This window comes from Bidens hawaiensis, unplaced genomic scaffold (assembly GCF_021521415.1).
Source record: "Bidens hawaiensis isolate Kalapana, Puna unplaced genomic scaffold, B.hawaiensis_p1.1 tig00005780_1, whole genome shotgun sequence".
In the NCBI taxonomy this organism is placed as follows: Eukaryota; Viridiplantae; Streptophyta; class Magnoliopsida; order Asterales; family Asteraceae; genus Bidens; species Bidens hawaiensis.
In genome coordinates this window covers 807,756-865,717 of record NW_027491379.1, presented here as the reverse complement: position 1 = coordinate 865,717, position 57,962 = coordinate 807,756, and the positions used below count along the sequence as shown (strand labels likewise).

At 37.3% G+C, this 57,962-nt stretch overlaps 3 protein-coding genes and 1 pseudogene across 4 annotated transcripts; 2 read left to right on the top strand and 2 right to left on the bottom strand.

The window, feature by feature from the left end:
- The first annotated feature begins 16,342 nt into the window (after nucleotides 1–16,342).
- On the top strand, nucleotides 16,343–17,170 carry LOC143630634 (ADP-ribosylation factor GTPase-activating protein AGD12-like). The gene is made up of 3 exons (XM_077099602.1): nucleotides 16,343–16,464; nucleotides 16,544–16,639; nucleotides 16,729–17,170. Exons 1-3 carry the CDS (start codon nucleotides 16,420–16,422, stop codon nucleotides 17,002–17,004), a joined length of 417 nt encoding a protein of 138 aa, XP_076955717.1. The 5' UTR covers nucleotides 16,343–16,419; the 3' UTR covers nucleotides 17,005–17,170.
- A 4,793-nt stretch (nucleotides 17,171–21,963) lies between these two features.
- On the top strand, nucleotides 21,964–23,810 carry LOC143630633 (WRKY transcription factor 28-like). Its single transcript, XM_077099601.1, has 3 exons — nucleotides 21,964–22,523; nucleotides 22,686–22,829; nucleotides 23,159–23,810. Exons 1-3 carry the CDS (start codon nucleotides 22,078–22,080, stop codon nucleotides 23,559–23,561), a joined length of 993 nt encoding a protein of 330 aa, XP_076955716.1. The 5' UTR covers nucleotides 21,964–22,077; the 3' UTR covers nucleotides 23,562–23,810.
- A 3,647-nt stretch (nucleotides 23,811–27,457) lies between these two features.
- On the bottom strand, nucleotides 27,458–32,643 carry LOC143630722 (protein REDUCED WALL ACETYLATION 4-like). The gene is made up of 16 exons (XM_077099651.1): nucleotides 32,297–32,643; nucleotides 31,105–31,196; nucleotides 30,253–30,390; nucleotides 30,119–30,175; nucleotides 29,949–30,021; nucleotides 29,667–29,825; nucleotides 29,425–29,574; nucleotides 29,055–29,310; nucleotides 28,868–28,983; nucleotides 28,708–28,794; nucleotides 28,547–28,635; nucleotides 28,389–28,451; nucleotides 28,214–28,270; nucleotides 28,022–28,118; nucleotides 27,781–27,944; nucleotides 27,458–27,679 (listed from the first exon to the last, which is right to left on the bottom strand). The coding sequence occupies exons 1-15, from the start codon at nucleotides 32,327–32,329 to the stop codon at nucleotides 27,789–27,791; spliced, it is 1,623 nt and encodes a 540-aa protein (XP_076955766.1). The 5' UTR covers nucleotides 32,330–32,643; the 3' UTR covers nucleotides 27,458–27,679; nucleotides 27,781–27,788.
- Nucleotides 32,644–34,263: 1,620 nt separating this feature from the next.
- Nucleotides 34,264–38,124, bottom strand: LOC143630721 (small RNA 2'-O-methyltransferase-like; annotated as a pseudogene). The gene is made up of 9 exons (XR_013153227.1): nucleotides 37,742–38,124; nucleotides 37,595–37,666; nucleotides 37,056–37,504; nucleotides 36,657–36,878; nucleotides 35,779–36,575; nucleotides 35,346–35,497; nucleotides 35,153–35,269; nucleotides 34,937–35,071; nucleotides 34,264–34,853 (listed from the first exon to the last, which is right to left on the bottom strand). The product of XR_013153227.1 is annotated as a small RNA 2'-O-methyltransferase-like (transcript).
- Nucleotides 38,125–57,962: the final 19,838 nt, after the last annotated feature.

Below are 57,962 nucleotides of genomic sequence, written 5' to 3'. Positions count from 1 at the left end.
ATGAACAATGGAAGAAGCTTAACGTGAGGGGGAGAATTTCAAAGAAAGACAACGAGTTATGAGGTGATCGTGGAAGAAATTCGATGGCTTCGGTCTAAGGGGGAGATTGTTGGAACCTATGTTTTAGACCGACGCATCGAATTAATTTGTGGGTGAAAAATATATTGTTTGGTCTCAACCAAGGGTGGAGGGATTGAATACCAAGTCATGCTATACTAGTATAAATAGATGTTTTTATTCATTTGCCTAGTATGAGTGTGTGTATTGTGTATTAGTGAGATCTAGTGTTTTATCCCTTTGAGAGAGTCTCCACCTCCAGGATGAGCTCTCTTGGTGGCGGCTGATATTCAATAATTGAATGTATGTACGAATGTATGTATGAGTAATTCATCTTTATGAAAATCATTCGACTAATATTATCATACTACCATTTCTATCTTGTTTGTGTTATGATTACAATTGTTCATCCTATTATTGATTGTTAATCAAATCAGGCTCTCACCCAATACGCCTCATCCGTCCAAACATCTTTCAAGAGTGAATATGAGTGAGATTCCATCCTAACCTTGGATCCGAGCTCCACCGCAGTTAATACCGACTATTTTCACGCTTCCGCACCGGGGCTCGGTTCTCTCAATTGATGGATATCTCTAGGACCGAAAATATGGTCAGATTCGGTGAATATCCCCATACTCAGTTTTTTCGAACTGACGGTGAACATACCCCTTTGGCCGTGGTAGCAAAATTTCGAACGGACCACGGGAATGATCTAGGGACATCAAATTGATCCGATTCTTTCGTAGGGTCATAAAATATTCGATGGAGGTCTCCAAGGCCGAAAATATGGTCAGATTCAGTGAATAGCCTCATACTCAGTTTTTTCGGGCTGACGGTGCACATACCCCTTTGGCCGTGGCATCAAAATTTCGAACGAGCCACGGGAATGATCTAGGGACATCAAATTGATCCAATTCTTTCGTAGGGTCATAAAATATTCGATGGCGTTCTCCAGGACCGAAAATATGGGCAGATTCTGTGAATAGCCCCAAACTCAGTTTTTTCGATCTGACGGTGAACATATCCTTTTGGACGTAGTTGCAAAATTTCGAACTGACCAAGGGAAAGCACCAGGGACATCAAATTGATCCGATTCTTTCGTAGGGTCATAAAATATTCTATGGAGGTCTCCAGGACCGAAAATATGGTCATATTCGGTGAATAGCCCAATACTCAGTTTTTTCGGGCTGACATGAACATACCTCTTTGGTCGTGGCAGCAAAATTTCGAACGTGCCACGAGAAAGCTTTAGGGACATCAAATCGATCCGATTCTTTCGTAGGGTCATAAAATATTCAATGGAGGTCTACAGGACCGAAAATACGGTCAGATTCGGAGAATAGCCCCATATTTAGTTTTTTCGAGCTGACGGTGAACATACCCCTTTGGCCGTGGTAGCAAAATTTCGAACGGGCAACGAGAAAGCTTTAGGGACATCAAATTGATCCGATTATTTCGTAGGGTCATAAAATACTCGATGGAGGTCTTCAGGACCAAAAATATGGTCAAATTCGGCGAATAGCCACATACTCAGTTTTTTCGATCTGATGGTGAAATACCCCTTTGGCCGTAGTAGCAAAATTTCGAACGGGCCACGGGAAATCTCTAGGGACATAAAATTGATCCGATTCTTTAGAATGGTTATAAAATATTCGATGGAGGTCTTCAGAACCGAAAATATGGTCAGATTCGGTGAATAGCCCCATACTCAGTTTTTTCGGGCTGACAGTGAGCATACCCCTTTGGCCGTGGTAGCAAAATTTTGAACGGGCCGCGGGAATGATCTAGGGACATCAAATTGATCTGATTCTTTCATAGGGTCATAAAATATTCGATGGCGGCGGTCTCCAGGACCGAAAATATGGTAAGATTCGGTGAATAACACAATACTCAGTTTTTTAGTGCTGATGGTGAACATACCCTTTGGACGTGGTAGCAAAATTTCAAACTGTCCACAGGAAAGATTTAAGGACATCAAATTGATCGGATTCTTTCGTAGGGTCATAAAATATTCGATGGAGGTCTCCGTGGCCGAAAATATGGTCAGATTCGGCGAATAGCCCCATGCTCAGTTTTTCAATCTGACGGTGAACATACCCCTTTGGCCGTAGTAGCAAAATTTCGAACGGGCCACGGGAAAGCTATAGGGACATAAAATTGATCCGATTCATTTGAAGGGTCATAAAATATTCGATTTAGGTCTCCAGGACCGAAAATATGGTCTGATTCGGTGAAAAGCCCCATACTCAGTTTTTTCGGGCTGATGGTGAACATACCCCTTTGGCCGTAGCAAAATTTCGAATGGGTCACGGGAAAATTATAGGGACATCAAATTGATGCGATTTTTTCGTAGGGTCATAAAATATTGAATGGAGGTCTCTAGGACCGAAAATATGGTCAGATTCGGTGAATAGCCCCATACTCAGTTTTTCGGGCTAACGGTGAACATACCCCATTGGCCGTGGTAGCAAAATTTCGAACGGGCCACGGGAAAGCTTTAGGGAAATCAAAGTGATTCGATTATTTCGCAGGGTCATAAAATATTCGATGGAGATCTCCAGGACCGAAAATATGGTCAGATTCGGTGAATAGCCCCATACTCAGTTTTTTCGGGCTAACGGTGAACATACCCCTTTTGCCGTAGTAGCAAAATTTCGAACGGGCAACAGGAAAGCTTTAGGGACATCTAATCGATCTGATTATTTCGTATGGTCATAAAATATTCAATGGAGTTCTACAGGACCGAAAATATGGTCAGATTCGGAGAATAGCCCAACAAGTAGTTTTTACGAGCTGACGGTGAACACACCCGTTTAGCCGTGATAGCAAAATTTCGAACGGGCCCCGGGAAAGCTTTAGGGAAATCAAATTGATCCGAATTCTTTCGAAGGTCATAAATATTCGATGGAGTTTTCCAGGACCGAAAATGTGGTCAGATTCGGTGAATAGCCCCATACTCAGTTTTTTCGGGCTGATGGTGTACATACCCATTTGGCCGTAGTAGCAAAATTTCGAACGGGCCACGGGAAAGTTTTAGGGGCATCAAATTGATGCGATTCTTTGGTAGGGTCATAAAATATTGAATGGAGGTCTCTAGGATCGAAAATATGGTCAGATTCGGTGAATAGCCCCATACTTAGTTTTTCGGGTTAACGGTGAACATGCCCCATTGGTCGTGGTAGCAAAATTTCGAACGGGCCACGGGAAAGCTCTAAGGACATGAAATTGATCCGATTCTTTCGTAGGGTCATAAAATATTTGATGGAGGTTTCCAAGACCGAAAATATGGCCATATTCGGTGAATAGCTCCATACTCAGTTTTTTCGGGCTGACTTTGAACATACCTCTTCGGCCGTAGTAGCAAAATTTCGAACAGGCCACGGGAAAAATTTAGGGACATTAAATTGATCCGATTCTTTCGTAGGGTCATAAAATATTCAATGGGGTCTCCAGGACCGAAAATATGGTTAGATTCGGAGAATAGCCTCATACTCAGTTTTTTCGGGCTGACGGTGAACATACCCCTTTGGCCGTGGTAGCAAAATTTCAAACGGGCCACGAGAAAGCTTTAGGGACATCAAATTGATCTGATTATTTCGTAGGGTCATAAAATATTCGATAGAGGTCTCCAGGACCAAAAATATGGTCAGATTCAGCGAATAACCCCATACTCAGTTTTTTCGATCTGACGGTGAACATACCCCTTTGGCCGTAGTAGCAAAATTTCGAACGGGTCACGGGATAGCTTTAGGGACATCAAATTAATCCGATTCTTTTGAAGGGTCATAAAATATTCGATGGAGTTCTCCAGGACCGAAAATATGGTCAGATTCGGTGAATAGCCCCATAATCAGTTTTTTCCGGCTGATGGTGAACATACCCTTTTGGCCGTCGTAGCAAAATTTCGAACGGGCCACATGAAAGTTTTAGGGACATCAAATTGATGCTATTCTTTCGTAGGGTCATAAAATATCGAATGGAGGTCTCCAGGACCGAAAATATGGTCAGATTCGGTGAATAGCTCCATACTCAGTTTTTCGGGCTAACGGTGAACATACACCATTGGCCGTGGTAGCAAAATTTCGAACGGGCCACGGGAAAACTATAGGGACATCAAATTGATCCGATTCTTTCGTAGGGTCATAAAATATTCGATGGAGGTTTCCAAGACCGAAAATATGGCCAGATTCGGTGAATAGCCCCATACTCAGTTCTTTCGGGTTGACTTTGAACATACCTCTTTGGCCGTAGTAGCAAAATTTCGAACAGGCCACGGGAAAAATTTAGGGACATCAAATTGATCCGATTATTTCGTAGGGTCATAAAATATTCAATGGGGTCTCCAGGACCGAAAATATGGTTAGATTCGGAGAATTGCCCCATACTCAGTTTTTTCGGGCTGACGGTGAACATACCTCTTTGGCCGTGGTAGCAAAATTTTGAACGGGCCACGACAATGATCTAGGGACATCAAATTGATCCAATTCTTTCCTAGGGTCATAAAATATTATATGGAGGTCTCCAGGACCGCAAATATGGTCAGATTCGGTGAATAGCCCCATACTTAGTTTTTTCGGGCTGACGGTGAACATACCCATTTGGCCGTGGTAGCAAAATTTCGAACGGGCCACGGGAAAGCTCTAGGGACATCAAATTGATCTGATTCTTTTGTAGGGTCATAAAATATTCGATGGAGGTCTCCAGGACCGAAAATATGGTCAGATTCGGTGAATAGCTCCATACTCAGTTTTTTCGGGCTGACTGTGAACTTACCCCTTTGGCTGTGGTAGCAAAATTTCGAACGGGCCACGGGAAAGTTCTAGGAATATCAAATTGATCTGATTCTTTCGTAGGGTCATTAATATATGATGGAGGTCTCTGGGACCTAAAATATGGTTAGATTTGGAGAATAGCCTCATACTAAGTTTTTTCGGGCTGACGGTGAACATACCCCTTTGGCCGTGTTAGCAAAATTTCAAACGGGCCACGGGAATGCTTTAGGGACATCAATTGATCCGATTCTTTCGTAGGGTCATAAAATATTCAATTGAGGTCTCCAGGATCGAAAATCTGGTCAGATTCGGCGAATAGCCCCATACTAAGTTTTTCGGGCTGACGGTGAACATACCCCTTTGGCCGTGGTAGCAAAATTTCAAACAGGCCACGGGAAAGCTCTTGGGACTTCAAATTGATCCGATTCTTTCGTAGGGTCATAAAATATCCGATTGAGATCTCCAGGACCGAAAATCTGGACAGATTCGATGAATAGCCCCATACACAGTTTTTTCGGGCTGACGGTGAACATACCCCTTTGGCCGGGGTAGCAAAATTTCAAACGGGCAACGGGAAAGCTCTAAGGACATAAAATTAATCCGATTATTTCGTAGGGTCATAAAATATTTGATGGAGGTCTCCAGGACCGAAACTATGGTCAGATTCGGTGAATAGCCCCATACTCAGTTTTTTCGGGCTGACGGTGAAGGGGACCCCTTTGGCCTTGGTAGCAAAATTTTTGAACGGGCCTTTGGAAAGCTCTAGGTACATCTAATTGATCTGATTCTTTCGTAGGGTCATAAAATATTCGATGGAGGTCTCCAAGACCAAAAATATGGTCAGATTCGGTGAATATCCTCATACTCAGTTTTTCGGGCTGATGGTGAACATACCCATTTGGCCGTAGTAGCAAAATTTCGAACGGGCCACGCGAAAGCTTTAGGGATATCAAACTGATCCGATTCTTTCGTAGGGTCATAAAATATTTGATGGAAGTCTTCAGGACCGAAAATATGGTAATATTCGGTGAATAGCCCCGTAATCAATTTTTTCGGGTTGACGGTGAACATACATTTTTGGCCGTAGTAGCAAAATTCGAACGGGCTACGGGAAAGCTATAGGGATATCAAATTGATCCGATTCTTTCGTAGGGTCATAAAATATTAGATGGAGGTCTCCAGGACCGAAAATCTGGTCAGATTCGGTGAATAGCCCCGTACTTAGTTTTTTCGGGCAGACGGTGAACATACCTCTTTGGCCGTAGTAGCAAAATTTCGAACGGGTCACGGGAAAGTTCTAGGGATATCAAATTGATCCGATTCTTACGTAGGGTCATTAAATATTCGATGGATGTCTTCAGGACCGAAAATATGGTCAGATTCGGTGAATAGCCCCATACTTAGTAATTACGGGCTGACGGTGAACATACCACTTTGGCTGTGGTAGCAAAATTTTGAACTGGACACGGGAAAGCTCTAGGGACATTAAATTGATCCGATTATTTCGTAGGGTCATAAGATATTCGATGGAGGTCTCGAGGACCGAAAATATTGTCAGATTCGGTTAATAGCCCCATACTCAGTTTTTTCGGGCTGACGGTGAATATACCCATTTGACTGTGGTAGCAAAATTTCGAACGGGCCACGGAATGATCTAGGGACATCAAATTGATCCGATTATTTCGTATGGTTATAAAATATTCGATGGAGGTCTCCATGACCGAAAATATGGCCAGATTCGGTGAATAGCCCATACTCAGTTTTTTCGGGCTGACGGTGAATATACCCCTTTGGCCGTAGTAGCAAAATTTCGAACGGGCCACGGAAAGCTCTAGGGATATCAAACTGATCCGATTCTTTCGTAGGGTCATAAAATATTTGATGGAAGTCTACTGGACCGAAAATATGGTAATATTCGGTGAATAGCCCCGTACTCCGTGGTAGCAAAATTTATTACGGGTCACGGAAAATTTTTAGAGACTTCAAATTGATCCGATTCTTTCGTAGGGTCATAAAATATTCGATGGAGGTCTACTTGACTGAAAATATGGTCAGATTCGGTGAATAGCCCCATACTCAGTTTTTTCGGGCTGACGATGAACGTACAACCCATTTGTCAATATGGTTTTGCTCCATAACCCATGGATAGGTAGGATGAATGAGAAGATAGATTAAGTCAAGAATGAATATGAGATTGCCACATTATCCTCATTATTTTCTTTTATTAGTATAGTTAGATAGATAGATTGATATATAAAATCATTATTTAATTGCTTATTAATTCGAACATAAATTTTGCTAGTTAATCATTTCATTTTTATTCAATTGTAGATGATTGCCGATTATTTTTAAATAACATCAATGTAGATTTTGATATAATGAGAGATGTTCAATTATTTTAAATTCTACTAATGACATAATAGCAGTATGAAGTATTTGTTATAAAATATTTTATATCAACTTATGAATACCTAAAAATAATACAAATAAAATATTAATTATAAGCGAATTTTGTGAACATAGTAATCAATGTTTTTAGATCCGGACCGGACATCGAACCGAACGTCTTACTGGGTCACAGTTCGGACTGGACGTTGAACTGGATGACGCCATAATTAATTAAAAAACATTCTAATAAAGGTCTAAAACAATTACCATTTAAGTGGAGTTGAAAAGCATTTTAGTTTCAAACACGAGGTCTTGGATTTGAGACTTGTATCAATCAATCATTTATTTTTCAAAAATTTAACAACAGACTGTTGTTAATTGATTTGACTATTGGAAACGGGTCATAGGTTATAAAAATAGAAAACAGGTCAATGTCATGTATATTGATTAAATATATAAGATAGTAATTAAGATTGTGGATATCTTAGATGAATGTCATGTGGACAATATGTTCTCTTTAAATAGTATAGTTAGATCTGTGACCACATGCTTGTTTGATTAAATGTCTAGGCGAATCCAAATTGGTAAGGAGTCAAAAATGGTTTGATAATGTGATAATTGTCTTCATCCTTTGGATAAATGTATGTAATGGATACAATTGTGATGGTTTAAACTCCAACAAAAAACCAATACTGTAGACCCAAAATTGGGATAAATGGTAAGCAAGAGCCCTACATATTTTTATCTACTTTTTAAAAATAGCTTAAGTGTTATGAATATATGCACATATTTAAATGTGTATATTACATATCCGTAATATCATTTTCTTTTATATGTTTTATTATTCATGATGCATATAACTACTTAAGGAGAAAAATTACCTCAAAGGTTTGGGAGGACCTTCTATTTGTAATAGCTCAGTTTATCATCGTCAAGAAAGCTTTCAGATTTATTATATGGTGTATTAAGCTATACTCAATTCCAATCATAAAAAATATATTGAGAATCACAAATGAAATATGGGACTTGTTTATTTCATTTAACTTTTATCTTTAATTTGTGTTACTTTATTAATTTTTTTCTAAATAATGGACATTATTTATTTTTATTACTTGACAACTCCCGTGTAATACACGGATTCAAAAGCTAGTTAAGTTATATTATAAATCTTTTTAATCCATTAGTTTTTTATGCTGGTCACACAAAAAATTTATTGTATGACGAAATTAATATCATTAACGACTTGCATTTATTGTTACATGATAACATTAATATTATGTAATTGTTGGTATTCGATATCCTCAATATCATGTATTTATTTAGTTGACACAAAGTGCCATAAAAATAAAAAGGTAAGATGAAATTGTGGTCATCTATCTAATTTATGGTGCACATTTTGTGTTATTTGATCTACATCTCAAATGACCTCATCAACCCCCAAGCTTAAACATAAAATCTAAACGCAAAAACCTAATCCTAAAAACTAAACTAACATTTCTTGTGTGTGTGTGTGTTGGGGGGGGGGGTGTAAATGGAAGAAACATCTTTTTTTCCCTTTTTTTTTAAGTTTTTGATTTATATTTTGAGTTGTGCTTTTGTATTATTATTTCCTTTTAGAGTTTATATCATGTATTTGTTGTTATTTAATATCAAATTATAATTTTATTATGTGATCAATTAATTTTTTCGTGAATAAATGTAACACTTCTATGCATATATAATCTTTTTATTTCAGTGCACAAAATATCATAAGCATGTATTCAATCAAGTTTTATTTTGTAGTTTTACTTATACTTGCAATTTTCGGTAAGCTACACATTATTTATTGCTTATCACTCGTTCATGTTTTTAATTCTACCCTTCTAATATATTAGTAACACACTTGTGCTAACATATTGCTTATTTTTATTGCTCTGTATATGTCTAAATATTTTAGGGAGTACGATGGTGATCAGCGAAGCAACATGTATAGCTCGTGAAAAATGGAAGCTTTATCCGTGTATTGATGATATTTGTCACGCTCAATGCGAAAAGAGAAGAGCGGTGTTGTCAGGAATATGTGTCTCTAAAGATACTTGTGTATGTGTGTTTGAATGTGTTAATAGCCATATATTTTAATAAATATAATTGAATAAAAGATTACCTATTATCTTATCTAATTAAGAAGAGGCGTCTGAAAAGATCTTTTTTTGGTATCCATACTAAAATCAATCTATGCTTAAAAACATGATATTAATGTTGTGTGCAAAGAATGATTTTTTTTTATTTTAGTTGATAAACAACATTAATTTTACTTTTATGTGAAATGATTAAAAAATTATTTAGCAAACAGCCTACGCATAGTGTAATATAAAATTAATATTTAACAAAGCCTTTATACATTTGCCTTGTTATTGTTTTTCTTCCCAATATATATATATATGGGGAAAGTGAATACGGTGCTGTTAGGCACCTAAGCTTAGGAGTAAAACCAATCCAAACTACGTCGTTTTGATTAAATCTTGCTAAAAATAATCCAAATCCCTTTAATTCTTCATTTACTCTCCATTCCATCAATTTACCGAACCCAACTGCAACATAGAACGATTCACCTCTAATTGGGATTATATGGTTAGTGTTATCAGTTTCGGCGTAAAATTTGCATCATGAACGTTGAGTGGGGTATAAAGAGGTGTTTATTGATTTTGTTTCGGATCAATGCGAAGGAAACGAACATTAAGATAGGAGAAGAACGAATATCTTCTGATTTAAAATTCCCACAATTTCAATTACATAAACTCTAGTTTCATTACCAAGTACCTATCAAGAAAATATCATCTTGAAATCTTCTTTCAAATCCTCGGGTATGAGCCCTCAATTGAAAATCTTAAAACAATTAATATAAAATTGTTGAAGCTTACTCACGTTAGACAATTGCTTTGTGTGGCTTATTATAAAATCAATAGCCCCTCGGTTCCAGACTTCCAATATTCTATTTATTGTGCATCTCCAGTGATCGAACTCGTGTGTTAATTTAATGGAATGAAGAGTAAAAATGAAGAATTAAAGGATTTGGATTATTTTTAGTAAGATTTAATCAAAACGACGTAATTTTGATTGGTTTTACACCTAAGCTTAGGTGCCTAACAATACCGTATTCACTTTTGGATCAAATACAAATTAAATTAGCATGCTAACTGTGCGAATCCAATAGTGTAATTATATATACAACATAATGTAATTATAATGTAGTGTAATTTAATTACACTATGAAATAATTACATAATTAAATTACTTGTATATATAATTAACTACTTGATTCGCATAATTAGTACATTAATTTAATTTGTATGTTAACTTTGTCATGTGTGTGTGTATTTCCTTAAAGTCGTATTTATGTGTATTTTATTGAATATTCTTAGAACAACTTTTATGTGAAGTGTCTTACCACTAAAACAAATAAAGTTTTTTCTTTTGTCTTATGCGAAAAGTTATGTTAGTGTGAGAAGTGCAAAAAATCATTACGGCCATTCAAGCATTTTCTTTTATTTTTTTTTTCGTTTAATTAAATACAGTGGTATAATGGTAAACATTTTATTTTTGTATTAGTAAGTCTATGCTTTTTGAAGTTTCAGCTTTATTATTTATCAATTTATGTATTTGTTAATAAAACATAAAAAAACATTAACATTATTTTGAATTCACACGGTTATAACTTATCAAACCTGATTAGTTTTTTTTTAAACTTGATTTAGTATTATTTAAATAAAAACATATACATATAAATAAACAAATAAGAAATTATTATTATTTAATAAAAAAAACATATACATAAAACATGAATACTATTATGTTAGTCAAACACCCTATAACCTTAAATTAATCTCTACATTAACTGTCGATAACCCATACTAAACAAAAAATAATAATAATAATAATTAATAATAAGAAGAAATTACTCTAGTACACCGGTAGTCATCGCTATGTATTTATCCTTACATCAGACTTGCTTACGATCAAGCAGCTCGTAATTAACCATGAAGGTCTTTGATGTTTTTAGTAAGTTCATGGTTAATTAGGTTCTTCCTGAATGGATTGACTATATAGTTATCTAATTATTCCATGATGACTGTTATCCCTATTGACATCAATATTAATTATTTGCTCTTTTGCAATATTATTAATGGTACCCTCAAGAACAGACAACCCTTCCCAAATACTACTCAATTTGCCTGATTTATTCTTCATATCTTGCACAACATCACATAGATGTTCCAAATAGTCATTGCAACATTACTACTCCCTCCGTCACTTTGAAAGTGTCCATATTTTCTTTTAGTTTTTCCATTACAAATGTCCATTTCTAAAATTTATTAATGAATTTACAGGTTTACCCTTGCACAAATGTATTTATTCAAACTTTCTTAAATTAGTCAAGGGCATTATAATCATTTGTTAAGCAAAAAATGCAATCATTTAAACTTTATTAAATTTTGTGTTTTTCAAACCATGACATTTGTAGAGGGACGGAGTGAGTATAATTTAGTTGATGTATAGCTTTCAGGGCCTGTGGTAAAAGAGAGTTAGTTTAGGTACTCTTGTTGAGTAGTATTACCTGAATATTGCATATGCTGAGTTGCTGAGATTATATCTAAGTTGTTCTTAAGGTAATTTAGTTTTGTTACTTCAAGGCTTAGGCTTAGTACTTCAATTTCAACGCATGTATGCCGTAAGTTATAGCGTACAATCTAACCCGTCAAAACTTCAAATCATAAGATACACAACCGATGATCGGCCACTAGAATTCATTTAACATTGCCTAATATGCATGAAAAGTTTACGTGGGCTAGTATATAATTTGGGCTGCTGTCTTTACCCGAGACTAATTTCTATTAATACATTGAATTCAGTCTGGTTGTCGGTTCTTACACCGACTAAATCATTTTGGTTCATGAACCTCTTCAAGTTTGCTCAGCTAGGTCCGTTGCCCAATGATATCATTTCATGTTGAACCCATTTGAATTTGGTCTATGACGGCCAAAGTCCTATATATCGCGTCATATTGTTGAGCTATACCCTTGCTCCATGTCTTTCGGCTAACTAATTAATGCCTTACTTATACATATAATGGACCGAGACAGGGAACGGGTAGTTATCCACCCAACGTTCATAGATGAATGGGTTGTGAAGGTATGGAGGAGCATGAAATTACAAATATTTTTATATATAAAACTTATAGTTATTAATATATAATGAATAAGTAGTTATATGCGTATACAAATAAATAATTAATATTGATCGAACAAAGCTTAAGGTGAGATTTGAAGAGAATTTGAAGTGAGAGTATGGGAAATTACTTAAATTCTTGTAATTTGAAGTTAGATGGTATTCACCATTCTAAAGTGAAGAACAAGCTAGTTATATATAATGTGATTTTGTCCTACTAATTGAATTATGAGTTGTTTCACAACGCTTACAAAAATATTTTGGTGTGACTTGAAAGTTTAATGTTATTTAGATAGTAGATAACATGTTCAAAAGTATCATGTTGAATAGAACTCTAAAGTTACATTTATGATCGATGATGAACTATAGTTGTGTGATTCAATTCACATATGATACATAAGTTCTTAAGTATACAAGAATTGTCTAGAATATTATATAATTATATATAATACTCTTTAAAATTGTTACAACATGCATTTTGTGTATCGATCCTTAATAGTGTGAGGAATAATAGTACACTCACTCTAAAGACATGCATGATGGAAAGTAGTAGTAGTAGTAGTATATAAGGGAGGCATGTGTTGATGGTTAACATGCATTCCAATTCTTCTTCTTCTTCTTCTTCAACTTTTACTTTTACTTCAATGGAGTCCGATTCAGAGTCTGATCATGATTCCGGCATAACTAATGCTGATGGAGAGTCATCCAATGCCACGTTGGGTTCTTTGGGTACTGACCAATCCAATCCTGGTTCAAATAATAACTCTGGTGGTTCCACTGTATCCTGAGAATCTGTTGGCGGTTCGGTACCCCCCGATGACCCAAGGAATAAGGATCTTGTTCTTCTTACCGACATTGAACTATTCATGGATGAAACTGGGAGGAACCCTGTGAAAGATATCGACGCAATGGATGAATTCTTTGATGGGTGGAGCGGAAAGGGAGAAATATATGATGATGTGGAGGAGGTTAACGAGAAAATTGAAGAGTTGAGGGAAATGTTTGAGGAGAATCTCGAGAGGCAAAGTCGTGGTGAGAACGTTGAACGTGACATGGATCAATACGAGAAAGAGATATGGCGAACCTCCCAAGTTTTGTGGGGTGATGATGATGAGGACGAGGACGAGGACGAGGATGAGTAAGAGTGATGATGGTGGCTGTTGGAAGGAGTGGATGCTGGCTTTGATCTATTAGAACTTTAGTTTTTATATATTATGTTTCATGTTAACGCATTACTATTTACTACTACTTTGTTTAGAACTTTTAATTTCTCTGTCTTGTCTTGTCTTTTAATATATATATATATATATATATATATATATATATATATATATATATATGACATCTTTAGGTTTTGTTTTGCCATGAATTATGTTGTACTTTCCTATATATAACTTCTTAATGCTGGTGTTGTTGCTTATGAGCATGAACTTTTTAAAGACATTAAACTTCAAAATCAAAAAATAAAAGTTAAAATTAAATGGGCTATGGTTATGATGATTATACATATATAATTTATCATTCATCTAGCTAGCTTTTACTTAATATAAGTATATAATTATCAGAATAAAGTGAGTGAAATATTTTATAATTTGTTTATATATAAACCATTTATTATTAACGATTTTATTGAAAAAGAAAAAAAAATGTAATGTCAGGTGTAGAAATTGTATGAAGATTTGTGAAGAGTATATAAATATAAAAAAAATTATAAAATAAAAAATAAATTATTTAATTGGTCAAGACATGTCGGGTGCTAAAGATACCCGACAATGGTTTGCACGTAATAATAATAATAATAATAATAATAATAATAATAATAATAATAATAATAAAAGAACTTTACTATACTTTGATCATTTTGTCTATCTAGTTTAGGCCCATATATCATTTGTACATACATTTTAGTGATCATAATTATTATCATAAATATATAAGATTTAACTCATATACATGCATGCATACATACATACATCCTTCTCATCGTTGCTATTATCTTTCTCATGCAACACACGTATTACGTACACAGGTAACATTGCATGCAATATTCATTATCTTCCGATCCGTTAATCGTTTTCATGCGTTCAGATCCATCAACATCATAATTTCTATTACCTTCAATATTACAATCCAATATATTCTCCATAATTTCTGTTATCCCATTATATATATTGCTCCAATATCGTAATTTCTTTTAATATTTCAATTTCCATTTCGATTGATTCGTTGGAGTCGTAATCAGAATTAGATTTTATATTGATCAGGATTTGGTTTTTAATTTTTATTCTGGTTTAATGAACTCTGAAACTTATTTAAATTAATTATTTGTGTTTCTTGTTGTGAAGTTTGTTTTGAGAAGTGAAAGCTGTTGTTGATGTGTGTGGCCTGCAGGCAGATCAATGAGTTCTGGTATGATCATTCGCCTTTGTAACTTTAAATACAAGTAGCTGCCTGTAAACGAACCGAACGTTCATTAACTGTTTGGTTGGAAGTTTGTTTATTTAATAAAATAACAAACATGAACATAACTTTTTGTTCATTTAATTAAACAAACAAACATGAACACATGTTTTATTCGTTCATTTACGTTTGTGAACATTTGTTTAAATTTAATATATACAAAAATAAATTATATGAATATAAATATAAACAAAAAGGGGCTTGTTTAAATATTATGTGGTAATGTGTGTGTGTGTGTATTAAAGTTGTTTGTTTACATTAATGATAACTTATGTTCGTTTACGTTCGTGAACTGTTCATTTAGGTTTTAAAACACATGCATGGCAATTTTCTTAATGAACGAACATGAACAAAAAAGAAGAGTATACGCTCTTGTCCAGTCAAAGTTAAATGAATGAACACGAACAGTCAAACATGCCCTCGTTTGTGTTTGTTTGGTTCGTTTACAGGTCTAAATACAAGGTCTGGTTGAGAATTGAAGTGTTTGTGTAAACCAATTATTCTTAATATTTTCTTATTGTTTATTGGTTGTGAAACTACTTAAGTGCCTCCAACTTTGGCACTTGATCAAGATTATATTTAGCTTTTGGATTATTATGACAATTGAGGTGCCATGTTGATGATTATGCAGGTAAGAAAATATTAAAAGATCTACTGCAGCAGAGTGATAACCGTACTTGCGCTGATTGTGGCGCGAGTGACCCTAAATGGGCGTAAGTTCTACGAACACCATTAGTATAATCATTCCTTTGTCACATAATAATATTATATGTTTTGGTTTTGAATCTCAGGTCACCTACCATTGGAGTGTTTATATGCTTAAAATGCTGTGGTGTGCACAGAACTCTTGGTCCAAATATTTCAAAGGCATGTTGCCTGAAACTTGCCATAATAATAATAATAATAATAATAATAATAATAATAATAATAATAATAATAATAATAATAATAATAATAATAATAATAATAATAATAATAATAATAATAATAATAATAATGCAGATATAACGGTATGCTCGGTTATGTGATTATTTTTTATACTTTGTTAGGTTTTATCAGTGACAATTGATGAATGGGCCGAAGAAGAAATCGAAGCCATGGTTGAAGTTGGAGGAAATTGTTCTGCAAATTCATTATACGAGGCCCATGTTCCCGATGGAGCTAAGCCTGGCCCGGATGCTAGTATCGAGCAACGTACTAAGTTTATCAGGTGAAGTTTGATGCAAAAATTAATAAAATGTTATCATCAAATATTATGTACCTAGTGATTTAATCACAGGTCCAAGTATGAACTTCAGTTGTTCTTGAAACCGAGTTTGAAGATTGCATCAAATAGTACACTCCAAACAATGCCATCTAAAAGGATGAGTTTTCGTGCATCGAGTTCAAGTGCAGTACAAAAACCTGTAAGTGCACAACATTAAGGTGGTTGCAGCTTTCAAGTTTTAACCAATAATGATAACAGGAATTACAAGAGGGAGCTATTGGACATTTGAAGATTACGATTCTTCAAGGCGCAAATCTTGCTGTTCGCGATATGCTTTCGAGTGATCCTTATGTTGTTGTTTCTCTAGGAGATCAGGTTAGTCATTGGCTATATATCTTCCATATTATATGTTTGTTTATATAATTATATAATTATCTTATCTTACTTTTATTAGAGAGCTCAAACTGCCATTCAAAATAGCAACTTGAATCCGATTTGGAATGAAGAGTTAGTGCTTTCCGTCCCAGAGGATTATGGGGCCGTTAAAGTGGTAACTCGACGCTCATTCTTATTTTCGTTATTTCAGTTTTGGTTTATACTCCATCAGTATGCCAAGTTATTAATTGTTGTTGTGTGCAGCAAGTTTTTGATTATGATACATTCTCTGCTGATGATATAATGGGAGAGGCAGAAGTCGACATACAACCGATGATGAATTCAGCAATGGCGTACGAGGATCCTACAATGTTTGGGAACATGCAGATAGGGAAGTGGCTGAAGTCACACGACAATGCGCTGCTAGAAGATAGCACGGTAAATATAGTTGAAGGGAAGATAAAGCAAGAGGTTTCGCTTCAACTGCAGCATGTAGAGTCCGGGATAATATATCTTGAAGTAGAGTGGATACCTCCATAACGATAGGTGTATCCCGTTTGCGTGTACGTGTATAGTTTGTTTGTTGTTTTGTTCGTGTTTGTATTTAAAATAAATGTTGTCGGTTGTTCGGATAACCAAAAAGAATGACATTTCATTATCATTTCTTTAGATGAAACTGAGTTTAGAAATAGAACAAGGATTGATTAGTGAGTAGTGACCAGCTGACCATCATGTGTGACATGAAATACAAAAGTTTGGAACATATAAAACCTCTAAAGTATTGCTGAAGTTGAAACTATTGAGATTTGAGACAACGGATATACATGGATGTTTTGGATCCAAACTGGTTTGGGTTAAAAACCGGTCCGGGTTGGTCAAATCTTGGTCAAAACCGGTTTGGGATAAACCAAATGGGTTGGAAAACCAGTTTGGAGGCGAAAAATGTTCATCTTGATCATGGCGGTTTGGGTCGGGTTGAAATCAGATTTTGACGTAACAAGACTACGAACCGGTATACAAACTTGCGGGTTGGGTCGGGTCCTAACCGGTTAAAGCCCAACTGGTTGTGCTAGTGTAGTGGGTCGGGTTATAAACTAGTTGGCGGGCCCAAACCGGTTTTTTGGTAAGCCTCTAGATGTTTTTTGTCTAGTAAAAAACAAATAATAATATAAGTGATTGTGAGTGAGAGTGAGATTGTGATACAGATAAAGAACATGCCCGATATGATAGATTTAATAAAATTAGAGAGATATGATATTTAGTTACATTATAGAGATTTAGATAGAGAAGTTGATGTGTATGCCGTTAAATACGAATTTTAATGTCACACGCGTTCCATATACAAGTTATTATGATATTACAAACAATAGAAAGTATACATTTTACTAGACAAAAAAAACCACGTAATAATTAAAACCATGTGAATCAGTTAACTATGTTAATCGATGCATTTTAGGTTGACCAAACAGGAAAGCAAGTTAAAAAAACTAGCAAAAGTGATTATTATTATTATTATTGTCTAATCTTTTAGTACAATTGTGTTTAACAAAATCAAATATGTAATGATAAAACAAGAAATGATCCAGTTATTATTGCTTTAAGGTAACCCCATGTGGGTTTGAAAAATGTGACTTAACTAGAAAGTTAATTTAAGTTGAAGTGGTCAGAAAATGAGGCTTTGAACGAGTCTTGGCCTTTTCTTATTGTCTTTATAAAGGTGCTTTTATAACCTCCTTTATAAAAGTGTTCTTAGTCATTGAAATATTTGTGTATATCTAATTATATATTACTTAAATACAAGATTTGAATGAAAAAATGGTTATTTAACTGTAACTTATCATTTCAAATATTATACTTACTAAATTTGGAAAAGCTCTCTAGATTTGGAAGAAAAAGAGGTTAAATTTTACTATAAATTATAAACTTGAAAATTTAAATTAAATAAAACTCAAATTTAATCAATTTTACAAACAAACAATAGGCCTGCGACCTGGGCCACAAGGCATATCGTATAATGGGCCGGAACCTTGGTGCGTGAGTCAACAAGCCCGAAAACAATAGTACAATACTAATGTGTAAAGAAATTAAATAAATATTCACGTTTTTAACATGACTTTTAAAATATGAACTTTTTTTTATTGTATGGATTGGGTGTAGTCAGGCGGAACTTGGGGCGTTTAATGTATAATAATAATTACGAGTGTAATCGAGCGGAACTTGAGGATATGTAGTTGTAATATGTTATTGTAGGAGACTAGGAGTGGACTTGGTATTCGCGAGTATCTTGTTAGTGCTTTGAATAAAATTGTGTTGGTCGTTAAAAAAATGATTTTTTTTTACAACTTGAGTCAAAGGGCTTTTTTAATTTTTTTTAACTTTTTAATAGATTCATGATTTTATAATATACTAACGCACTAATTATTATCCCATAAATTTGTTATTTTTCTTTTGTTTGCTTAAAATGTGTAAATATAACATGTTTCATTTAGTATTCAACATTTATAGATTTTTTTAATATTATATAACATGTTTCATTTAATATTATGGAAAAAAAATTGCTTTACTATTTAGGTGAGTTTTGATATAAAAACTCAAAAAAATAACAAAAGTATATTTTGAACTTACGCCAAGATCCGTAGCTATATCCGTAATAAAAACCTAACAAAATCCACAACAAAGTTATGTAGCAAAACATATAGTAAAGCTTGTGGTTAAACTACACTCAATTCCGCAGCTCAAATAACGTCTGTAGTTAAAATCAGCTATACATCAAACCCATCACAAACTTGTAGCAAAATAAGTATTTGATAGGAATATACTATGGTGGTTCTTAATTATAGTAATTAGTAAGATTATTACATTTAAATATTAACGATTTTAAATTATGAAATATACTTATAGAGCTATGATGCACTATGGTATATTTAAGGCGTCATATGGTCAAGGGTTATTTAATTTTGAATGGACCAAAATTCACTTTACACGTACACTTGATCGGAGGCTCGTTTAATTATTTTAAGTTAGTTTGATTAGGTCACAAAGTTTTCCTGTTTTAAATCTTTTTATACATCCATGCGTTTATATGTTCAAAGAGGTCTAAAAAGGGTGCTAAACAATTGGTAATTGGTATGGGGTTCTTTTTATCATTGAATACTAGAATAGGTGATAAACGTTTGATAAAGTGAGAAGAATATATATAGCCTATTCAAACAAACAAAAAAATATATATAAAACATATACATTTTTAATAAAGTAAATAAGTTAACTAATTAATTAATATTTTTTTATTAAATCTATAAAATAAAAATGATAACAATTGTGGAAAAAGAGAAACGACCTGGTTCACCATGGAAGCCCGATTCATGTCACAAGTTTGTTGGAGGATATTAAAGTGTTAAGTTTTCTTTGGGTAAAGAATAGATCGCGGAGACTCGGTTGTAGTTGGAAAGATTGGCGCCGGTTCCGGTTGTAGCGAGTCGTTGTGTTGGATAAGTTGTGGGTGTTTTTTCTTTTTGATGGTGGTCTTTGTTTTATTTGTGTATTGGTGGGTCTAGCTTCTGGCAAGCGTTTTTTTCTAATAAATTCATTTTGTTGGTCGTTCAAAAAAAAAAGAAAGAAACTTAACATTTATAGTCTCGGTGATCAAAATTGTCACTAAAATCAAGAGGCTAATGCTAATCGCCATAATTTGCATTTTGGACTGAATGAGCTATACGAGGTGAAACATAGTAGCTAAAATTGCAATTCATTGCATAATAGATCTAATAAATAAGACTAAAACCTTTAGCTAAAGGACCCGTTCAAATGATGTTTCGGTAATATGATTCAAAACAGTATTTATATTTCTGTAAAATTATCAAAAACTTAATAAAAGTTTGATGCACGTACATCGATCTTACATAACCATGTTACTCGTAATAAAGTATCATAACTTATAAGACTTAATATGATTTATTTCATGATTCGCTTAATACATTTACCGCTCGATTTGATAACACATATATGACTTAAGACTAGAAACATGAACCGTTTATTTCGCGATCTTAAGCCCTTAAATCACGTTAACCGGTTAGAATAGATGTGGTTGTTAATATCATTGTGAAGCTTTTGGTGGGTAGTTGATAATTAGGTGAGTGTCACTTCATGAGTATGTGACTTGTGCAACTTTCTAACCATAATCATTATATTATATTTGCCGAATTATTGTAGTTTGTTGGTTCATATTTGTTGATGCGACTATATGTATATATCATTTTCTTTCTTTTTTTTTAAAGACGCATATATATCATGTATTTCTAGTTTGTAAATGAAGCCTAAAAGTCAAATGCTACGCTTCTAGACGGGGCTGGGGTATATGAATACTGCAACTTAAATACAAACAATTTAAATTAAATTTAGAATTAAATGACTTTGTATTGTACCCCATCCTAGACAACGTAAATGCATGCTCATTGCTCACCTCTTTTATAAAAGACCCCTAATTATCACCATTTCCGGATGCAACCTTTCTTACATTTATATTAGTAACTTTAACACTCAAAACAAATAAGTTTATTTAAGAATTTTAAATATTAAATATAACCCGATCATATATAAACCCGGTTATATTTATTTTGAAAAAATAAAAAGAGAAGAAAAGTATGTATTAGTCCCAAAATGGGCGACACCAATAAAAAGGTATATGTGTGGCCTAATTTATCTCCCAAAATGGACAGCAAACTTTTTAACATTCAACTTCCACCCATTTGACTGTGAAAGAGACATCCTTGGCATCTTTATGGTCCAATTTTGAAAAATTCAACTTCAACATAACAACAATTAATATGAAAAAGAAAACAACTTTTGATCCCGACCCTAATTAGGTGTCACCGTAAATAATTAAAAAAGAAAACACTTTTCACAAATTAATTGTTTTCTCTCCAGACCTAAAATTAATAAACTCAATCAACTTGTACACACTCTTTCAATATGTTTTGTTATTGTGTTTACTCGAGTGAGTCTTTTTAAAACGGGATGTCAATTGTTCATATTAATTTTGACGTTTCAGGTTTTTCAATATGTTTTAATTAGAGTGTTGAATATATTATGTTAATAAGATAATAAGAAGTATGTGTATCTATTAGTTAATAAAATATAGTTTTATATTTTTGATTTATAACAGTTTATAGTTGACTATCTATCAATTTAATTTGACATGTGATTGTGTGGTTTTTGTTATTTTCTTATTTGAATCAAACATATGGTTTACTTGGTTCTAGACATGGGACTCTATAAACTTTTAATAACATTAATAATATCATTAAATTATTATGTGAATACACATAACTCTTTCTGTTATCACACCATTATTAACATATATACATATGTTTGGAGCATTTGTTTAACAAAGTCTTGGGGTCTAACAAAGTAACAACATTCATTTTTGTCAAACATTTCTTTTAGATAGTGGGGTTAGAAACTCTCATTCAAATATTCTCTCTCTCCATTAAACACATAATTACATAAACATTGTCAAAGCATAAATAAAGACTCCTCACCTCTTATTTGTCAAACTTCTCTACTTCTCTTTCTTTGTCCACTTCTACTTCTTCAATTCTCCATCTATCTTCAACCATGTCTCAAAACCAAAGAGAACTATACTACCATGATCCATTTCATGATCATGATCAACAAACTAGTGACACTCTTTTATCATTCTTTGGCCCTAATTCCACCATTAGGGATGATTCTTCACCACCAAATCATCAAAGGTTTCATGACTACATGGGGTTAACACCCTTCTTAACCGGCTCTACAGACTATAACACACCTAATACCAGTTTTGGTTACTCATCTTCTTCATCACAACTACCTTTTGCTCTTGAAGATGATCAAAAGCCAGTTATGGATACTGGAAACTTGCTTGGTGTGACTGAGACTACTCCGTTTACACCTAACTCCTCTTCCGTTCGTTCTCCGTCTACTGAGGCTGCTGATGATGAACATGAGCTTCAAGAAGGTAAGAAGGAGAATCAATCCAAAGACGTATCCGAAAATGGAGGAGACGGCTCTAAGAAAGTGTAAGTTTGTAAGATACATGAATACTAATGATAATAATAATAATAACAATAATAACAATAATAATAATATTAATAATATGGTATTAGGGTTTATCTGCTATTGGTATTTTGATTTTTTTTTTATATTTTTTTACTTATTAATCATCCGAATATCGCGAATAGGGTTAAGCAAAAGAAGAAAGATGAAAAGAAGAAAAGAGAGCCACGATTCGCCTTTATGACAAAGAGCGATATTGATCATCTTGAAGACGGATATCGATGGAGGAAATATGGACAGAAAGCCGTCAAGAATAGCCCTTATCCCAGGTATCGGTCCGTCTTGAACACCGATATCCTAATTTAGCATATTATTGGTTATTAGATAAACAAATATATACATCAATTTATATACATGATAAAAAAAAGGTGGTTTCTTGGATTCTAATTGTTTGATATTAATGTTGAGTTCATAATATAACTTAAAAATGAAACCCTATAGTCTCTTCAACTACCAAATTTGTGTTTTATCTCCAAAGTCAATGGTTAGCTAGGTTTGTTTCACATTCTTATTTTTCACAAGTGGGAAAATGAAATTATATTTCACAAGTGAAAAAAAAATGCATTCTTGTAACAACAAGTGTTGATCTTTGTCACAGAAGCTACTATCGATGCACGACTCAAAAGTGCACGGTGAAGAAGCGTGTCGAAAGATCATATCAAGATCCATCGACGGTGATAATCACGTACGAAGGCCAACACAACCACCACTTGCCAGCCACACTTAGAGGAAATGTTGGTGGTGGAATGCTCTACACGCCGTCTATGATGACCACGGCTGGAGGCGGATCAAGCTTCCATCAAGAGTTTCTTGCTCAAATACCTCATGGTTTCTATAGCAACTTCAGTAGTAGTGGTGACGGTGGCGGTGGTGGTGTAAGAGGTGATGGTTTGGTCTATCATCAAAGCACTACCTTAACCCCAACTCATCAACTTCAGGTTCCTAATTATGGTCTTTTACAAGATATGGTCCCATCCATGACTTTTAAACAAGAGCCCTGAGTTCAATGACCAATTACTATATATACATATATATAATGCAATCCACACCGGGACCCCTACCGACCTAATATGTTGTAACCTCTGACATTTTGTTGACTTTCATCACCATTTTTATTATTCATGGGTAGGGTGTTGTTTTTGATTCATACAAAGAAACCCTAGTTGCTAAAGTTATATATGTAATTATTACATATTTAGTGCATCATATATATCATCATCTATATATAATTATTTCTTGGTTTATTATATAGAAATTTGCATTCTTCTATCTGGACGTACTCTTAATGTTTATTTTAATTACAATATTATAATATTATACTTTTTGTGGTAAACGTGATGTTATATATATAGTTGCAAGTTACAACTCATGTTTCCATAATTCCATGCATGCATTACACATTTTATTTAAATACTAGAAACTTTTCAATCAATTTAATTACTAATTTTGGTGTTAAGAATCATTGTTCGATATGAATGAGGTTGATAATTGATTAGACTCTATGGATAATGTTTATTTGTTTTGTTGATGGGTATTTCTGATATTAATGTTGATAAAAAAGACATACGAATAATATCTGACAAATTTAAAAGCATTGGCAATATGAAAGGTAATTGCATGTAGACATTCAAATGAGGAGAAGAGAAAATGTTAACTATGACTACGTGAGAACCGCATAATATACTTGTACATTTTGCTGTAAGTCTTATGTATTGGCTACCTATTGTCTTATTAAATCATTTTTATCATAGCTGATCTCCACATTTTTTTGGTTTTGAAAAGAATGCGCCCCTCATACTACATTTGACATGTTATAGATCTTTCAAATATTATATTTGCATCTCAAAAAAGATGATTATGCAAAAGAGAATCATACTATTAGACTCTCAACAAATTTATAAAATGCTATTAAGCTATTGGCGTGAAGGGTGAAACAAAATTGTTAGATCGTCACCACTATATAGAGGAGTGAATTCACTTTTCACACTTAATTAAGTCGTGTCGGATTTGTAATTATTAGTTTATCCTTGTTGTAAGGAGTTTCTATAAATAACTATGGTAGTAAACAATATGACCATAACACAACCCCTTAGAGCATCCACAACAAGCTTCAGTTCCCGGGGTCCGAATCTATGTGGCGGGTTACAAACTCAAGAAAAACAAAGTTTACCATTGTAATTAGGTAAAGCCCTTGGATTGAAAGTTCTTCCCTGCAAACATGAAATAAACTTTGAGGTGGCATATTTTCTTTCTCTATCTCACATCCACATATATATATACATTATGTATATATAGCTTTAATAATTTTTTAATAGGGTTTGTAGAGGTTTGTTGTTATGAGAAAAAGTGAGGTTTTTAAGAAAAAATTGGAATATGATGTGACGACGATGTGACAATTTGTATAGGTTTGTTGTTGTGGATACTCTTAGGAAGAACAATTGTACATTAATAGCGACCGTATAATTAGTCTAATAACCTCATAATTTTTATGTACACTAAAAATGATGTTGATCGATTAAACTTATGAAATTTCTAACATGTTTACACCATGACCAAATCTTATTTTCTGTATTTCTAACACTTATTTAGTACAGTCAAACACTACAACATAATGTCATGTTTTCATTTGTAAAAGGAAAATAAAAACGTTATATGTGATTATGTGTAATAAGGTTTTTATGTTATTTATTTATTTTAATATCAATATGTGTGATTGATGAAAACATAATGATTATCCTTATCAATGCAATATGAAAAGAACATTTTGTCAGTTGATCATATTTACATACCCGTCGAGTTACATAAATTTAACAAAAAAAAGGTAGGTTAAACCAACACAATTTTATATACACACTATTGCCAAAGTTCTTGTTTACATAGAGGTGTGAAATGTGAAGATTCTAATCTCATATGATCAATTCATCGATGATGCCGTGATTATGTGGGGATAACGGTCAAGAAATTATAAAATGCCAAATTTAATATATTATCTAGATTAAATCTTACTTGCTTCTTCATGGGTTTCGACCTAAAAGTGAACTTAATTCTCGATCAAAAAGCAAGTTATTTTCTATAGAAGGTTCCTTGAATATACGTTTTTCATGTTCCTTTTCTTATATGTTGTAACATTATACTAATTGCTTGAATAATTGAACGTTAATTAGAAGAACCCTTAATATGTTCAGGAAATAAACCTTAATACGAATGCTCCTCAAGTTATAAAAGCATATGGCCATTAGCATAAGATGGTGGACAAGGGCGACATTGGCAGGATCTTGATCGCATTGAAATGGATGCGCTAGAGGAACCAAGCTAAAACTCGACACTCTATGCGCCCTAACTAAAATGGCCGCTAAATCTTGAGAACTATTGGGGTGGTGGACTGGTGGTGAGACGAAAAACTTCTCCAGAAATAGATTGTTCAAATGCGGTGAACTAATCGGAATGGATTTTCATAGACAATGTTTTCTATGAATAGTATACGCCGAGAATAGTAATGTAGGGACAATTACGAGTGTTCATTAATCGGTTCGGAATTTATTAAACGAATATCGAAGCATAACCGAAACCGAGTAAACTAAACCAAATAATTAGTTCGTTTTGAAAATGAAATTGAGGGGGTGTTTGACTTAGCTTTCATTTTTTTGTTTATGTTTATATCCTTACACAAAATAAGTTTATTCAAATAAGTTAAAAAACCATTTTCAAACAAGCTTCTTCAAAATTAGCCTATATAAGCTAATAAGCTTAAGTTTAAAAGCAAAACCAAACACCAAATTAAGCTTATTTTGTAAAAATAAATAAATAAATAAATAAATAAATGCTATAAACTTTGTTAATAAAAAGCTAGACCAAATCGATTTTCGGCTCCATATATTTTCAATTTGGTTGACCCGAATAACTCATTCCAGCCCAAATGACTGAATAACACATATATTGGTTTTATGCACTTATTTCAATGTTTGGTGCATGCTATCGCTCATGAACCATGATAAGTTTATTCGGGTTTATCCAATTAAAAAATGATTTATTCTAAAATATATAAAAAAATATTGATTTTTTGGAAGATGACTACACTTATGTAAATTTGAATTCAAGATGGTCTGACTGACATTAACCATCACCAGTGTTGACTAGAGGTGCACAAAATACCCGGTTTCAGACTTGACTTGGAATCAGTTCCTACCTGTAATTGACATGTGGGTATGACCTGATATTAGATTTCTCCCTTGAGTCGTACCCAGAACCGGAACCGCTGGAACCGAAACCGGGAATACCCAGTCAAGCCCGACCCTACCCGAAACCCCGAAATATAACCTAGAGAGGCCGGTCAAACTCCCGACTACAGCCAGAATTGGTTCATACCCGACCCAATTTTGACTTTTGTTGACCATACCCATAACCAGTTCCTACCCAACCCAATTTCGACACCTTACCCAAAACCAGTTCCTACCCGATTCTTGTTTTAGAAAATATTCAATAATCGGTTTATGCAACTCTAGTATTGACCTATTCCTTTAGAGGGATGGGATTTGGAATGCCTAGCTTATAACTTCCTCTAGTAAGGTACTAGCTACTAGGCCCATGAATGAATAATGGGCAATTTTATCCCCCACCTAGCTACTCTAGGTTGGGGACATGAGGTCGGTATTTAATTTGTTAAAACAAAGAAAAATCATCATAAAATTAAAAAGGTTTGAGTGGCTTTAATAACAAAACTTGATCACTATAATGTGAAGTAAAATAAAAGCCTTTACAACATTATTGATTTATTGCTACAACATCATGCAAAGAGAAAATGATACAAAAAAAAAATAATTAAAAAAAAACGATGCATGTTATGTTTTCAAATCAATCTCAATTTATAACACAAGAAAATAACTACATTTGAATTTCAAAGCGGTGACCATGAATCTACATCACATATGTTTACATGTTGGATCCAGTTCAGATTGGGGGTGAAATCAAAACATGTTACAAAACTACAACAAAAGGTGCGGTATGCCTTGTAAGATGTTGGAAATGAAGACGTATACGGCTTGATCTATGTATATGTATGTGCGTATGTATATTTGTGTACGTCCAGTTCCAACACGAAGTATCATCTAACAACCCACTCCTGTTAATTCACATAAACACAAAATTAACGGACACCTCATTTAACCTTAATTTTTGCAAACATAAACGAAAAGAAGTTATGTGCTTGTTACAAAGGCTTACCGTAGCGATTACTGAGGAATCTGAACAACAATGGAAGCAACTACGTATAAACAGATGGAAATTGCTGCTCCGGCTACAAAATTACTGAGCAGTTGGCGGTCGTTTTTAGTGGGTATGAAAACCGACTTCAGAGTGTTTGTTAGCTCAAAGAGACGACAGGATATCTGTATAACGAGAGAGTGGGTGTAAGGAACTAGATTTATTATCTCGTTTAATTATATAAGAAGAGTATTTTGCTCACCAAAACATATATTGCTGTTGTAAGCATGAAATTCAGCAAAGGATAATCCGGAATAAAAGACAGAAGCCACTTTGGCTGTCCATTGGGAATATCCGATCTACAACGTTCAAGTTAAATAGACTCAGCCATTAACGTTCTACAAAGTTCGGTATTTTTATGCCAAAATATAGAAGATAAAAGAGAAGCATTCACCTTAGCCAGATATGGAACTGTGAAATGTATGTTTCCAAAGTGATTTTACCAAGCCACCTATTAGCATATAAAGAATGTACACGTGATCAAAATCTGTAGTTAGTGGAGTAAACATGCACACGAATGTATGTTCATGGTTTCAAGAATTAAATAGTGTTGGGTAAATAGAGCTTACGCGAATAGGGTTAATGAATAATTCCTAAGTTCTTGAGTGAAATTCCGCAAGCAAATATATACACTGAAAGCAAAAGAAAAAAGTGTTAATTTCAGAATACTTAAAAAGACTTTCTGATACACTAGAGAAATAATAAATGTGAGAAATAAATTACACACGTTATAGGTATCCACGATGTGTAGGGATGATATTTGTTGTATGTAACCTTGTCCAACTTGTATATGTATTCATACCACATATATCCGGCCTGAAAAGAAGACATAATAAGTCCACACAAGATTATTTAGTAAAAAGAATGAACTAGAATATTTATACGAACCAAAAGAGATACTGAAACAATGGATGCTTTAACAGTACGTCTTCGCTTACTTTCTGACTCCTCAAGTTTTTCAAGCCATTTTTCAACCTGGGATCAATATAACATTATATAGTTAGAGCAATAACATTAAACTAGTAAGCAGCGACCTTCAAAAGCTTACATTAGGATGAAGATATGCATATATCATTCCAATAATCCATATATAACGATCAAGCCCAGATCTAAAATGCCACTCGTGCAATCGTGGGAGATCCGGTTTAGCTGGATCGGTATACCCTGTGAAAGCAAGAAATACAGATTTAAGAACATTACATCTAAAACAAGATCTAGTAATAAAGTAGACTAACCTAATAAGAACGTTAATGGGCTCCAAATGAATTCAAAGATTCCAGGAATCTCCCAAACCAAGATAACCACAAGAAAGCATACAAGAATCTTTGTAATCATCACTGATCTTATCTCATTATACTTGCTGCCAATAGCAAGTGCTCCATACACCATAAGAGTAAAAAGTGTATGCATTGGACAGATGTAGTAGAGCATATAATCATTGTTAAGAACAACACAACAAAAGGCCACAAAAAAGTTTAGCCTCCACATCATCTGCAAGAAAATATAAAAGCTTATTATCAGTCAATCATGCATGCAATCATGCATCATTATCATTCATGCTAATGTAACTTCTAAGTAGCAAAGGAACTTGAGTTAAAAGTTAACCTGAGCAAAGCGTGCAACACTAAAATCCTTGCGGATGTAGTAGTATGAGAAGTTTCCAAAACCAGTCATCCAGACATACGCAGCAATAAACACACGAATAGCATTATATATCTCAGTAGCAGCAAAGTAATGATACATCAAAAACAGAACCTGCCACAAGTAGAAGATTGACATGTCAGCCGGTGTAGGTATTAAACAATGTATTGAAAATTTGAGATTGATACTAATATTAACAAACTTGCCTGCATCCATCCTTTCCATTCTTCTGTTTGATGTCGATTGAGGTAAAGTATCGATTTTCCAGAAAATGCTGACTTGTCACTGTGCTTCTTGAGAGAGGTCATTGCTGAAACTATTATAAGCAGAGCGTACAGGAACAGGAAAAGATCACGATTGTAGCTCTGCCCAAGAGAAGAAGTGTATCAACTTAGATGCCCCAGTTAACATAACACTAGGTTTACAAGATAATACTAATCATATTATTTGAGCAAGACTGTAAGAAATAATAGGCAAATTAGTAGAACCTTGGTAGATTCAACGATCAAACTGGTGCGATCACATATGTAGAAATAGAACAAAATTCCACCAAATTCTGACCTGCAGAAGGTTGTGAAAATCCAATATTATTGCATCAGCTTAAAAATGAAAAGAAGCTTCAATACAAATCTAGCACCGGCAAACTCTCATGGCTTACATTGCTCTCAAGGTTGCTCGATTCTCAAGCAAAAAAGAATCCTCCATTGTCACAAATCTACATGTAAAGAGGTGATTTGTAATGAGTGATGGAACAAAGAAATATGAAACAAGACACCAAACTGATTAACTAACCTAATTAAGTTAGCTTTAATGGAAGTGACAGGTTGTTTCAATGATGCTGATTTTGTGAGGCCTCCTTCCAACAAAACAGCCCGGTCATCTTCCTCCTTTGTTTTGGTTTCCAGTTCGACCAAATTGTTGTCTGAGTGACTACTCCCATCAACAAAGAAACAAGTGAGTTGAAAAGAGATATTAGATAATGTGTATTTCATTGTTCTAGAAAGATAATAAAGTAATAAACAGTCTAAACAGATCTGGAAACAGAAAAACAAAACAAAGAAACTAGTAGCAGGCTATCATTGTTAATATCGTCTGCACAAGTATGTTTAAGAAGACACGCTTTGATATTTTAAATGCTGTAGAGTATAAGATAAGACCAAATATTGTGGCAATTGTGTATACTGTAAAGTGTAAACAACATATGGCAGGTAATGTGACCATGTACCAACAAGAATCAAATGCTAAGAATGGTTGTCAATGATTAGCTAGAGCACACTCTGTGTAACATCCCAATTTCAACTCCTTTAAATGATCCTAAAAGCAAGAGGTTTATAATTTGTAATTGGAATGTCATGAAAACTAAATAGTTCACTATGTTGCATCTGTAAAGTATAACAACTAAAAAACTATATTTCAACATGCTTTTATCCATTTGCAATGTAATATTTGTAATTGGAATGTCATCAAAACTAAATATTTCACTCTGTTGCATTTATAAAGTATATACAACTAAAGGAACCATATTCCAACATGCTTCTATCCATACGCAATGTAATTAAACAAGCTCAATGCAAAGATCCAAACACCACTGCATAAGTACACACACACACACACAGATATGACTGCAAAGATTAAAGAGCTTACACTTTAGATGCCCATGAAGATCTTTTGTATTCCAACCACTCAGAATATATCCACGCGACAAAAATTGGAATGACACCAAGCAAAAAGGACACCTGCAAGATGGTATTAATATTACAATAAAGCCCTTATTTGTTCTCAAGTGGAAGTCTCAGAAACAGTATGTCGACTACGTTCACATCATTGAAGATATAAAAAAAATCAATAAAACAAAACAGTATAACAAGAATATGGCAAGTTGATAACAAAATATATTATCTAATACGCATATCAAATTATCGAGTAAACGAAATTACACATGGAACCAGTTGTTTTAACTTAATATCTTTCTATCTTTTGTTCAGTTTATATTTAATACCTTTCTTGTTTCCATCTGACATATACTGATATGGTTTGATTTGACCTTCAGAGAAAAAACCATCTGTTCAAGAATCCTATCAACTAAAGTCACTTAGATTAAAATAGTTTATATACATATATAGCTACAAGAATCATGAGAGAACTCTTCTTGATGAGCAGTGCTCGAAAAATCGGGACTAGTCCGCGATTGATTGCTAGTTGTCCGGTGCTAACTAATTTTTAGTTAATCAGCCAAATTAGTCGCTAATCAGCCAAATCGCCCCTAGCCGTGTCTATTCAAACCAATTCTATCCTAGCCGAACCATATCGCCCATAGTCGGATGATCGGATCAATTCGCCAGCCAATATCCAAACAATTTCCAGCTAACCTTTGTACTAAACTACATATAAAAATGTGTGTGTGTGTGTGTCAAACTGAAAAAACTACATATAAAAACTCCAATCCAGCTAACCGTTATTCCCCACCCCACCGGCCGACTAGCGCCTAACGAATTTGACAACACTGTTCATTAGAGAACTGGAGAACTTCATACTACATATACGTAGTATATGTACATATCGCATATATGTAGTCAGTATATAAACTACTGCATATATGCAGTACATAGTCCTCTAGTTCTCTCACGAAGAATGAGTTCTCGTATGATCCTGTCTCTATAGCCACATGTTATCGCAACTAACATACTCCAGAGAGTAATCTACGGCTCAATAATAACAAAATCATAATCCTAACAACTACTACACTACATATCAACAACAGATTCCAAATCCTACTAATCAACAACACAATAATAATTTGAACATAAACATTAGCAATAGCAGTTGTAATGTATACCTGTCCAGGTGTTAAAGGTCCAGAAACAGTCATCTTCGTTATTCAGATTCAGATGAGTAATAAACTCTAATTCAATTCAATTCAAATGAAATCAGGATGCGTAAGGTAACAACTGGCGCATCGGTGATTAGATCGGGAGTAGTGTGAAAGTATGAATATGAATATGAATATGAATCTGTGTGTATTAATGGAAATGGTGTGAGATAATGAAACCCTAACTAACAACTACTGGTAGACAAGAAAGATGATGGAGAGATCTGAAGCAACAATAATATTTAATAATAATATTAATAATAATAATTTAGTGATGTTTGCTTGAAGAAATGAATTCAACAACACCGTCGGAGGAGGTGTCACCTTCGGTGTATGTACGGAAACAATCCCAATCAGTTTTTTTTTATTTTATTTTATTTTAAACCGGTGATCACGGCTACTTAACTTACAGATCTACCACAGTTATTTATCTATTTATTATTATTATTATTATTATTATTATTTTATATCAGTTATTATTTGTCGGTCAACACATCGTATGTGTTGTATGATTTGTTACTTATACGACTAAAGGGGTGTTTGGGATTGCTTATTTTTACCGACTTATAACTTATAAATTTTTAGAAAAGTAATAAGGTGTTTGGGATTGTTTATATTGTGAGAGGAAAAGTTCCATAAGTTACGCTTTTGTAACTTATTAACTTAATGAAAAGTTATAAGGAGATAAAATAAGGAATCCCAAACACCCCTAAGTAACCCACTTGCTCCTTTAATAAACTCATACACTCATATCATAGAATTACATCATATGTGTTGTTTGATTTGTTACTCGTGCGACTATGTAACCATTTTGCTCCTCTGATACACCCATATCATAGATTTACACTCCATTCACATCTAAATAATGTGTTAGAGCATTCGCATATATAATTTAATCAAAATACAATTTTTTCTTGAAATTCGTTTATTTTCTAGACTTTAAACATTTCACATCTCATCTTCTATCTCTATCTTTATTATAATCACATATACTTATTTTATTATTTTCAAATTTTTCAAACACTCCGCAATAATTTAAAGGGTTTTGGTCGCTATAAACATTGAAGAAGCTTAACTTCTTTAAACCATATCTCTAGAATAGAGAATGGGGTATGAGGGTAAATTAAATGCTACTGTTAAATTTTTTTAAATAATTTAGAGAAAGGTTAGTTTTAGAGAAGAAGATGTAAATTTCAATGGTCTAGATATGTTGAAATTGTTACAAATTTAAAAATTACAGAAGTATTGTAAACGTAGTTAAAATTATACAATGTTATTAGTTAGGTGGTTATGATGTCTTGTTTTTGTGTTGTTTAAAGCTTTAGGTGTTACATTGCTTTCTTATACGTTTGGAGAGTTGGGGTCTTTTATAATTTACTATTCTCCACCAACAACATTAACTAATTTGTTTATAATAAAGGAAATGTTATCATTTAACTATTTTAATATATAGATAGATACTTCACAAATGAGCACTTCTCATAAATAGATAGATATATCACTTATGCGTTTTAGTGTTCAAACAACAAACATTAGTTATTGAATAATAATGAAAAAAAATATAGTTTTATTTTCATAGACTATCTTATTACTTTCATCAGATACATTCATTAAAAACTTACTTTTATTAATAGATATATAATATGGCAATGTTACTTATGCAAGAGGTATCCGATCCATTAAACCGGCCCGGTCTAAATACTTATTTTTATTTATAAATAGGACTGTTGGGCCTTTTATTTTTAGTTAGTTGTTTATGATATTTGATTAAAGGCTTTTAAGCGTGAAGCTTGTCTATCGAGTATTTCAGTTTGGGTTATTTGATTATGATTAATTGTTCTTGAGCCATTTTGGTAAAGTCGTGGATTCGGTATCAGTTACGGAAATAGACCATTGAGTTCCACCCCAAATTAAAATAAGTAACTACTAGCAAACAGCATTAGGATTTAATAATCACTCCAAGTCAGCATACACTAACCCAATGGATGTTCAACAATAACTAAAAATTACCCAAAATAGTTGACACCCAATCTTTCAAATTCTAATTAGATTTCATAAACCAATGGTTAGTTAAATTAAACATAAATCCAAGTAAAACTTCATATTTTAGTTACCTCCCCAGTCCCAAATAACATCATACGGCACAGCCGCCAAATCTCTGCCTTCCGGAAGCTCAAACCCCCCGCTTGAAAACCGCAATCTGTGATGCAAATCCAGGTTCCAAACCTTCAGCCCCACCAACACCACTAAACCCAACACTGTAATTGTGTTTTTTAGCAAGGTCAACCGCCCAGACTTGAAACTGCTCTCGGGTCCACTCGAATTTGTGGTCAAAGTTGCGGAATTTGCATGGTTTATTTGGGTTTTTATCTTCATCTTCTTCTTGGGTTTGAGTGGTTGATTTCTGAAGTATTACATTGTATTCATAATTTGGAGTTGACACAATGAGAAGTTTTGGACAAAAGGAGCTCAACACCACATTGCCAAATATAGTTGCTTGTTCTTCAGGCATGTGCTCAATCACCTGCCATAAAGTTTTACTAAATAATTAACCAAGGACACGTGATGCAGGTTTATCGCGTATAAGAACTGCTGAGAACTAATTACCTATAAACAGGTCCCGATATCACAATCATACAATCGAGAGTCGAAGGTTGTGATTGAACCGTCCAAAAGAAGAGCAGATTTTAGACCAGTAGTTTGCACTGGATTGGTGGAATTGCTTAGCTTGGAATGAAGGGTCTGTTTAAAAAAACCACAAAATATCAAAATAATATTAATATTATTTAGAACTAGTAAAACAATGTGCTAAATATACATTACCTTTGCTGCACGAGCTAGGGCTTTTACTGATATGTCAACACCAATAATTTTTTCAAGTGAAGTTGGATAATCTAATAATGAGTCCAATAAGCTTCCGGAGCCACAACCAAAGTCAACCTGTCACGAAACCAACAATAATCTCAGTTCATATGTTCAGAGATTTAAGTCATAAGATTCAGATTTTAGAAGATACCAAGAAAGTTGCAGAAGATTCTTTAATGTGTTGCACTGCGTAATTAACCCGTTGTTTTGATAAAGAAGGGCTAAACAAGGCCTTTTCCATTCTATCTTCCAAGGGTTCGGTAACTCGCAGCAAAGTTATGCAATATTCCAGGCTGCACTCGCCTATTTTACATAAAATTGATAAAACTAAAATGTAAAAAATTTAAAATTAAAGCAGCAATAATGAAAAGCTGTGCAGTTTCAACCAATTTAAGTAAACATTTGTCCACTCGGATTATTATACTTTATTGATTAGATCATTTTAGAAGAATGAAAACACTGATAACCCATTTGGCCTGTTTCATTTATGAAGTATTTAAACGACCAGTTGTAGATAAAAACTACCCCATTTTCAAGTAAACGATTGGAAACCAACTCTATGACAAGCCAATAATCAAGCTCACCTGATGAGAGTAACAACAGAACTCGTACTGGATCACCATTGGCTGCAAAAATCAACTCATGAGAAGGCAACTCCGCTTTAAACCGAGCCGATTGACCCACGCCCATCTGAGCCACAACTACCTCAAATTCAGGGATAACAGCTTCACTTCCCAACTCAAATTCAAACTCATCATTTTTCTCGATAACTTCTTTTTCTCCCTCATTAACCAAAGACACACTGTAGCTTAAACACACTAAACAACCACTCGATGCAAACACTTCAGTGTCTAAACCTTCTATATTATAAGAAAACTTGGTATCCACACTATTCGATTGCTTTATGCCATTAGTTTCTAGTAAGTTTTTATGCACAAACGAGAAAAGATTCAACTCTTTTGAGATATGTTCAGGATAGAAGTCAAGATCAAGACCATTTCAGTATGAAGTCAAACTGCCAGGAACATTCAATTTCTTTAAGTAGTTATTCAACCAAGAAATAATTCTTGAAGAAGCATTCTGGATAGCATCAGTTTGTTTCTTGAAAGACTCTTGAGGATAATAATGTAATATCAAATCCTGACCCTTGGAGAATATTTTCACTTCACATCTAGAAGTTTCTTCAGGCGCATCTTTAGTAACAATCAAAGAGAAAACAGGTTCCGGTAATCGATGCTGGCGACAGAACATACAGAGAATTTCCCTTGGATATAAACCCCTCCAATTACTCCGGGTCCCGAATTTTGGAGGCAATTCAGCTGCAAGTATTGCCTCACGTGATAACTTATATATCCCAGTGGGTACTTTACTCATAAGTAACCTGAACCATCAAACGATAACCGCCTTCAAAATGTGACCCTAAAGAAAGTAGTTAAAAAGCAAAAGAATGAGAAATAAGAACCTGTAATATGTTCGGGGAGATACGTCTTCAAAGAAAAGATCACAAGACTTCCACAAGTATCCAATAGTAGCCAAAATAGCATCCCCGTATACATCTTGACCAGATAAATAACTTGCCCGTGTGTTTATATATGATCCGTTTTCAAAATCTCCTTTATCCAACTGGTGTGAATTAGGATCATGAGAATACAACCGTGTTTCTGAAGAAGATTTTCCAATGCACCTGGATATAAATAGGCAAATAATTTAACTAAAAGATATTTTATTGAATTAACAAAAGAAGGTATAAAAAAACAAAATCTCCTGATTTGGATACATTTTACATTTCTATTATAAAATACATGCAATATATTTAACATACTGAAATGAAATGCATATAATACTTATTTGACTGACATACCTGGAGAGCAAAACCATAGAAGCATCTGCAGCTCCAAGTTCTCTAGAAATGGCATCCATGTAATACTTATTGGCAGATACATCTAGAGTCAAAGGCTCAACATCCTTTTCAACCAAATACAGTATACGGATAGCTTTAACATGCGTTTCTTGATCACAGCAAACATCTACAGATTCCAAGACTTCAGGAGGGTACGGACTTGTTCTTTTCAACGACATAAACTCTCTAGAAACAAGTACAGGTTCAGGTAACTTCGTCGCAGCATCCATAATTATCGACATTACTTCCAATGGTTTTGACTCGGTTTCAGGTTTAATTTTCTTGCACAAATTAGTAAGCCTAGAATCAAAGATAGTCATCACAGAAATAGGGATGAAACCGTTAAGAGAGCCTTCTCTCTGCAAAGCTGCTCGGAAGTGGCCACTCAGTGGATGACAGATGGAATAGAACTGTATACAGGATATAAATAAACAAAATATTAAGAAGTATGAATAATGCATAGAAGGTGTAGAATGATGTTTAATCACATAAAAAACTACCTCGTTTGAGAATAAATAGGACAGACGAGAAACCAACTGATCTGATGCATCTTCAACAGGAGGATCAGTCAACTGCAAAAGAAGAAATAACAGTAAACTAAAAACATACTTTTATACTTAACATACTGATCATAAAAAGTAGCAAACCTTCTCTAGGGCTTTTTCAGCAGCAGATTGCATTGCATCTTTCTTTCTTTTAAAAACATCTGACATGACACTAAATTCAGGAAGTTCCAAGTTGCAACGGTATAAGCAAGGACCTTTTTGTGGAATAGCCAGTCCAGGTAATCCGTTTGATGAATTATCTTGAACTTCTTCTATATTATAGCGAGCCTTATCCCCGAATCTTTGGTGTATAACAGCCTTAGGATTGACATTTTCCTTCTTTGATGAACCTCCTCCTACCATTTTATACTTTTCTAATATAAAAACAACTCTTCCTCTTCTTTTCTTACACGATTAGTTAGCATCTGCATGTATCAAACATACATATTTAAATTACCAGCAAAACACATGCTCATTTCTTAAAAGAGTAACGTAATTTTAAATGCAACCCTGCTTGATTTGAAAGAAAAAAAAATACGATTCACCTGCCATGGTAGAAGCAAATGTTCTATAGAACAAATTTCCCCTAGTGGTGTAACGATCCGAGCACGGGCTCGAGCTTGGCTCGTGTTGACTTACAAGAGCCCAAGCTTGGCTCTTTTCTTTTTTTCTCAGGCTCAGGATCAGCTCATGCATTGTTTTTTCAAGCTTAGACTCGGCATGGACTTGGCTCGTTTACATTATACACGTTTTTAATTACTTATATATTTTTCAATAAAAACCTTACACGAGCCAAAGCTCGGCTTTTTTCTAAAGCTTGGGATCAGCTCATGAATCGTTTTTCAATCTCGAGCTCAGTTCGTTTACTATTTATTAATTAATTTATATACTTTTCTGATCATTTTTATATATGTTTAGTAAAACTTAAACGAGCCAACAAGCCAAAGCGCGGTTTGAGCTCGTGTAGTGTAAAACTAAGCCATAAAAGTCCGAAAAGGAAAAACATAAAAATACACAAGGCTCATTAAAAGTTTCGAGCTTTTTATCGATCAAACATTAAAGAAGATCAATATATTTCCATAAAAAACCTAAAAACTAGAAAGCAAATGTTAACAAAATTGAAGCATAAGTAACCCTAGGCAAAACACACACAATTCATAAACTAGTTGATGTTTAATTACACATCTATCGTCAAACGGTACACGCACTGAGATGATCTATTACTCGAACAAATGGTAGAACACGGTGTAAATATAATAAATAAGCAGTAATAATCGATATGAGAGAGTACAGTAAGCTGTAATGTTCAAGAAATTAAACTAATTGAGTGATCGGAAGCAAGTTTAGTTACCTGCTGCTGTTGCTGCTATGCATTTGCAACGCCAAGTGATGAAGGGTTTGTTACCGTACAAAATGATTCGATGCTGCTGCTGCTGCTGCTGCAGAGTGGGGTTTGTTTGGTTCGATTTCCAAAAAGCAAGTGAAACGTGTTCTTGGGGTTTTATTATTATTATTATTATTATTTAGTCTTTATAAAATGTAAGACACGGATTGATCAGACTTGGTTATTTACAATAGAGTCGGTTTCATTAATCAGGTATGGGTCCGAGTCAGACAAATATTCAGGGGATCATATAGATATCTTGAAGGTGGTTCATAGTTTTTATTTTCTTTCTTTTTCGAAAAAAATAATAAATAAAAAGTAAAAAAATGTTTTTAACAATGGTTGGAGCTAGTTCGGTAGCTGTTCAAAGACTCAATCAGCTCTAGAGCTAGGAGTTCTTTGTTTAGGTTGAGGAAAGTTCTTTTGGTTAATCTTAGCTACTACCCGACCTACTAATCTTATCTCTTAAAGCAGTTATTGACGTTATGTATTATTTTTTCTATCTTTGTTTTTGTTGACTACACTCGAGTAGCAGCCCGAAATGGGAATTAGACTTCATTCACTTAATCACTTGTAACATGGGATATTTTATATTTTTATGTATGTTAATTTATTTATTTACGTACAACTGGATCAAAGTAGTGTTGTATTAATTATCAAAATGCAGTTTCATTCTTAGTGAACATATAACACTTAGTCATGAGGTATACACTAACCCATCTTAATTCCATATAAGCTCTACATCATCATTTTTTTCTCTTTCACTCTATGTCATTTAAAGGAAATGGTTTAACCCATTTAACACATAATTAATATAACAAATCAATACATAATTAATACATATTGTTCCTTTTAACCCGTTAAAAGCATAACATATGGGCCTTTTTAACACACTTAACACAAGTGGGAAGTGGTTTAATCCATCTTTAAAATGTCATGTCACTTTAACCAATGTAGGGGTTAGAGTATACCACATGGCCTTATACGTATCTACAATGATTTATCATAAAATAATACTCCACAAGACTAATCAATAATGAAATCAAGATGTGTCTTCTTAGTACTCTCCATTCAACATAAACAAATTTCGCGAAAACATATTTATTTTTATAGCTTAGTCACTTTAACTAATAGTACGAGGTTTAGAGTTCGTGCTTTGTCAAGCAAACACCTTTGTGATATTGAAGAGGTAGGTCCCAGCAGGGCTCAGTTGGTCCCGCATGACTCACCTTGAACAGGGATGTCTGCGCAAAGACCATCTACTCCCGCAGGACCCACCATGCTCAGAGAAGCCTACGCGCAGTATGCAAGCTGCATACGCAGGGAAAAGCCTCCCAATGGTAAAGTAACCCGCCTGTTCCCGCAGTTGCGGATACAAGCCATCAGGGAAGGCTACCCGCACAGCATAGCTACACGCATAAGGCTTAACACTTACAAATATTCAGTGTCACCTGAAAGAATGAGCAAAGGCGGGAGGGGGAAAACTCCCGCCAAAATGGGCCAGTCCGTATGATGGAGGATCTTTTGCGTGATACCTAACGAGGTAAAGACAAAAGATCTGACCAAGAATGCGACAGCTCACTGACAGCAGCGTGGCAGACAGCACGCCACAGCACTGTGACCAATAGCCGCCGCCTGCCCACCAACTCCTGCCAGACCACGTGCCTAGCCTGCAGTTGGTAGAAGACGAAGAGTGCACGGCACGCCTGCTCTGTGTCAGCCGCTACCTATCCACCACTCACAGGTAGGGCACGTGCATAGGTTACAGTTGGTAGCGTGTTGGGCCGGCTAAACCCCTTGGAAACCCACCTTCGGCTATAAAAGACAGCAAATGGTATTATCATTTCATCATCTACTATCTCGTATAACTTACTTGATAATTGCTTTAATAGTATTCATATACTTTAATATATTTAAAGAGCAATATAGACTGATTCTCACGCCGGAGGGTGGTCACAAGGAGGAACCCCCCCCCTTCTCAGTGACGAGCTTACGGTGTCTGTTTTGCAGGTTCCCTGAAGTACAACTTACTCTGCTGGACCTAACCTTCGAGGGAAACATTACTTAGCCCCCAGATTACCCATAATCTGCCCGGGGTCACTTAGTGTTTCTTCATTGGCGCCATCCGTGCATAAAGCTAGAACTACATCTTTCTCCAGTTTTTCAAAACTTCCAAGATGACTAGAGAAATTCCGGTAACCACAACCCCAGCCACTGGGGTAAACACCGGCAACACAATGTTTACAAACACTACCCCAGCCACCCAAGCTGGGGCAAGTGAAGTACATTTTACGAACACTACCCCAGTCACTCATGTAGGGGCAAGTGGAGTAAATATTCCACTGGGATTCACTGATGCCCAGCTGGAAAAACGAACTCGAGCCCCTCGCCAAACACTTGATCAAGTGAAGGCATGGGCCGAGGCACGTCAAAGAGAATTTCAGGCTGAGTTGGACGAACGCTTGCGTTCAGTCCAACAAGCTGAGGAATTCGGTAGTACTCGCCAGCACCTCAACATGAGTAGTGAGTACGAGTACTCAGACGACGAGAGGGAAGACTCCGACACCGACGCGAACCCTCGCCATAGGGCGAAAGGGAAGCGGAAGGAAACGGATCCCCAGCCAAAAAGGAATTTTGGGGAAGCATTCCAACCAGTCACGGAAAAAAGCTCGCGTGACTTCTCCAAGGCCTTTAGACCTACTGCCACAAACGCAGGAAGGTCAAAATTTGCAAGGGACATTGCAGAAGCAATCGCCCCGAGGAGTGCCAAACAAATGTCCAACATTGGCACATACGATGGTCTATCCGACCCAGATGACCATCTGAACAGGTTCATTGCGGGGGCAACCGTCAGTAACTGGACGGAACCCACGTGGTGCTATATGTTCCAGATGACTCTGGTAGGAGCAGCCAGAGCATGGTTCGACCGTTTACCGGTCCACCACATTTATGACTGGGCAGACTTCCAGAACAAGTTCAGTCAACAGTTTAGTCAACAGAGGAAGCACACTGAGGAGCAGTGGACGATCCTCAACTGTGTGAGAGAAGAGGATGAATCCTTACTGGACTTCATCACCCGCTTCAACTCCAAGAAGCTGAGTCTGGGCAACATCAGCGAAGACCTCGTTCGCGCCGCTTTCATTCAGGGCGCTGAGTACCCAGAACTTATCCGCACTCTGACGGGTAAAGACGGCATGCCATCCACATGGGATGCCATAATGACGGCAGCCAAGCGCTTTGCCGAAACGGAGAAACAGCTGGGAAGAGATCTCCCCCAGAATACAAACCTCTACACACAGAGGACAAGGGAGAACAATGTGAGAACCGCCCGGCTAAACAAAAAGAGGCGGCAAGGTATATGGCAGTCAAGGATAAACTTTGACACCCCCTCAAGCTCTCGCCCTCTGGTTGGCGGAAGGGACAACACGCACCCTTCGAACCGGAAAAACCGTTGGACGCCACTCACCAAGAGCGTCACGGAGATATTTGCCACGGAAAAACTGCCATGGCCAAAAGCCCCAGCGATCCGACAGAAACCCAATGCGGATCAAAGCAAGTCCTGTGACTTCCATGGGACAAAGGGCCATAGCACTGAGGAGTGCACATCCTTGAGGGACATCGTCGAGACATTCGTCAAGGATGGAAGGCTCGCACACCTCGTGGCATCTATCAAGAAAGGAGGAAGGAACGACAACAGGTACAGGGGTAACGGACGAAAGCCTGTCGACATCAGCATCAACATGGTCCATGGTAAGGTCAGAGGAAGAAAGAGACCGATGACCGAACCATGCGCATGGAAGGAAGCAGAAGTACGCTTCCCGCGAGTGCCGGGAGGCCCAAACAAAGAAGGCCCCATTGTCATTAAAAGCCAGCTGGGGCACTACATCACCTCCCGCACCCTCGTTGATAATGGCGCATCGTCGACAGTGATGTACAGGCAGTTCTTCGACAAGCTAGACGATGAGGACAAGGAACGCCTGGAGACGGTCTACGCTTCAATGGAAGGGTTTGACGGCAGCGTGAACACTCCCTTGGGCACCCTATCTTTCCCCGTCACTCTCACCGATGGGAATTATTCACGCACGGAGGATGTGGATTTTGTTGTAATGAAAAAACCACATCATACGTATGACATCCTATTCGGGAGAGACGGGATGGCAAGATTCAACGCCGTGGTATCCTCAGTCCACGGCATGATGGGATGGCCAACAACTGAGGGCGTAGCGATGATCACGGGCATTCCCCAGGTATGCATCGCATCTGTCTCCTCTAAACCCAAACCGAAGATGGCCAAACAAACCATCACTGAACCTGAAAAGTGGGCATTCAATGGGAAATATCCCGATCAGGCCGTTACCATTGGCCCGACAATTGTTGATCCAACACGCACCTTACTTAAGCGCTTACTGCAGCGAAACGCAGACATCTTCGCGTGGACACCAGCCGACATGACTGGTGTACCCCGGAGTAAGGCAGAGCATAAGCTCAAATGCGATCCGGCCGTTACGCCGATCGTACAAAAGCGCAGAGTAATGGGGCCCGAGCAAACCAACGCGTGCAGAACCCAAGTCAAGGAACTCCTTGACGCGGGCATCGTGCGCGTTAGCAAATATCAAACATGGGTTGCAAATCCCGTAATGGTACCGAAGAATAACAAACAATGGCGCATGTGCATAGATTTCAAAGATTTGAATAAAGCATGCCCCAAAGATTGTTATCCGTTACCAGAAATTGATCTCAAGGTGGATTCGGTGGCACCATTTCGCCTTAAATGCTTCTTGGATGCGTATAAGGGGTACCATCAAATCCACATGGCTGTAGATGACCAGGACAGAACCGCCTTTCGGACGCCCGATGGCACATTTTGTTATAAAATGATGCCATTCGGACTTAAGAACGCGGGGTCCACGTACCAACGACTAATGGACAAAGAGTTTCACACCCAAATTGGGAGAAACTTGGAAGTCTATATGGATGATTTGGTCATCAAAAGCCCCGAGCCAGAGGCGATGTTGAAAGACATTGAAGAAACTTTCAACACGCTCAGAAAGATAAACATGAAGCTCAACCCGAGCAAGTGTTCATTTGGGGTGGAAGAAGGGAAGTTCTTGGGAGTCATTATTACTAAAGATGGCTTCAGAGCGAACCCTGAAAAGGTCGAAGCCATTGTCAAAATGGAATCACCTACCACCATAAAACAGGCTCAAACACTGAATGGACGACTAGTCGCGCTTAACCGCTTTCTGGCAAACCATGCGGATAGGTCGTTCCCTTTTGTGTCAACGCTAAGAAATTGTTTAAAGAAAACGCACTTCCGCTGGACACCAGAAGCGGAAGCAGCTTTTCAGGAGATTCGATCACGCCTGATCGAACTCCCAACACTCACAGCACCACAAGCGGGGGAGGAGTTAATCCTATACCTCTCCGCAACAGATAGAGCAACCGGGGCAGTCCTGCTTGTAGAACGAAAAGGCATCCAGATGCCAATTTATTATGTTAGCCGCGTGCTGGCAGACGCGGAAACCCGGTACTCTACCCTGGAAAAACTAGTCTTGGCACTTATACACGCTTCACGCAGGTTGAGACGATATTTCCAGGGTCACCCAATCACCATTCTCACCAACTTCAAACTCTCAAATGTTCTAGGCAAACCCGAGTTATCGGGACGTCTAGCCAAATGGGCAATTGAATTGGGAGAATATGCGATTCAATACAAGCCGAGACCAGCCATTAAAGGCCAGGTCCTGGCTGATTTTATTGCAGAAGTCCCCGCTTCACGGGAGAAAGAGTGCCAGGAGGAGGTTCAACCCTCCCCAGCACATGAAATCGATGAGGTCTGGCGACTCTATACTGATGGAGCAGCTAGTAACGAGGGTTCAGGCGCAGGGTTAAAATTAGCAAATCCAGCAGGCCAGGAATATACTTATGCTATTCGGCTGGATTTTCCAAGTACGAATAACGAAGCTGAATATGAAGCATTCCTGGCCGGATTGAGGATTGCGCGTAAAATGGGTGTAAAAAATTTGGAAGCCCATGTAGATTCCATGCTAGTGGCAAACCAAATAAACGGGACGTACACGGCTGTGAACGACACAATGGCCCTGTACCTTGCCCAGGCCAAAGCCATCATGCGCGATTTTAATGATTGTAAAGTGATACACGTCAAGCGCAGCGACAACAAATCCGCGGATGCGTTAAGCAAGCTTGCATCACTGGCCTTCACCCACTTGGGAAAGGACATCCGCGTTGAACTCCTCGAAACACCATCAGTCCCGCACAAGGAAATTTGTGTCATCCAAACCGGTACAGAAACATGGATGACCCCAATAATAAAATACCTTGAAGCAGGAACGTTACCAGAGTCAAAGTCACAGGCAAGAAAACTACGCTGTAAAGCACTGAATTATCAGCTGATCAATGACACCCTTTACAGACGTAACTTTCTTGGCCCGTTGTTAAGATGCGTGGACAACCAAGATGCTGACTACCTCCTAAGGGAGGTTCACGAAGGCATCTGTGGAGTACACGCAGGCCCCCGCGCTGTGGTAGCCAAGCTAAACAACGCGGGATACTTTTGGCCGGGGATGCATATGGACGCGTTGGCATACATCAGAAAATGCAGATCTTGCCAGCTTTACGCACCCAACACGCATCGCCCGAAAAATGAACTTGTTCCTGTCACTTCCTCGTGGCCATTTCAGAAGTGGGCCATTGACGTGACAGGCCCATTTCCTACAGCAGCTGGGAATGTTCAGTTCCTAGTGGTAGCCATTGACTACTTCACCAAGTGGATAGAAGCGAAACCTTTAGCCCAAACAACCGCCAAGCATATCAAAAAATTTATTTGGGAATTTATCATTTGTCGTTTTGGACTTCCACAGAATTTGGTAAGCGATAATGGCACCAACTTTGCTGACAAGAAGCTACAGCAGTGGCTGAAAGAACTTCAAATCACCCACACCTTTACCTCAGTGGCACACCCGCAAGGTAATGGTGAGGTGGAAAGAGCAAACAAGAGCATCGTCGAAGGCATAAAGAAAAGACTCTTGGAACATAGAGCCGGTTGGGTGGACGAGCTTCCACACGTCCTTTGGGCAAACAGAACGCTGAAGAAGACCAGTACGGGAGAAACCCCGTTCAGTCTCACTTATGGCACTGAAGCCATGATCCCGGTCGAAATCGGTTTACCCTCACCAAGGGTCTTAATCCAACCAGAAGACAACGATGCGGAAAGACGGTTAGACCTTATGCTAACCGAAGAGCGCAGAGACTTAGCCGCCGTGCGTGAAGAAAACTACAAACGTCAAATGCAAAAATACTACAACACGCGGGTAAAACTCTGCAACTTCAATGAAGGAGACTACATACTGCGTAACAACGAGGCTTCGAACCAACAACGCCCAGGAAAGTTAGCCCCGATTTGGGAAGGGCCATACGTTATCAAAGAAGTTCTGGGAAAGGGCGCATACCGGCTCGAAAGGCTCGATGGCACTCCCATCCCTAGAACATGGAATGGAGCTCAATTACGCAAATGTTATATGTAGATCAATTCCAACTTGTAAAGAAAAGGCCTAGAGCCACTTCTAATGGAAATGATTCTCCTTTCATGATGTATTGATAGCTTGTAACCTACGAACTTCCCTTACGGGAAGAAGTAGTTGCGTGTGGAAGGTGGCAAAACCCGCATAAACACAACGCTAAAATGTTTAAGTTCTAAAGAAAACCTACACGCAGGTCAGATTTCGGTAAAGTTTAGCCATCCTTGAAGTGCAAGTGACGGTCTTACCCGCACAATCACAAACAAGGAAGCAAAACTTTAACTTACCATCTACCACGTTAAAAGGTTAACTTATGAACACTTAAAAAGTTCTAAGGAAAACCTACACGCAGGTCAGATATAGGTAAAAGTTTAGCCATCCTTGAAGTGCAAGTGACGGTCTTACCCGCACAATCACAAACAAGGAAGCAAAACTTTAACCTACCATCTACCACGTTAAAAGGTTAACTTACGAACACTTAAAAAAGGATAGGAAAAACCTAGACGCGGTCAGATGAAGGTAAAAGTTCAGCCATCCTACCAAGTGCAAGTGACGGTTATACCCGCACAATCACGAAAGAGGAAGCAAAACTTTAACCCGTCATCAACCACGTTCACAGGTTAACTTATTCTAAACACTTGGAAAATTGCTAATTTAAACTAAGTACGCAAGTCATAAGTTTATAAAGCAAAGAATCCAATCGTATATTTCAATGATATATTACAACAGTGGCCGGGTAATTACCCGCCTAAAAGAAATCTATACAAAGCTAAGTCTATCCTAGCAGTGGGAAGGGATCTTCAGGATCAGGCTTCAGGGCCACCTCCGCTTGGACCAACACCGTCAGAGCGCGGCTGTCCAAGGAAAGTCTTAAGGATGTTTAGCCCATCATCAGCAGCAGCAGCTTCATTCACCTTCTCCACCACCGGATGCGGGAAGGCAGCGTACTGGTTCACTGCTTGGTCATAAGCAGCTGCAGTGTTAACATTGAATAAAGGGAAGTTGGAGGGCGGAAAGCCTCTCTCAGCAAACCCTAGACCAAGCAGGAAGCCAGTCTTCTCCCCATCCTCATGAGAAGCGTTGAGGGCTGCGCTCATTGCATCGTCGTAAGAGGTCTCTGAAAGGACCCGACGCACAACCTACAAAAGAAAATTACAAGTTAGAACATTTTCTAATTACAAGTAGAAAGAGGAAAAAAAAAAAAAAGAGGATACCTGAGGCAACGCTTCTCGAAGCAGCCATTGGAGGGTAGCTTGACTTTCTTTGTAAACACGTTCGGCTCCGCTTTTATCAAGGTTGGCAAGTTGAACTTCCTTGGCGGCAGCTTCTTCGACGCTTTTGAGTTTCCTTTCAGTGCGGTCAAGCACCCCCCTCTGGTCAAGGATCTCCTGCAGCTTCTTGGCATCTTCCATTGCCAAGGCGTCGTGAGCATGCTGAAGAGCCTTTAATTTACATTTAAGCTGCTCATTCTCTTCGCGAAGTGGCTCAGCAACAGCTTCAGCCTTGGCAGCCCTCTCAGTTGAGTTTCGCGCAGTCTCCTTGGCCAGCCGAAGCTGTTCATTCACAGCTTGGGCAGCCTTGGAGCGGGCCTCGAGTCGCGCCTGGACTTCAACCTCGAGGGCCTTGAATGCCTTCTCCTTCTCGGCTGCGGCAGCGGCCAACTGCCGGTTCTCCTCCCGTAGAGCCCGCGCTTCAGATACATCTTTGGCGCGCGCTGCTTTTAACTTGTCGTTTTCACGACAAAGCAGCTCGACGCGGGGCTGCGTCCGGGCCTGGAGAACCCGAAGCTCATTGGTTAGCCTACCCTCTTGGTAGCTAGCCATGGCTTCCCCCAACGCACCATGAGGAGCAGCGTGGCGAGCCCAGTCCACGCACTCCACAGGGGTGCGAAGGGTTGTTCCTCGGCGTATGTTCCATCTTGGAACATACACTTCATTGGAATCCGACACTGCAAAAGAAACAAAGGCAGTTAGGAAAAGATGATAAAAATATATAAGGGAAAATTCCTACGTACCTGTAGGGTCAATAACAGGCCGATAACCGCCAAACCCATCACCTGAACCTAAAGGAAATCCATCCAACAGGTCAGGCAGACAGGAAGGTGGCATAGATCGGCGGGAAGCCCGGCGCATACCTGATGGTTCGGCCATCGGTGCCGGGGGCGCAGGCATAGTGGCAGCCGCTGTGGTTGCCATTGTTGGCGCCGCCTCCTCAGCAGCAGTAACCGCCGGCTCCGTGAGAGATGCTGTAAAAATTGCACTCACAGCCGGCGGAGACATCTTCTCAGCCGGAACAGCCTCAGGAAGGCTGGAACCAGCGGAAGCAGGCGCAGTCGCCTGGGTCGACGCCTCGGGAAGGCTGACCGAGCCTACCGTCATTGGCGGGGGAATACTCGCTCCAAATCCACCCTGGAATGCGTCAACATCCACACCTGCACAAACAAAAGTGGTAGAAAAATTTATTTGAAATAAATTAAGACAAGAATCATGATGGTACTTACGGGGTCTCTTGAGCTTGAACGTACGGACGAGCGGGGGCGAACCCGAGGGAACCGGCCTCTTGACACCGGTAACCGTCGTCGTCGTTTCCTCCCCGGAGGTAACAGCTATAGCCTCCGGAGCGGTGGTCTCCTCACCACCGGGTTTCCCCGCCACTTCTGCACTATCTGATTCTGAGTCAGATAGGACTACCGGGTCGGCCGTAGAGGCGACCTTCTCCTTGCCTTTCCCGACGGCAGCCTTCTTCTTCCGCACCAGCGGAGGATCTTCTGCGGATTCCTCAGAAGAAGACATGTTAACTCCAGCAGCAGGCACAGCATTGAGGGGTTCAGGATAGAAGATAGGCTTACCTGGCCGTCGGTGGCTCAAGATCTCTTGGCCCGGCGGGTAAACCTCCACGAACCGACCCGCGGTCTGCTCTAAGATGGGCAACTCGTTCTCGTCCAGAGCACGAGTACCCATCCGCGCAGGACCATCTTCCTCCCGCGGATTCAGGAGCGACTGAAGATCGTTACCCTCTGAAATCAACAAGAAAGTTAGAAAAAATCGAAGTCAGCAAAAAGAAACAAGACATACCATAGGGGACAGAGTTCGAACCATATTCGAGGACGATCGGAACCTTATCCGCATTCGCCGCCTTCCACACCCGGCTCATCCCCAGCATCACCATCGCCGACTCCGGAAAACGGAAAACCGGGGACTGGACCCGGGATATCTTCGCGAACCATTCCGCCTCCTCGTAGTTGATGGCGGGAAGGTTCGGAAGCGTCTGGCCATTCTTGAACTTCATGGCAATGGGGATGGCTCGAGCGGATATGAAGAAGAACTCTCTTCTCCATGAGCGAAGACTCCGCTCGGTGGTACAAATCTTTAAACCCTTGATACGGGTTGTAAGAGTGTACCACCCTTTGATGCATCTCCAAGTATAGAAGGTCATCAGGCGGTCAACGAGGGGCTCAAGGCCCAGTATCCGGCACACCCACTCAAAGTGCCGGACCTTGGCAATGGCCATGGGGTGCACCTCTGTCAGGTGCACACCGTGCCTCTCTAGGACACGGTACACAAACTTTGTCAACGGAAACCTAAGGTTCCCGTAGACAAAGAATGCAGCATAAACCCCGATCTTGCCACTAGGGGCATCGTACACAGTATGGTGGGGCTCAGGAAACTCAGGCTCGAGAGACTCGAGCATGAACTTCCTGACGATATACTGGTACAGCTCGACAGGAAGAGAACACTGGCATTCGCCAGCAGTCTTCTGATCATCAGCATCGTGAGAAGACATGGTGGAAGAAAGAAGAGATTTCAGAGTAATGCTTTACCGAAAAAGAGAAATTCGCCGGAAATTACTGGAGAAGAAGAGATGAAAGTGGAAAGTGTGAATTGCAAATAACCCTCTCCCCCTTTATATAGTAATCGCAATTAATGCGATGAATTTAATACGGAAGAGAGAGAAATCAAAGGTGCAATGAAACTATGACGCGTGGCAAAGGCAAGCTGGCAACAGCTGTCAAAAGGACGTGTGCCAGAGATTTCGCGGCTACGCGCCCGAAATCCCGTGCCCACGCGCCTGAAAAAGCAACTGGAATGACCACATAATGTCATGTCACCATAACTTCTGGCACGTCCTGACACAGTCAGAAGAAACCGTCGCACGACGTTTGAGGTATTGGGTTGTTATCCATCCACCAACTCTTCAAATTTCAAAATTTAAAAATTTGAAGACTAAGGTTCAAAAAAGTAAGCGGGAAAATACCCCTTACCTTGGCAAACAAGTAACCATAAGCCGGGTGTGGGTACAGTGTAAAGGCAAAACCCTTCACATACCTAACACCCGCAGGGAATTGAAGCCAAAATATTTGGCAACCAAGTAACCATAAGACGGGTACGGGTACAGTGTAAAGGCAAAACCCTTCACATACCTAGCACCCGCAGGGAATGGACGCCAGGAATACCTTGGAAGTAAAGTAACCGTAAGACGGATGCAGGTACAGTGTAAAGGCAAAACCCTTCACATACCTAGCACCCGCTGAGAATTGAAACCAGGAAGGATCTTCTGGGCAATGCTTGTGAAAACGGAAATAATATCCCCGCATAGCGGGAACATCGAGTACTACGTTGTTTGAGGCTCCAAGATGGAATTGGTGGTTTAAACATAATTGATCACTATGTTCAAAAACTACCAGAACCACAGGGAGAATCCGCACAACTAAGACTCAATGCTCCTGACTTGCGAGGAGGTTACAGACCTACCCGCATCATACCCAAAGACCAAGCAGGAAACTCGGGAATTTCTGCAAGTGACAAGGACTTCCGCGGGAAGAACCCCCATGGAAAACCTTACAAAAACCCCTTTTCAAAACCCTTTGCTTAAGTCCAAAAGTTCACCTCACTTTATTAGACATTCGTGAGAAGAACATTGGACTGGGGGGACTTGAAGAGGTAGGTCCCAGCAGGGCTCAGTTGGTCCCGCATGACTCACCTTGAACAGGGATGTCTGCGCAAAGACCATCTACTCCCGCAGGACCCACCATGCTCAGAGAAGCCTACGCGCAGTATGCAAGCTGCATACGCAGGGAAAAGCCTCCCAATGGTAAAGTAACCCGCCTGTTCCCGCAGTTGCGGATACAAGCCATCAGGGAAGGCTACCCGCACAGCATAGCTACACGCATAAGGCTTAACACTTACAAATATTCAGTGTCACCTGAAAGAATGAGCAAAGGCGGGAGGGGGAAAACTCCCGCCAAAATGGGCCAGTCCGTATGATGGAGGATCTTTTGCGTGATACCTAACGAGGTAAAGACAAAAGATCTGACCAAGAATGCGACAGCTCACTGACAGCAGCGTGGCAGACAGCACGCCACAGCACTGTGACCAATAGCCGCCGCCTGCCCACCAACTCCTGCCAGACCACGTGCCTAGCCTGCAGTTGGTAGAAGACGAAGAGTGCACGGCACGCCTGCTCTGTGTCAGCCGCTACCTATCCACCACTCACAGGTAGGGCACGTGCATAGGTTACAGTTGGTAGCGTGTTGGGCCGGCTAAACCCCTTGGAAACCCACCTTCGGCTATAAAAGACAGCAAATTGTATTATCATTTCATCATCTACTATCTCGTATAACTTACTTGATAATTGCTTTAATAGTATTCATATACTTTAATATATTTAAAGAGCAATATAGACTGATTCTCACGCCGGAGGGTGGTCACAAGGAGGAACCCCCCCCTTCTCAGTGACGAGCTTACGGTGTCTGTTTTGCAGGTTCCCTGAAGTACAACTTACTCTGCTGGACCTAACCTTCGAGGGAAACATTACTTAGCCCCCAGATTACCCATAATCTGCCCGGGGTCACTTAGTGTTTCTTCAGATATTCTCCAAACCAAATATGTCACGTTTTATAAAAGTCAGTGAATTTGAAAAAAAAAATAAACAAACATTTGAAAATTGATGATGTGTCTTATGAAGTATTATTTGTTATTAACCGTATCTTATTAATTGATACGTTTGCTAGATGAAGTTAATTTGTTTTTGTTTCTTTGTTGATGCTCATGAGAACTTGTATATTATGGTGAACTTGTCTAGATAATTAAGAATTCTTTCTATTAAAAAAACATAATTATGCGTCTCTAGGTAGACCGTTGATGCATGGCTTGTCATGATTAGCCAGTACTCGAGACCTTGATCACACTTTGAAGGTTTGTTTTCACCCTCAAATTCTAATTATGTAATTTCTATCAACAATGTTACCATTGCGGCCGTCCACAAAAGTGACAAAACACTCATATGGTTGTTTTGACAAGAAAGTGATGCCTTGAAAATTATTAGTTAGAACGGTTGTTTGAACAATAACCAGATAGTTGTTCTAACCATAGGAGGGTTAAACTTTGAAAATTATTGGTCAAGACAGTTGTTTGGCTAATATTTAGACAAGTATTCTGTCCATAGACGATCAAACTTTGAAAATGTTGTTGTCAAAACAACTGTCCAACTTCTATTTGAAGTTCGTTTGACCGATATCTAGCTAGACTACCGTTTTGATTATAGACAATCAAACTTCAAAAAAAAATTGTTGAAACGACCGTCCACCTTTTATTTGGACAACGTTTGACCAATATTTGGACAACCATTCTGTCCATAGACGGTCAAACTTAAATTTTTTTTTGTCAGAACAACCTCCCAACCTCTATCTGTGAAATAGTGTGGGGTATAGTCCCCCCCCTCCCCCCGGTAAAATCGTTATTATTAGAACTGTTTTTTATTCTTGCAGTGTTAATTTTTTTTACAATATTGTCACGCATGAAACTTACTGGCTCCGTACAACATATGATCATGATATATAGTACCCCAAAACGAATCGATGCATGTTTCATGATCCAAAGAGAATAAAGAGATCAAGATACCAGTAATTATAGTACTCTTGTTTGAACATAAACAATTTTCATGAAAAACAGGCAGATTTAATAAGTTTCATTCAATAGTACAGAGTAATTTAGAGTTCTTGTTTTGGCAACCAGACACGTTTGCGGTATTCTCCCAGCGCCCATAACGGAAAAGTGTTCCTGTATTCCGGATAATGTAGCATGCAATTTTTAATGTACACTCCTGTTATTTCATACAACTTTAGCGTCTTTAAGTTTAACTTATTGACATAGAAAGGTAAAATGGATTTTTATAATCCAAACTATATTATCGGTACGGATATTATTTGCCAATGTGTCATGATATGCATTATTAAAATTCACTTTGGCATACATAAAACAATAGTTACTGTTTCAAAATTTACCTGTTGAGGAAAGTCTCCATTATCCATCTGTCCATTGATGAGCAATTTTCATATGTTTTCCCACACGACACTATTCCTCGCTAAACAAAAAATGTGCCGAAGAGAAAATAATTAAACATCCCAATAACCATACCACAAGCCATCATCTTGTTGCTTGTTTTCCAAGAAACGTATACCTTTTGCGGTGGCAAGACTTATTGTTTCTCACGATGCCCCTGATGCAAGTTTATAAATGCTTGCAAAGCTTGAATCATGGAGCCTGGTACATTCAGTTGGTCTAACACCACAAAAAATAACAAATACACCATCATTTTTTGGCCTAGGACCTAAGTTGTAGACAAAAATCGAGTCGTTGCAAGCATATTAACTAACGTGATTTTTTTTATTCCAACTTTTTTCTTTTAAGGAGGGTAAATTTTTATAATGCTTTTGTTTATAAGGTTTTGGATGAATTATTATCAACATTCGCTGTAACATGTAAGTTAACGTAGAAGTCTTGTTTTCTTATATATAAGCTTTCTAGCACGTTAATTTTTTTCGCAGTTTAACATGTATAGTATAGAATTTTGTAATTGCAATGTGGTCTTAATCTACCTGCACATGATTTTAGGGCATTTGCTTAAAACTTTTTTAGTTGCATTAATGAAGTAACTTTCATTTTACACATTCATACATTTATTATTGAAAAATTGGGTTCTCTTTTATTAATTCAAACTGTTATTAGAATTTTGTATGACTAAAACGACGGTCATCAAAACGACAATTATTATTGGAAAATTGGGTTCCCTTTTATTAATTAGAATTTTGTATGACTAAAACGACGGTCACCAAACTCGTTAATTTGGGTCAAAAGGGTTATAGCCAAATTTAATAATAAATAGCACTGTAGTATGTTGTTGCTGTTGTGGATGTGATTGAAATATTGTCGTTTTGTTATCGTTATCATCCATTTCACTAGTTGACTTATAAAACGTGTGATATAATTACCGGTCTGTCTTTTTTTAGATAATCAGATGAAAGATAATGATTTTAAATGATGGCTAGCTTGTTTTTAAAGCTAAATGTGCATCACATGCTTTTTTTAATAATGAAAAAAGAAAAACTACTAATTTAAGCTAAATAACAAGTAAGTCGGGCCTAATATCTAATTAGTTGCTATATATCATATAAGATTTCTTATGATTTAAATACTATAAGAAATAAACAAAACATCTTACTATATAATCTCCACCATTTAATACTTTTAATTGTTTCAAGATTTGTACAAATGCTTTCATTCTCATCATTCTTATCCATATGTTATATGTTATTCAAAATGACGGATCGTTTCTTAATTTGGGTTGGAAACCCACAATTAAAGTAACTATTAAGACGAACAACCTCACTCGTTAGTCATAATTAATCCATAACCAAGTAATTCAAGATAAAGTAAGTGTCCCAAAGTAAAAAGTAACTGATCAGGTTTGTTTTTTAAACCAAAGCTCAACTCATATGCATAAAAACTACACTGAACTACTTATTTCGGGTCAAAAGTGTTATATAGCCAAATTTATTAACAAATAGTACCGAAGTATATATGTTGTTGCCGTTATGGATTTCAATGCGATAGTGTCGTTTTGTTATGGTTATCCGTTTCACTAGTTGACTTATAAAACGTGTGATTTGGTTACGCATTTTTAGATAACTAACCATGAAAGAAAATAATTTTTTATTATCACATGTTATTTATTAATTGTTTTATAGAAAAAGGAAAAAAGAAAAACTACTAATTTAAGCTAAGTGATAAGTAAGTTGAGTCTTACTAATTATTAGAGATTCTATGAGATTTCTTAAGATTTAAATACAAGAAATAAGCCTATCCTCTTAACTATATATTCTCCACCAATTTTTACAATACATGATATTCGATTACACTAGTTGACCTATAGAATGTGTGAATTGATAATAATTATTTTTAGATAAGCACATGAAAGAAAATGATTTTAAATGATGGCTTATATTTTTATAACTATACATGCATACATGTTCTTTTTGTTTTATAGGAAAAGGATAAGAGAAAAAACTAGTAATTAAGTAATATGTAGGTTGAGTTTTATAAAATAAGCTGATCCTCTAAGAGAATTCTCATCCCATCTCTCAAAGTTATGAAAGAAAAGCATAGTATTTTATAATGTAATTATAGAGATATTGATGGTGGATAGGTTGAGAATGCTCTAAGACTACCGTAGTGGGGCGATTTTGGGGCAAAATCCACCCCTTTGTCGTCTTGCACGCCGCCCCAAGAGATTTTGGAGCGATTTAGAGCGGGGGTGGGGGTGGGTGGGAATGCGATAACTGCATGTCGCCGGCTTGTTTTTGAAAATAATAATATTATATTAAAGTGATCATTGACAACGGTAAAATAAAAATTACCCAACACACTATATACATATACCCACTATATAAAAACAAAAAATATACCATCTTCTTCAACAAAAAATACCAACTCTTTCGAACAAAACACCCCCTTCAATCTTCCAATTGTCCATTCACATACAAAAAATGAATATGAGAAACAACCCGAACACCCTGTGGATCGGTTTGGGCAATACGCTGATCCATACAACCAATAAACAAACTCCCCAAACACACAAAACCAACCTCCCCTACACTATCCATTTCCTTTTCCCGGTCGAACAACCCTCCTCCATTTTCTCCCAACCGTCTAGTTAATATTTGCGACACGCAATTTCGCATGTATGCCAATTTGCTAAATCCCCAAAACCCGACAACGGTGTTTGGGTCAAGCCAAATGGACCCAATGGAGGAGAATGCCGCTTCAAGTCGAAAGCCCCGTAAACACAAATAGAAGACCTCAGAGGAGTCGGGGGCGGAAAGACAATACAAACCGTGGACCGAGGAGGAGTAAGAATTTCTCGCACGTGCTTGGGTGGCTGTTTCGGAGGATCTCGATGCCGGTAATTTTTTATTATTAATTTTTTCATTTGATTATGTATTTCTTTAAAATAAATACTAAATGTATAAATAATTTTAATTGTAGCCAAATTTCAAAGAAGTGGAATATTTTGGAGTAAAGTATTTAAAATTTGGGTCAAGCATTCGGGTGCGAGGCCGGATTACTAGGGTAAAGAAGGTGTTCAAGCCATTGGAAGGTTATAAACAAGGCTTGCCAAATATTTTGGTGGGACTCACAACCGATTGAGAAATAGCTAATGGGGTAGCGGCAAAAACGACGACGTCATCCAACGAAAACGCTAACCGAACATGGAGCTTCAGGGAGTATGTCACTTAAGTTCAAGTTGTTTGTAGCACCTTCGAAATCACTCGAAATGGCTCGAATTACCCACCGGCCCAGTCGCTCGGCGATCTAGCGCATCATCATCCTGACCTTCAAAAAGGTAAAAAACGTCGTCGTCCACAAATCTGAGCACGGGTGCTCATAACTTCCACCTCATTGACAAAGACGAGGTTAATTTAGGGGACGACGACGTAAAAGAGTTGCCCGACCCCAGTAGACGAATAAAAAAATGCGGAGGGTTCGTCGTCAACACGACCCAAGGAAGGGGTCGTCGAAGATGTGGAGCCACTACAAGTCTTGTTCGGCTGTTTTGAGATCCAGAATTTGGACCGTCAAAGAGCATATACAAAGCTACAAAATACAAATAACCGTGTACAACTTCTACGCAGACACAACTCAAGGAGCATAGAGTATAGGTTGTTTCTTGTGTTTTTATATTTATTTTCATTTTGAAAAAGATAATAGTTTTATTATCTATTTCACCAGTTGACTTATAAATGTAGGATTCGATTAAAGAAAATGATTTTTAAAGTGATGGCTTATTCTTATAGCTAAACATCACATGCTATTTGTTTTGTTTTATAGAAAAAGAAAAACTACTAATTCAATTAAGTGAAGTAATAAGTAAGTTGAGTCTAATTAGTTGCTATAGATTATATAAGATTTTTTAAGTTTTAAATACTAAAAAATAAACAGATGGATCCCTCACAATTGTAACTATATATATAATCTCCTCCAACACTTATATGTACCTATCTATTATCTATCTATCTATCATCACAATGGCTTCCTCTTCCATTAATTATCTCCTAACCCTCACC

What these genes read in the sequence shown, in the direction of transcription:
- LOC143630634 (XM_077099602.1), top strand. Translation starts at nt 16,420, where the DNA reads ATGCTTTCGAGTGATCCTTATGTTGTTGTTTCTCTAGGAGATCAG. An exon ending in TTGTTTCTCTAGGAGATCAG is followed by an intron (nt 16,465 to 16,543) that starts GTTAGTCATTGG and finishes TACTTTTATTAG; the next exon opens with AGAGCTCAAACTGCCATTCA. An exon ending in ATTATGGGGCCGTTAAAGTG is followed by an intron (nt 16,640 to 16,728) that starts GTAACTCGACGC and finishes TGTTGTGTGCAG; the next exon opens with CAAGTTTTTGATTATGATAC.
- LOC143630633 (XM_077099601.1), top strand. Translation starts at nt 22,078, where the DNA reads ATGTCTCAAAACCAAAGAGAACTATACTACCATGATCCATTTCATGAT. An exon ending in GGAGACGGCTCTAAGAAAGT is followed by an intron (nt 22,524 to 22,685) that starts GTAAGTTTGTAA and finishes TATCGCGAATAG; the next exon opens with GGTTAAGCAAAAGAAGAAAG. An exon ending in AAGAATAGCCCTTATCCCAG is followed by an intron (nt 22,830 to 23,158) that starts GTATCGGTCCGT and finishes TCTTTGTCACAG; the next exon opens with AAGCTACTATCGATGCACGA.
- LOC143630722 (XM_077099651.1), bottom strand. Translation starts at nt 32,329, where the DNA reads ATGACTGTTTCTGGACCTTTAACACCTGGACAG. An exon ending in TCTTCATGGGCATCTAAAGT is followed by an intron (nt 30,391 to 31,104) that starts GTAAGCTCTTTA and finishes TGATGGGAGTAG; the next exon opens with TCACTCAGACAACAATTTGG. An exon ending in CAACAGCAATATATGTTTTG is followed by an intron (nt 27,945 to 28,021) that starts GTGAGCAAAATA and finishes CTCGTTATACAG; the next exon opens with ATATCCTGTCGTCTCTTTGA.